Here is a 72,089-nt window from a genome sequence, read left to right as displayed (position 1 = left end):
TGTCCTATCTCGCCTCGATGCCCCACTGGTGGCCTACCAATGGGGAGTCAGGTTTCGACCAAACCTGACGTGTTGTCGTTGGTCGAAACTGGCAACCCGTCGTCCAAACAGGTTAAGTGTCGTTTAACACTCGCCCAAACGAGTGTAGAGCAGTGGAGTTCACTGTGTGAGAGGCTAATCAACTTTAGCCTCGACACAACTCCCGGTCGCTGAAGAAATCGGAGTTCACGTAGTACGGGTGTACTGTGACGTTGCTAGCTGCTCGCTGCTTCCTTCTCACCTCTCTCGACCGCTCGACTTGGCTCTCCGAACTCGACTGCCTCTTGCTGGCCTTTCTCGAGCCTCCCTCAGTGACCGAGAGGGAGGGGAGAGAGGATGCGCAGCAACGCTGAGCGGTAGGCCAGTGGCTGGCTTGAACGTTGACCCCTCAGATTCTATGATAGATAGCCGAGCGTCGAATAAATGAGCCCTAAGTTCAATGCCTTTCTCTAGTTACGATATACATCGTGACAATATGTATGAAACGTTTATGGTGTGCAATTTATTTATTATTCCTCAACACTATTGTATAAGTATCATATTTATATATATTATTTTTTATTGAATTACCAGAGTTATAGGAGAAGCCCATACCTAGGCCTATCAAGATTTTTTAAGACTGAATATTATTAGAAAACCACGACCTAATTATATAATTATATCAAATCTCATGCTTTACCGACTGATGCCAAGCAGGAGGCTAATCGTTATTTAAATATAAAGAATAACGTGACATAAAGACATGCCGTACCAAGTGGGACTGATGATGAGAGCCAAGCTCATTGAATAATTATTTGAAATTAAGTCATAACCATATTGAAAATTATAGATAACTTATACGAGTTTTGAGGAAAACTGGCGAAGTGAAATTTGTATTACTTTTTGGGGAATCAATAGCTTTAAATAAAGAGAAATTATATGTTTTAAAGAAAATTTTATATTATTAGTACTGTAAAAAAATACATGTTTATAGAGAGAGATTATATTTTATAAGCCTAAACTGCTATTACTTTCTAGTCAAAAATATATTATATGTTTAAGCCGGTTGGAAAATAAGTCACAGCCTGTAACTAGCCAAGAATAAATTAAAACAAAACATTGGGGCGCTAGAGCATTATAAAAAACTTAAGTATAAATACCTTGTCGTAGGAGTATCCAAACACTTTACACATCACTGTTTCACTGTAAGTCCCGGTTTGTGTCTCTTTTTTAAGCATTTTCGCTTATCATTTTATCACTTTTTAATTAGCATTTATCATATTTGACATAATGAATCACACCCCTGCAAACTCTGAAGTTTCATATATGTACGGCGGTTGCACAGATCCCACTTTGTCGACTCCAAGCACATCAAACCCCACCACGGTAGATGCCAATACGCCACAAGAAAGGGAACCAGGAAGCATCGGGTCGATAGTTTTCGATCCACCAGGTCTGCAACCTCTATCATCCACTCGAATCGACGCCGCTGACACACCATTGAATCAACGGATAGCAGAGATCAACTTTGAAGGGGGCGAGGAGCAGCCTGCAGAACCCGCATCGCCGGAGGCCGAGTCACACCTGAGCAAACAAAGTATATTTTCAATCACAGAGTTAGATCCGCTTCAAAAGGTAATAATGGAACAAACTAGCAGTACTTTCAATATTATGTTACAAAAAACAATGGATAATATGATGCAGGAGATTAAAAAAGAGATTGCTACAGTAAAAGAGGAAAATAAACAAACAGTGGAACAGGGCATGAAAGAGACCGCAGGCGCTATAAAATCAGTAGAACAACGGTTGGATAATATTGAAACTAAAGTAGAGAATCATAGGGAAGAATTAAAAGCAATGATAGCTCTACAAAACGAAAGTCAGGATAAAGTTACGGCAGGATTATCGGAAAGGTTGGATACGGTTACATGTGAACTCAATGAAAGGATAGATAACCTAACCACACAAATCACTACACCCATTCAGGATATAACCAATAACATTAAGGCCGATTGCCACCAAGAAATCCACAAACAAATTACCGTTGCCAATCAAACATTAACAACTACAGTTGACAAAAATATTAACAGTATTAAAGAAATACAAAATAAAAAGATTAATATGTCCACAAAAATGAACCAACTGCAAGGTAGCATAAATCAAAATACAGAAACCTGTAAAGCTTTAAACGGAACTCTACTATTTCAAAAATCCACTCTGACTCAATTAAATCAAGAAATAAACGCAAATAAAATTACACATAATAGTCAATGGCAGATAACACAGGAAAAAATAATAGCATTAGAAAATCATATTCAACAACGACCTCAAGGGATTCAAACAGACAACCTCAACGTACATAGTATATTACAAGGACTGGGAAAATTTGATAATACTGATCGCCATTTGCAACCTCAACCATTCATTGATCAGATAAAATTAGTACAAACTCTCGCACCTACCTCTTGGAATTTTTAGCGTCTTCGTTTGACTAGTTTATTGATTGGCGAACCCCTGATGTTCTTTCGGAGTAGAGTCCATGAATTTACATCATTGGATGAGTTTGTAGCTGTCTTCCTGGAACAGTATTGGAGCAGAAGTAAACAGTTGGACGTGCTAGCAGACATTATATCATGCGATTTCAACCCTAACTTAGACGGTGCATGTACCACTTTTGTCACTGCCCTACAGTTTAAAAATTCTCAATTGAGCGAGCCCATTAATGAATCGGCATTAGCAAGTATTATTTTAAAGAAGCTACCATATCAAGTTAGAATGGCACTCGCCACACACCCATTACTGATTGCAACAGCTGATAAATCATTTATATGGCATACAGTCTGTGATGGCAATATCAAACCACCGTTCAGACCAGAGATATGCACAAAATCAACATAACTCAAAATTTAATCAGTATAACAGCCAAAATTATGAACCGGTATCATATGATCGCTACCGATCTGCCCCTCAATTTGAACGCCGCTATGAGCACAGGCAAAATGGTAACTGGAATAATGAAAAATTTCAAAATCGCACAACCAACCACTATGCCCAGCAGAGCAACCGTAAGAATCACTATGATGGCCGTGATCGATTTAATACAAATAATGGTTATGCTCACAATAATTATAACAGGAATCATAAACCGCCACCTCATCAAATAAGTATAAATTATACATTAGTGCATGCAACAGGATTGAATCAACAAAAAACCTGGAACCCAGCACCCAACGATCCGCCACCAGATATACAGAAAACTACAGCTAATAAACCAGGACTATATGATACCCCCGATATAACAAGCACAAGCTCAAATGAAACAAACCAAGAAAATCAAGATATTTCAACGTCATACACCACATTCAGAAATGATTTACCGGAGACTTTGTTACAAGAAACACAAGATAACCCACCGCCAGACACACAGGAGCCCATACAAGACAGCCTACCACCAAAAACCGCCGCCAACAATGCAATTAAAACCAGCTGCAAGCAACAACCTCTACTAAGCATCCTGTTCCCTACCGAAGATCCCTCACCGCCGGAGAACACCAACAGCCACCAGGATCATGCTATAATTAAGGAGTCTGTGAATACAAAACAAATTGAAAATGTATCAGATCCGCGCACAGAATCTATGCACCCGCACCAATGGACACCACCGAAGCAGACAGAGGACCCCAAGATAGAGGACCAAGAGGACGACACCAGGGAGGACGGACTACCGGACAAAAGGAGCGACCACCGTAAGGCCCGGAGACGGAGGCGCCCGAGGACACCCGACCGGCATCAGGACGAGGAGGACGGACTAGCGGACACAAGAGGCATGCATCATAAGGCCCGGAGAAAGAAGCGAAAGAAACGGAGGAACCACGCACGCGCATACCGGCCGCATGCACGGTTCAAACGCCCGAAGAGGACACCGGACCGACACCGAGGAGGACAGGAGCGGACCGACGGCGTGCATCCGCGGCACATACGCTTCAAGAGAGCCAATCAGCGATGTGACCGGAAAAATAGGCCAAAGGAATATGACAGAAACGGAACTGATAGAAATACTATTATGGATTCATGCCGGGAAAATAATGGAGTAGACTACTTATTGAGACTGATGAAGGATAAACGGTGTCTAGGAAGAGTGAAAAAATTAAAAAATAATATTAATAAAATGGAAGTACCTGGCTACTATCTGATGAGAAGTTATACTATTAAAGAGATAATAAATGTTTGGATATGGTGTGTAATGTTTGTAATAATGGCTGTGATATTAATGAAAGACTGTGTTGTAGATAGGATGGAAAAAATATTATATTGTTATTATTAAAAGAATCCAGTATTGATGAATGGAAAGTTAATATTATAAAAATAGTTATTGTTGTGAGCCTACTAATTTATAATGAACCGAGATCAAGAATATTAAATGATAATGAAAGGAAGGATGAGTTAAGAGTACAGATTGATTGGAAAAAGAATGGATTAAAAGGAATTATCATAAATGAAGCTTGGAATTATTTAAAGGAATACACCAGATACAAGGGCTTTAAATTCATGAAGATAAATTATCAATTAGGACAGCCTCACCAACGGATAGCAGATAACCGAACGGCCTACAGCAACATCTACAAACAGAATGCAAGAAGATGCAAGTAAATCACACCATTTCCACATGCAATATCGTCGAATTTCAAATAATATGATAAGAAATCAAGGAAAACATTATTATCAAACCGATTACTAACCTTCCTTAATAAATTTAATCTTGGCATAGGACCGCATGGCAACAATCCAGTATTTTAATTCCTTCCAGCCGTTAGAAGCCTGCAATAAGAAAAAGAATAATTTTTAAATGTGTAATTAAATTAGCTACATCCACTAAAAAGGACACAAGCGGGGATAGTATATTTAAAATTTGTAATTACCTTTAAAGAGAAAAAATGCAGCAGTTAGGTTAATTATGAAATTCGACAGCAAATTCTGTAGAACCAGTGACCAGCTGGGCAAGGCCACCTGAATCAATATGTAATGCCTGCAAACATATGATTATGAAAAAGTATGGTTACCCCAAAATTATTATTTATTATTGTTATTTATTATTGTTATTTATTATATTTATTAATGTCGGTATATATTTTTATATGTTTTATATTTATTACTTTTAATTATGCCACGTTTGTTACCTGAAAAGACCTAAAGTGAATACAAGCTACCAAAAAACCAAAGAGCCATTAGCAAAAGAAAAGTATTGTACCTGATGTATAGAAAATTATTTATATTAAGACCTAAGGAATACTATAAGATATAAGCCCAGAAGTTTTGTGAATCGAAATTATTGTCTAAAAGGAATCATTTGTGAGAATTATGAAATGTGTGTAGTTAGGTTGGCGGCCCTGCAAGCGGCGAATTTAAAATTACTATGTTTAAGTGTTGTCAGGAGGAGTGCGTTTAGAAGTTTATATTTATGATATTTTATGTGTGTTGAGGAGAAGAATTTGTTATTGTATTTGATAAAGGTATAAAGGAGATGCAGCAAATATGTCTGCGAACTGTGATAGAAGTATGAGAGTATAATTTATAAATAAAGTATAGTGTATATCGATGTATTGAAGGGTGGGTTTTCATTAAAAACATTATGATTCTCAAATATTTTGAATTCAAACCCAGGGGCGCGTGTAAAGTATTAAATTTGGGTAGATAAGAATTCCTAACAGAAACAGTAATAGGTCTGAAAATAAAGTAACTGGCTAATATCGCCAAATAGATAATAACTAAGATTAGATAGCATCAGCTTGTTCTGGCTAAATGGTACAAAAACCTAAAAAGGATTTGAAGGAATTTTATTGCTCATAAATAGATTATTATATAAAATATTTGAAGATTGAGGTTATGTACATGTATTCACGGATCGGTGACCTAGAGATCGATCAAACCGAGAAACGTAGAATCTGACCAAAACCCCTTGGCAGAGCTTTATTGCAATCAGATGGTGTGCAATGTGAAAAAACATCTGATCACGTGGCTAATTATTAGGTAGCATGGAATTAATATTAATGTATAGAATATTAGCTAGCATGTAAAGAGCATAAAAAAAAACCAAATAAAAATAATTTAATGTATTCAGGAAATAAGAGTTACCAGGCGCATGAATACCGAATAAAATTTGCATGCACCAATAGTAAAACGGCAGTTAATAGGCGGCAACTGTAGGCCATTCAAAAATATTTCTATATATTTTATAATGTACTAGATTTTGTGTTAAAACTTTGTATAGTCTATGTTATCGATATGGCTCGAATGCAAAGAAATTATTAATCATACAATCTAAGCAATATTTTAGCATTTTTTGTAAGATCTATTTGAACTAATGGCGGAGGACTAAGATATTTAATTTTATGCTAATTTGAAAGTCGGAAATAGGATCTGTAAAACTTGAGAAAGGAGAACCAGCACTCGCCAACCAAATGCCACCAGGAGAGGACCCCAATATTTTAGAGCGTAGTACCTTACTAATGATTTTGTAAAAGTTAAAGTTAAATTAAATTATTAATTTCTTAAAGACTTCGTGATGCTATTATAAGCAGAAGTCATTTTCATTTTTAAATAATTTATAACCCCTTGGAAGAGACGATTCCGGCTACCATATTCCCGGACCACATGGAGTTGGATCGACATCAGCGGATTACAAGAAGATTTTCGACACGTGAGTGATAAATTTGAATTAGTGATGGGCGCCCTAGTGCTTCGAATTAATCTGATGATCAAAGCTAGCTCGCCGAAAGGGTTTTTATTATAAATTAAGAATTATAAGGTAATACTTGCGCAAGTAAAATTAGTATTAAAGGTATTTTGTTAAGAAAAAAGATGGATCAATATTTCAGAAATTTCTATTAAATCAAAGAAGTACAAAATCTAGGCTATTAAAACTATGCATATGATATTTAATTTTTGCAATATAATTTGCGATAGCTTATTTTTAGCTCTAATTCACTAGATGAATGGCTCTACCTATTCCGTCAGGTGCCGAATCTTGCACCCTGAGATAAAAATATATATTCGATATAAAGAAATCTACTAAGTACTAGAGATTTTAATATATATATATTTGGATTATTAGTGGCTAATTTATCAAGCTGATCTTAAAGCACATATTTTTAATTGAATTGTCCAAGTCGACAAGTATTAGCAAGCGCATATCGCAGCTACATGCAAAAGAATGCATATGATTTTAAGATAAAGGCACATGGTAATGATTCGTGCCATAAATCTAGAATATGAAGTTTAGCCTGTGATATTTTATTGATTTCAATTATTGTTCTATTTTTATATTATATTTTTTATCGCTCTTTATATATTTTTTGCCTTGATTTATTTTTTGCATTATTTGTGTAATATATGTATGAAACGTTTATGGTGTGCAATTTATTTATTATTCCTCAACACTATTGTATAAGTATCATATTTATATATATTTATTTTTTATTGAATTACCAGAGTTATAGGAGAAGCCCATACCTAGGCCTATCAAGATTTTTAAGACTGAATATTATTAGAAAACCACGACCTAATTATATAATTATATCAAATCTCATGCTTTACCGACTGATGCCAAGCAGGAGGCTAATCGTTATTTAAATATAAAGAATAACGTGACAAATTTCACATCTCAGTTTTCTTCTATACTTTAGACACAAAACTTCTTGTTCAATGAACAGGATACGAATTGAATACTAAAAATATAATTTACGGGCAATTCCAATTGAAAGTGGTCGGCTCGTATACAATGGCAATGCCCCTGCGCTATGTATTTTACAACAGTGATAATGTATGCAGCAAGCTCCAAGTACCATTAAAACAACTCGCCTCGTAGAATAAGTGTCTGTTGTATTGTAGGGATACCGGTATATTACCAAAGAGTCAGTGTTTTTCTTATTGGGAGCCGTTTCCAATTTGGATTGTAGAAAAGTAAAGGGCCGTTTGAAGGCGAAATACTCGCGAAGGATTTTCGTAGGTACATTCGTATGTAAATGAGAGATGGAAATTGTAAGAAAACTCTATTGGTCAAGGCGTAGGGATGATGAGGGGCGAAGTGGAGGGGTGGTGTATAACTGTGGATGCGTTGCGGGGGGGGGTTCAGCTCTTGCAGAGCTCTTTTTCACTCTTCACCTCTTTCTTATAGTTTTCCTACCACTCGTGTTTATTCTCCTGCTCCTCGTCTTGTTTCTCTTCCTCTCAACACCCTCCTACGTCTTATCGTGGCTCGGCCTCTCCTAATTGTCTATTCAGCCATCGTCCTTCGCGGATAGGGATTCTACTTAGTGAAATGAAACACTTGAACCCATAAAGCGTTTTATTTTTTGACGCTCATGTATTTTTATGTACCTTAAGCTGTTTCCGTTGGAAGGCATGGGGAGAGGTGTTCTCTTTTTAAGAGTCAAAATGGCGTCTGTTATTGGCCGAGGCGGTCATATATCGAGGGCCGCCGCTCCATACACGCGCTCGCCTCAACATCATATAAATTCCGCAAGATAGACGGATGAGAGAGGAAACATGACAGAGAGAGAAAGCACGTCAATATCGGGGCTTGAGGGGGGTCCAGTCCCCTGTGCGCAGTGGTTTCTGCGCACACGCACCCTTCGGCCGAGGCTGACCACTTTTGCCCACAAATCATCCGCTCTTTTTTCCTCTCTCTTAAACTTTTCCACCCGCACAAGGCCCTTTTCCTTCTTCGAAAAACTCATAACATGTAAGCCGAGGCTTCTAGCGCGCTGCTATAACGAACATGTACAGCATTTAATATCCGCGGCACGTCCTCCACTCCTCCACTCCGCTGACCGCTGCCTTCCTGCGGTTATTTTCATCTTCTCCTTCTTTCTTCCCTCCCATTTCCTTCCTCTATCTCCACCTTTCTCGCACTCATCGCGAACGGATTTACCGTCTCGTTCCTCTCCTTCTTCATAAATTGTTCCTGCTATATCCTTGTCTGATTATTAAGACTAATAGTGCCTTCTCCCTTTTCTCCCGGCAACAAAAGACTCAGATAAACGCCTGCACCATCCACCCTTCCCCTCCTCACTATCAGGCCATAGTTTTTCCCCTTTACGAAGGGAAAAGAGCAGGGCTTGTTAGTGCCCCTTGCCCCTTTCCGTGCCTTGCCCACGCTTTCTTATCTGCCGACATTTATTTCTCGATACGGCCATCTTGCGCTGGCCATTTTCCTGCAACAACACGCCGTCACTCTCTCGCTTGCAAACACAATTCACGTGTGAGAATTGCAACTATCACGTGCAGAACTAAAGCGTTAATTAACAACCTGGCTCAAGATTGAATTATACCTCACTGGATCATTATATTATTATAATTTAGAAATAAATTATTGAATCTGTAAGATCATAACATCTTTCTCCTCAACTTTCAACTACTGTATCATAAGATCTGAGATCCAGAAGCTAAGGTCTATAAACTCCATAGACACGTGAAGAAAAGACACGCATAGAAAAGTATGTGATAGTGTATCACTTGGCTTGATTGTGTATCAAGTGCCTCCAATTCATATAAGATCCACATACTTTTCCTCTTCATTGTGCCTATATGTTACAGAGTTCTGACATATGGTAAAACAATGACTCAGTTACTTTATGATATTTGTAGCCTGTATAGTACTGGTTTCTAGGAACAACATAAATGAAGGATTTTTGAATATATCAGTTATCTGTAAAAAAAATCCAAACTTGAATAAAATTAAAAATTGCTTGAATGGTTGGAATGTTTCATCATTGTGAGTATTCAAGTTTGATTGTTATGTACAGAATGTCACTTTATCTCATTGTATTCAGGTTATTATACCAATTTCATTTGGTTATCTGAGTTATCATGATCTAGACAGTTTTGTGACATAATATAATATTCGTAGTAAAATACAGTAAATTAAGTTCATGAGAATGAATTGCAACTTATTATATAGTATTTTCTAAGCCCGACAAAACTCTGCTTTTGTATGTAATCATCATCGAACACTTATTATCATTAATGGATTTGTTCTGTCAAAATTAATTGGAATGTGAATTATTAGAAGTCCTAAGTCTCATGGATTTTCAAATCAACGCATCGGGTTGCTTACTCTCCAGGCTTTTGGAAGCATAGATAGCACACAGCAATGAGGGAAATTGAGAAATAGGTTTTGATAAAGTTGATAAGAGGAACAAAAACAAAGAACTTCACAGATTGTGTTAGCAGGAGTGTCAATGATAATACCATGGCCGGAAACATTACTGTACTGTACTAGCTTCTCATCAGCAATGAAAGTAATCCTAACGAGGGAATTTGAACAATTACCCCTGGTTAATCTCGCCATAGTAGTTAGTGTGAGTCCACGAAGGGGGGGGGTGAGTTAGGTAGGAGAGGAGGCCCGAAAGAAGGATGATGCCTCCTTTACAACTACAATATAACCTTTTCTTTTCGTTTCTCGCTTTCTACGTCGTCTCCTATTTTTCCTTTCCGCATTTTCTTCCTCAGTTTTGTTTCGCCCGCTTCGGTCTCCTTGCCCCTTGCTCCATCACCATTCTAAGACCGCCAACGCACATTAATCTTATTTATGTGGCAACAAAACTGGCGAAGCACGCTCGCTAGACCGGCTATTTGGCCCCGTCTCAGGCTCCAGCTGTGTGACCCCTCCATCGAATCGCCCTCACAACCAACGACCGCACAAAACTTTGTCCGAACTCCTTCACAACCAAAACCCAAGAGTGGGCGAACAGGACTTCTCAAGCACCATTCCCCTCTCAACATCGGCGAGTACCTCTCTCATCAGCATCAATTCTATTACAATCGTCTCAACAACTTCGATTCATCCCCTCAATCAATCCCCAGGCCCATGAATTATACAGTTCCATATTCAAGTACTTACATAAAGTTACATTCAGACTCGAAACAGTACATAGAAACTCGTTATTCAGCATGACTGTCAAAATTTTCAGTAATCTTCGGAATTCACAAAAAAATATAATTAAGACAAAAAGATGCAGTCAAACTTCACGAATCTATTTAGAAAAATGATTCAATGTGACACCAATGATGTCATCTTCAGTGTGTCACTTGTCGGTACATCTCAACAAACACTTTGTCAGAAGTGAAAAATAATGATTCCACACATCTCTATTCAGGCTTCAAATGAATGTCAATGAACTAACTATAGAAGTAATCAGTTATAACTTCGGTTATTTTCCTCTGTAACGTAAAGGTAAAAGATATCGAGGATATCGAGAGTAGGTCTACACTACAGGAGTTCTGTGATATTTCAACATCCCCACTGACCACTATTTGGTGACAGTATTCCTCTCCAGTTTCAAGATATCTTCTATTTGATGTACCACTATTCTCAACAGTAACTAGATTACTTTGCAAAATGCAGTAGAGCTTTCCCTCTCACATGATGTGACAAATATTTTTATGTGACACAATTTTTTTTGTGTATCAACTCCTACCCAAATTTATATAGTGGCATAAATTGATCCACCAACTTCGAAAGAACAAATCACAATGAATATTCCACATTCATTGATAAGATAATATTGTTTTAATTGATAGTAATCGTTACATAAGTTTGTAACATTCAGTAGGTAATAAATCTATAAAATAATATTGTAATATTCCCTCTTGGGTTCATGAATTGTATATTATATCCCAGCGCTGAAAACTAAATTTTCTTGAATCTATCCTATTATATTAAGCGAGCAATTTCTGTATTTTTATATCTGGTTATTTGGCTATTTATATGGTTATTTATGTTAAACGGATCACTAAAACGGCTCTAACGATTTTCACGAACATAGTAGGTTTATGATATAAGAATTTGATTGCACTGGGTCTCATCCCTGGAAAAACTCACTGAAGGACATGGAAAGGATAATTCCTTGGAAAAACAGATGATAATTTCGTCGTCTGTCGATAACAGAAGATGCCTGAGCCTGTGTGGGAGATCAGCTGTATAATCAATCAGCTTACCGTATCTCACAAGAAATATGATCTAGAAATTTAATAGACTTGATAAAATGATCTGATTTGTTTACATGACATGGTATATCATTCTACATTAAAGTATATCAACTTTTTCAAATGTAATAATTATTTTACAGTTTTAAGTGTTTAGTGAGTGTTATTTTGTTAGGTTTCAATTTGGTTTGCAAACAATATAAATTAGAAATTTTTTTTTTTCAAAAAATGTTTGGACTGAAAATTTGACAAGTACATGGAACAAAACCTACTTTTTGGAATATTTATAGTGTATAAATCAAAATTCGTGGAAGAATCAGTTTTGGGATGTGCCTGTTAGTCCTTCCCCAATCATTTTAAAGAATTGAGTTCTTTTTATCAATAAATAAATAACGAGCGAAGCTCGGTGCCCCGATATTAAACTTATAATAAGAATAAGGTACAGTCTCGTTGAGGTTGGAGGCTGCAGCAAAATTGCTGGTTTAGTGAGCAGTTCAATAAGATGGTTGATAGCGTTGTTGGTGCACCCTGCAAAACAAACACATAAAGTGCTCCTCCACACAAAGTGTCCCTTATGAAGTTATTGCTTTCAACCCTCTCCTATTACACAGGCTGTTTCCCCTCTTTAAAAATACTCAAAATTCCCCCTTTGCTTAGCCGACAGAAAAAAAGGCTCATATAGGAGGAGGCGCAATGCTCAGCCAGCTTTTTATCGCTTATGTATCTCAGTCACGCATTGCTGGCTGATTACACAGCTGAGAGTGTGCGACTGCGACATAACAGGCATCACTTCTTACCATGCTATTATTGGCCTGGCACCAATATTGAATCTTGTCTGATTTGCCGGCAAATTGCTCGTTCAACATCACACCGTATCATATTTCTTGGAGGATGATGTTGGTGATTGCTCGCGTTAACAGCATTAGAACTGAAGGGGCAATACTGAGTCTGTCTACTGTCTCATCTTACCAAAATTTGATAAGTGTCAGTCATAATCAGACCACCGACGAATTACTGGCAGAAGCTCCCTGAATCTTAACATACAAACATAATATAATATCCCGAAACATTATTTGATTTACAATTCCATAATTGATTGGATTATCACTTTATTATAATACTATTCTTAAGTTTTGTATATTAGGTGTAATGATTTCTTTAGTTATTCAATTTTGAATGAAAAAGACTAAGAAATTGTCAAAGAACCACAGATTTATTGATATTTAGAAAGACCGGTTTCGGTTTTTACACCATTGTCAATCTCTGATATACTAAACAGTTTAGTTTATCAGAGATTGACAATGGTGTAATAACCGAAACCGGTCTTTCTAAGTATCAATAAGTCTGTGGTTTTTTGACAATTTCTTAGTCTTTTCATTCAATATGAATAATTACCACAATATCAACTTCTCAACTACACAAAATGTTTTTTTAAATTTAATTTGATTATCCCTTCTTACTTGACTAGAATTGAAACAGAATAAGTTAACCGCAACTCACTGCCAACACACAAGGAATCTTATGTTGGCAGTGCCAAATATTACATTGATAATAATTGTTATGCAAGTTGCAATCAATGTCTATTTGTAGTTAATTGTATACAAATACTATAGTGATTGTATTGTACAAGAGTATTCGTAAGTGATTTTTGGCATTAAATTCAATTCAATAACATAACATGGTATTCTTCAATATTCTAAAGGGTATGGGTATGCTTCAAACTATAAGGTAGTGTAGCAAGCTACTGCTTCATTCTACTTGAGTTATCAATGAATGAATCAAGCAGTCAGTTCAAAAGTGGAATAAACTTGTAAATCTATAATTTTGTAGAAGTTGTAAAGCTGTATTGACTTGTACATATAATATATATGCCCCACGTTGGTTGTGACATGTTTATGTAACGTCCTTTTCGGGTTACATGTGCCCAGCTGGCAGTAGTCGGTAGAAGAAATGAGATTTGAATCTTTTTCATATTTTTGCGCCTGCTGAAATTAAAATACCATATGGTTCTTATCAGCTCTTCAAGGAGCTTATAAAAAATTCTGCTATCAATTGCTGCAAACTGCTTTATCAATCTGCACTCTGACTCCACAATTATAGATGCTGAAGATATAGATAAATATTTCTAAATATTGCACAAGACAATATGGTATTGATACCACCAATCCGATACGACACCAATCTATACGACACTATTGATACGACACCAATCCAACTCGCTACCATCTGCTGAAGGGGTTAGCAGCGTGAGATAATACTGAGTGTGATCGAAGATAGTATTTGATTAGAATTCCTTATACTTTCTATTGATCTGTAGTACTGCTTTGACTTAATTCTATGACCTTGTGTTTCAGTCAATTCGATTTCAGTAATTATGTTGAACCATTTAAACAAATCTCGAGAATGTAATATTTCTGGAGATTTAACTGTATATTGCTGATTCATCCAGCACATTCGATGAAGAATATAGTTGGTTGATAATTTTATTAATTTGTCGATAATGATAAAATATGCTAGCACAAGATTGGTCATGCATGAAGACAGGATTATAAATGAAAGGTACACCATTCAACATATATAATTTACACAATTAATATAGATCCATCGAGCAATAATAAAATATGAAACAATAAATATAAAAACAATATGAGAAAGTATGCAAGAAGAAACTATCACAGATAGCTTACTTAAAAAGCTTACTATGCTTACTAGCATCTATTAAATAATTCTCGTATTTTCCTATCAGCATATATTATATATATTATATGGCTCAATCTGTCGACTTGCATTGCTATGCCTACGTCGTTATGTTATGCTTGTCAAATAAAATTCATAATTCTGTATTCCAACAATATCGAAAATTAAATATATTTAACTCTCAGGGTTTGAGTTTGGCCATCAGTGGAATTTAGATAAATTATCTTAGGAACTTTGAGCTTCTGGTAATTCTTTTAAATGATACTGATATTAAAAATATCCAATGAGCATATATAATAACTCAAATATCGATATATATTAGTTCTGTTAATACTTAAACATTTAGTTCTTATCAATGTTCTTAATAAGACTTTCCCTTATTTTTAATTAATTGCACAAATAAGTCTAAATCAAGCTTGATTTTTAATTATGACCCTCAACAAGCTAGTTTTTTTTATATTCACAGATTCATAGCACTGAGGATCCTCTAAATATTTACATCTCACGTGCACAGATTTCTCCCAATTTTAAAGATGTGGCATGGATTTCACCTCATGTGTCCTGTGACTCATTTCTGGTAGGCTGCTGTCGTCCTCTCCAGTAGAAAAATGAATCAATTTAATAATTCTTGTCATACAACAGCTTCACTGAGTTATGATAATTTACTATAACTGTAATTCAGAATTTAAACTTTGGTATTATATTTTAAAATAATGGTTCAGTCTATGGATCTCAATTTTGGCTGGTGACTCTGGTGACCGCTGGCAAGCAAGTGAGAGATCTCCCTTTCACATTCTCTTACGATACTTCCTTTTTCTGAATTTGCATAGTAATTTGCATAGTTGATACTAATGGTGGATTTCAACAAATCCCCAATGACGTAATTTGACTCTATTGAATAGTTCGCAATACAAAGACATAATACTCAATCATACATAAACATTTTCACACTGAAATAAGTAAACTCTTCATTTGTAGAGCTTTAATCAAATAAAATTGAACATGACTTTCTACTAGTAACGGATCAACAACATTTGATATTTATGAATACAATGACAACGAAAACATATGGTTTATCATATCATTCTACCCGGCTAGATTTTCATGTTATCTTAGGGCAAGATGACGGAGCGACACAGTGGACTCTTGTCCATCAGGGCGACGAATGTGAGCATACTCTGGGTTTGCCTCAATCAATTCAACTTCTTCTACTGATGAATCTTGCTTTGAATTTCGGTTCATTTTCTTCAGCCAAACTGGTCCTGGGCTCATTAGCCAAGATGGTAGTGACTGTCCATTTGTTGAGGATCTCATGTGTAGGAACATTCGTTCATGAGGGGTGCAATTTGTTGTAGTACACAAAAGAGATCGAATAGAGTGAAGTGCATCAGGCAACACTTCCTCCCATCGATTTGAATCAAGTCCTCGTGATCTTAGAGCTAGTGTTATTGCTTTCCATATAATTCCATTATATCGCTCTACTTGACCATTCCCTCTCGGATTGTAAGGCGTTGATCTACTAGTTGCTATCCCTTTTGAGCCAAGAAAGCTCTTCAACTCAGTTGACATGAAGGATGTTCCTCTGTCTGTGTGAATATAGCTTGGAAGGCCAAACATTGATATTAATGAGACCAGGCAATTTATGACTGTTCTCGCAGTCATGTCTGGACAAGGAAATACAAAAGGGAATCTTGAGTACTCATCAACCATCACCAGTAGGTATTTATTTCTTGTTTTTGATTGTACGGGTCCTTTGAAGTCCATATTAATTCGTTCAAAAGGTTTTGTTGCCTTTATGAGATTTCCTTTTGTCTTCATATACTGTGGTTTTATTTCAGAGCAAATTGCACAATTGGAGCAAATTTTCCTTACATCATCTACAGTATAGGGGAGATTTTTCATTCTGAGCCAGTGGTAGAAACGAGTTACACCAGGGTGACAAAGTTCATCATGGTATTTTGCCAAAGCTGAGTTCAATGTTGAACAACCAGCTGTAATACATATACGAGAGAGTGCATCAGCTGGTGCATTTTCTTTTCCAGGTCTGTAGACTATGTTGAATTTGTATTCAGATAATTCTAGGCGCCACCTTTGTATCTTTTCATTTTTTATTTTTCTATTGTGTTGAGTGCCAAACATGAATGTGACTGATTTTTGGTCAGTGATCAAAGTGAATTGTTTTCGTAGTAAATAGTGTCTCCATTTTCTTATAGACTCCACAATGGCATAGGCTTCTTTCTCAACAGCTGAATGCCTGGTTTCACTTTGGGACAAAGTTCGTGAGAAAAAGGCTACTGGTCGAGAATTTTGTGTTAATGTTGCACCAATTGCAAAATCTGATGCATCTGTCTCAATTATGAATGGTACATTTTCATCAACAAAGAGCAGTACCGCGGAAGCAATTTCATTTTTCAACAATTCCAAAGTTTCCATCTGATCTTGAGATAGAGGGAATTTCTGTATGTGGACAAGGGGGTGAATCTTTTGAGAAAAGTTTTTAATCCATCGGGAGTAATGAGCCAGTAACCCATGAGTCGTTTCATTTCTTTAGCATTTCTTGGGGGTGGAAAGTTCATGAGTGGTGCAAGGCGTTCTGGGTCAGGTTTAATTTCTCCATGTTTTATCTCATACCCAAGGAACTTCAATGATTTTTTTGAAAATTTACATTTTTCTTCATTTATAGTCAAGCCATACAATTCAATTACTTGTTGAAATTTCTTAAGATTTCTGTCATGTTCTTCTTGATCTGAACCGCAAATGACAACATCATCCAAATAGGCAAAGCAGTCGTTCAAATTCTCTCTTTCTATAAGTCCGTTTATTGTACGTTGGAAGGCAGCTACTCCATTGGTTACTCCGAATGGTATTCGTTTGAACTGATAAAGTTTTCGGCCTACTTCAAAGGCAGTGTAATGTCGTTCATTCTCAAGAATCGGTATTTGATGGTAAGCTGACTTGAAATCTACAGTACTAAAAAGTTGTACTTGGCAATTGTGTTTACAAGATCTTCGATCAATGGGAGAGGGTATGCGTCTAAATTTGTGAATTTATTAATAGTCTGTGAATAGTCTATGACCATTCGTTTCTTCTGTCCATTGGTTACAATGAAAGGCTGGGCACGCCAACTGGACTGGCTTTCTTCAATTATTCCTTCTGTAAGGAGGCGATTGACCTCATTCTTCATGAATTCATAGTCATCTTGTGGGTGTCTTCTGGATCGGGTAGTTATTGGGTGGCAATCGGGAGTCAAGTCATTGAAAAGGGAACATGGTTTTATCATGGCCTCCACCAAGAGGCAATCTTTCAAGGGTGGTGTGGTTGTAGAATTATTATCTATTACAAGAGGCTGTTTATTACCATTGAATGCTAAACTTATTGTAGAGTGATTCATCAAAAAATCGTGACCAAGTATCACATTGCAACAGCATTCTTTTAATACCAAGAGTTTAATATTGTTGTATTCATTTCCTTTGTACACAATATTGCTATAAACACATGCTTTTGTAGCGGTGTTATGTTGAACAGATGCAAATCTTATAAAACAAGAATCTGATGCAGTTTTAAATTTATTTGTTTTTGCAAATTTTTCATCAATAAAACTGGCAACACTTCCGGTATCAATAAGAGCTGGTGTATTTATTCCATTCACCGAAACAATAATTGTAGCTTTAGAAAGATTACTGGCTATACCAGCTGCAGTAATAGTTGACGTAGTTAGTTTTTCTTTGAGCGTTTTACTTTTACACACATGGGAAAAGTGTCCAATTCGGGAACATTTATGACAAGTCTTTCCTATTGCAGGACATTCTTGAGAATTTGAGTGTTTTTTATATCCGCAACGTTGGCATTGAACGGATTTCTCTACAATTGCCTGTCGATTTTGGGTTACAGCATTAACATCTGAGAAAGATTCACTCAAGCTTATGTTTTTATTTTCTTCAACAGAGTTTGTATAACAAGTACTTTTAAAGGAGTCGGCATATGTTTTTGCGGATTCAAGAACACGTGCTTGGGAAACGGTTTCTTGTAGACTCAAATCTCCTTGTTGAAAAAGTTTCTCTTTAATTTCAATAGAACATAACCCTGAAACAAGAGCATCTCTAATATGCTCGTTTTTGTTTTCTTCGGCTGACACTCTAGTGAAGTTACATGATAAGCTTAATCTTTTTAGTTCAGAATAGTAGTGATCAATGGACTCACCTATTTGTTGTTTTGCATTAGCAAGGCAGTATCGTGCATAAATTTCGTTCTTCGGTTTAACGAACATATCTTCCAACATGGATATAGTTTCTTCATATGAAGTATAGCTTTCCACAATTTCGTATAAAGCAGGTGATAAGAAGTTTACCAATATTTTCATTTTGTCTTTGGTTGTCGTTCCTTCTAAGAAATTTTCGAACGTCTTTTTCCAATGTTTCCACTCTCTCTCTGCCGTAGGCGAATCTGGGTCGATAGATAATTCCTTTGGCTTGAGAAACTTGTCAATATGTGATTCCATCTTATCTTCTTCGTAGTTACGGTTTTCAATCGTTTTTGTCTTTTTCTTTGTCCTGTTGTTATGCTTTCTCAAAAATAAATAGATATTTATCAATTTAAAATGTCTATAAAAAATCCTAATTATAGAATATAATAACTGTAACACAAATAGAAGAAAAATTGAAATCCTAAACTGAAAACTCAAACTATAAAAATCACTATGGAACGGTTGTTATCCATGATAATTTATTATCAATGATCAAGCATGAATCTCAAGTGAAGCGGGTCATCCATCCACGTGAACACATTATTATCCATTCAGGAACATCATTACAAGAACATAAATACAAGAAAATCAATCGCATGAAATTTTGATGGACAGAGAATGACAGAGGTGCTAGTGAGTTCTATGTTAAACTTTGAAAATTAATTTTGATGAATTAATTCTTGATAAGGGTTATGAATGGTGAAAATGATAACTTAAGCCCTCCAAACAGCTTAAATCAGTTTTGTTTAGATAGAAGGGAGAGTGTGCTTCCTCAGGGCGGTCGCAGAAGAGAGTCGAGTGGAATAGCGAAGGGAGCATAATATTGCTGGTGAGATAATGTAGCTCACTGTATTCAGCGATGAAATTGAATATTAAATTAAGAGTGGGTGACGCTTTGCAGCAGTCGCTCCTTCTCTCTTTATGGCTTCATTAATTCAGCCTGCTCCAGGATGAGTATATATTCTGTTGAATGGTGAGGAGGGGGATATATTTGAGTAGGGGGGTGTAGGTGCCCGCCATTTGCCTCGTTTCGATGAACATTCGTTCCGGTGTTTCCTTATGCAAAATGAAAACGTCCCCTCTTTGTCATCAAGCTTACCGTTCGCGATGAAAATTCCCCCCTACACTCACTCCAGCAACTTCTTCCTCCAAGCAAGGGTTTCAACGATTGTTCAGCCCCCTCCGACCCCCCAACAGCGCTCCCTCATCTCCTAGTTTATTCCACCTATATCCGCATCATAAACGTCCTCTGTATTTCATTCGTAGCAACGCTCTTGCCTCGGTAACAATCAAATTCAAATCCCCTCCCGCCACCGCTAAACTCACGCAGTTCTATCGTTACGAAGGAACAGCACAGAAAAGAGAGAGGGAAGATAGAACTGGCAAGAAAGAGTGAGGCAGCTCTCTAACAATATTCATTTTCCAACAGCACCCTCGTTTTGCTTCTCTGATTAGCATATTGCCTTGCTCGCGCACTCACACTCGCAAACACTTCATTTCCATATCCACGGATATAGGCTATCTCAAGACTTGACTCATCATACTCCCGCAATTTCCATGCGTTATCATATATCTCCTCAAGAAAGAAGGATACAAAGTGACATTAATAACTCGAAAAGAGAATGGAAGAATTTTGTAGGGGAGTAGAAGGATTAGATTAGATTTATATAGTAGGATTGGGAAAATTACGAGACAAATATGGAATTTCAGAGAAAATTGAAATTGAACAAAAAATTATAGATGGAATAACAAGAGGGTTTCAATGGAATCAAATCTAATCAATTTATTTTCCACATCTCCACATTGCATTACAAAAAAATGTAAAATTACATAAATTAAATTACAATTAAAATACATAAATTTGAATAGAAAATGCTACATTATTACATTAATGTTAGTATACAGATGGCGTTGAAAATCAACTACTCATTCTGCTGGTCACCTAACCACTTGCAATTCCATTGTAATAAGTGATATAATTATACTCTTCATTGCTCAATGTTGCTTATTAGTGAGGATTGAAGTAATGTAGTTTATCAATCCTTATAAAACTGTTTGCTAATTGTATGATTAAATCTAGTTAGTAGTATTCATAGAGAGGAAAAGTGATCACCTTGATTGTTATACATGCGCAATTAGATAAAAGAGGTGACGAGCACCTCACCCTGATGAAGGGTGACTCCTTCAGCCCAGCCTAACTAATATTATCTATGAACTCCAAAATGACTCCTGATGGTTTGGTTTTTATTTTTAGCCAACCTAGAACTTAAAACCAATAATGAAAATTTCTCTAAATCTCATATCATCACCCTGGTACTAGTCTAGGATTAAGTGGACATCACCGTCAGGAAAAAGATAATGATGGATTCTCACTTGTGGTGAAGAATTTGTCGAAGTCCAAAATCGATACCATCAAAGAAATAGCGTGGCTGTGAGTGAAATGTGAGCAGCTGATGAGAATGAAAAAAAGCCACGAATGGTGGTGAGGGAGAGGGAGAGGCAAGTGATGAAGGAACGAAAGTATAATAACAGTGATTGGGGCTCGGGGGAATGCGTAGATGTCTGTGGTTGGCACAATGGTGGTTGGGGGAATTGCACGGGGATACTTAAAAAATGTCAGGAATTAATTCTGCGGAGAAGAATAACTTAGTGGGCCGATGATGGCTTTCGCCGGAATAGGAAATGAGAGAATATAAAAAAGACATGAAAACTTTTTTGAAAAAATGCCGCTGCCATTACGACAGCAGGGAAATTTGAGTGCCGGAAAGTTCTCTTTGTCCGAGCTCCTTCCTTTACGTTTGTACTTTAATGCGATTTGAATTTCAAATCAGCTCTTTGTAAATATTGAGGTGGAATATTTCTTTTCTCATGGATCGTTTGTCATTGCGTTTCCAATTTGCTTCTGATGGAAATTACATGATGGCTTTCCCTGCTTTTCCAGCGACTCAAATTTTAACACTCATTCAACCCAAGAAGGATAGACAATGTTAGTAGAGTAACGCTACTGCAAATCGATCGTAACCGCAATCTACAGGCAGAGAAAAAAACGTTTCTCTCCTGAGATAAGAATATGATTATTTTATCATATTATCATGCTATACAATATTATTCAATCAATAAATATTTCCAGGTGGCATATAATAACCCACACTAGATTTCTATTCCCTACCTACCACTGAACCTTCCTAGAAACAGATTCGTATTTATTCATTTATCTATTTATTGATCTGTACAATAATCATCAGAATGATACTGGGAGAAGAAAAACAGGTAAATTCTTCAAAATTCCTCTCCAAAGTTTTGAATTGAAACAATTTGAAATATTGTGTAGTCATTTGTGAGTCAATGTTTATATACATAATATTTGAGTCAATGTGAGTCATTTTAAACTCTCTACTTCACAATCCACTGTTCTTAGAATGTTTGTATGTGGAATATTCTTTGAATAAATATATTGTACTCATGTAAGGAATTTTTTGCTGGAATATCTGAACTTTCTTGTTTCTTGAGCTCCAAGTATCCTTAAATATATCTTAAAATTACATGTGGGCTGAGTTTGATGAGCATGAATCATTAATTCTTCCACTGTGCATCTTAAAGGCGGAAGTGAGACTTTTGAAAGATCGGAAGAAGATAATCAAAGAAACTAATAATCATCAAATGAAGATCCAATTAAACTACCCTTAAATTATCTGCAAGAGCAAACATTGACAACAGGGCGAACAGCTAGAAGGAGATTCGATAAGAGCTACTATCAAAAAATATATACAAAAGACTGTAAAGAAACTGATGACATTTTTCAATGGTTACTGGAGACAATATTTCTATCCATATCTTGTACAGTATATGCAATCCGCAATGTTTTACTAAACTGACATTCGATAATGTATAACTCATCTGTGACTGAGGATCTTCATTTACATGATTATCTGCATTCATCAATGAATCAAATCATAATCTCGAATATTTGTGAGAGGTTGTGAAGATTAGATTGGTTCTAAGAGGAATATGAAGCCAACCAATCATCATTTGTAGTGGAATTACAATATAATTATTATCCTTCAATAAGAAATTTTTATGATTGTTACGATTTAGATCATTGATAAAATCATTGATAAGCATTGATGAGTTGGAAGAAGCCCTCAATCAAACGAAAAATAGGAAGGCAACTGGGGTGGATCTGCTAAATATGGAGCTTTTAAAATATGGCGGAACATTACTGAAATTTCGACTGCTTCATCTAATCAACATGTGCTGGACATCACGTTATGTGAGGAGTGGAGAAAAGCTTTAGTAATATCTCTATTCAAGAAGGGAAGCAGAAAAGACGCGAATAATTATAGAGGTTTGCTTGTTGAGCAATGTCTATAAATTGTACAGCAGAATTCTGAACAATAGACTTCGGAAAATCTCTGATGTACTTCCATTAGAGGAGCAGGCTGGTTTCAGAAAGGGCCGATCATGTATGGACGATGTTTTCCCATTGAAACAGATCATAGCAAAAAGAGTAGAATTCAATTTAGAGATACACCTCGCATTCGTGGACTACGAAAAAGCGTTTGATAAAGTCAATCGTCAATTATTGTTAGATAAGTTGATCAAACGAGGTTTCACAATTCATTTAGTCGAAGTCATCAAGAGTTTGTACAGCGAGACAAAAATAATCCTAGACTGCTCAGGCTCCCAGTCAGAGAAATTGTTATCAATGTTGGTTTGAGACAGGGTTGTCCTCTCTTACCAACTTTCTTCAATATTTATGCGGACGACCTTTGTAGGAAGTGGAAGCAACAAATCCACCCAGGTATACAACTAACACACAATATTGCTGTCAATTCATTATGGTTTGCAGATGATCAAGTAATATTGCAGGAATCAGAGGACAATCTGCAAAGAGCAATATACCAACTCCATCTCCTGAGCTCAGAATATAATAATTATGAAGATTTCCTTGCACAAAACAAAAGTGATGGCGTTTCTGGGGAAGTCTCCAATACGTTCTAAAATAGTTCTCAGCAACAGAATACTGGAACAGGTATCACATTTCAAATATTTGGGATGTGATATTACATACGAGGAAGACCACGACTTGAATGCAAAAATTATCAGATTCCAGTACATATGCGGAACTATTAACAGAACTCTCAAAAATAAAGCCCGAAAAGAGACGAAACTCAAATTTTATAAAGTAATGGCCGTCCCTACTCTTTTGTATGGCTCTGAAACCTGGGTACCAAAGAGAAGGGAGTGGAGCAGGTTACAGGCGGCCGAAATGAGATTTTCAGTGAAGGGATGCACCAGAGAGGACAGGCTTTATAATATCGATATCCGTAGAGAGCTCAATGTGATCTCTATACCTCAACAAGTTGACGAGAATCGACAACATTGGAGAGAACACGTTGAGAGAATGGGAAACGGAAGAATCCCGAAAGCTGTCATTGCTTACAAGCCAGAAGGGAGGAGAAGTATTGGCAGACCAAGAAAAAGGTGGGAGAATGTTTGAAGGCGGAACAGGTATTAATGCCTACCCCTGTAAAAAGACGACTACGAGATGACGACGACGATTTAGATGTGATGGAGGTTTTATGTGATAATTTATTAGATTTTTGATTTAACGATTTTCATAGCTAGGGACTTAACTGATTAGATCAAATTATAAAATCATAAAGCCTATAGAAAATTCTATGTGATCCTTTATTTGCTGAAGACTTGCTCTATTTTATCAATGAATTAAAAATAAGACTCTCAAATTAAAGTCTCAAATGAAACTTATCCAATATATTCTTGCACGAAACAACAACGGTTTAGAAATAATATAGATAACAATTTAGTATTGATTTTAAAATCTCCAAGCACTTTCCTGTATTCTACAACAACTTATCTTCCACTACACATACTATCCGCTGTATTAAGCTCTCAGTGTATCGGGTGTTCCAGCGAATTATCGCCAGAAGACCGACCCTGAAGAAGATGCAAGAAAGTCAAAGTGTGAAATGAGGCACTTTGGAAAACCAAGAAGCTTGAAGGGCATTTCTCAAGGAGATGGGCGCATAGCATCACCGAGCAAGGGAGGGTACTGGTTATGCGTTACCAGCTTGGTTGGATGGAGGTTGCAGATAGTGGTGGGTGGAGGGTAGAGAGTATAGGGTAGGGGTGGTGGGTGTCAGAGCAGGGAGTGGAAAGCCCTGCAACCACAGACTCGTTTCCATGGAACCCTGGCCTGGCTTAATTATCTAATATAAAACCACGTGACTTGTATAAACCGTCGTCACACTTACCTCCCCTCCCTCTATCATCATGTCTTGACTTGGAAACTTCCAAGGAGTTGCACTTCTCAACAAGGGTGAACGGCTTGTTGGATGAATCTCTTATTTTTCTCAAGGGAACTCGGAGAATTATAAATCTATCTAATCGAGACTTTGATAATCATGACAGATCAACTGACTAATGTGTGTGAGGATGGAATTGTATGATGATGTAACTTTTGTATGATAGATGATGAAGAAATTAAGGGACTTATTAATGGAAAGATTTTCATTCGAAAGGATAGGTTACCGTGTTGCCTTGCAACCAGGTACAATGAAATCGTTTCCTGTTATTAGTTACCAGGCAAACTGTACCTTTCAGCCTAGTTTGTTCTTAAGAATCGTCTTTGGATGCGACCATGAATGTTCATCAATCAAGATGCTCAATAATTGGGATTTCTCAATTATGTACTAGGAATCTAGGATATTATTAACATAATGGTTTTTCCTCTAATATAATTTCTTGAATTACTAACATTGGTTTACAATTTCAGACAAGAATAGATATATACCATAAATTGATAACAATAATAAATCACAATAATGATTCTTTGATATGATTTATGATTCGACACACGATTTTCTTGGTATGTAATTCTCATACGACTCTCATCGTATGTGGGAAGCGTATACGCTATTATCTATTATTGAAAAACTACTATGAAAGAGGACTTCTATGAATTAATTAGATAATTATTATGAATATAGAATTAATTCTATAAAAAGATTAGATAACTACAATGAATTCCAGAGGAAAAGGAATGACCAGTTCCTCTAATCACAAGTTGTTCCTTGTATAATTTACTAGAGATTGACCAACTGACCCAATATTTTGTGATAATATCCAATAAGAAATTATTCTGAAGAAATGCTACATAAAGTTTTCGTGCATCAGAGCGGATCAAATGGTCCGTCTAAAGATTTATTATTGGAATTTGCTTAATAGGCTGCACGATGATTTAGTATGCAATAATATTTATTGGAGTGCACACGTAATTGATGTATGAGAGTAAGCTATAAATTTTCTAGAATTCTTTAGATATTCTGCATTAATTTCGGTGTGTTTATTCATTTCATAGGAGGCATGAATCACGCGAGCGTGTTGTGGGAGCAGACTGTACGGAGAGGCCAATTTAAATCGGTAATAGAGCGCAGAAAATGACATTGAATGGGAGTTATTCGCCTTCCACCCACCTGAGTCTTATTAAATTGGCTCGTCATGCATTTTTGAAGAGCGTTCAAACTGTCAACGAGAACACGCACTCGCCAAGAAAGATGACAAACTTGAAGAAATGAAATTATAACTGGACAGGCGAGTAAACACAAGTCGAAATCGCCTCTAATGAGCCTCTAAATCAGCCAGACATGACAGCCGCTGTTTCAAAACTGTTCTTCGTCGCAGCTTTACGAAGAAGCTTCTTAAAAGTAAGTTCATAATCATAGGGCTTGGTTGGAGAAATTTTAATTTTTGTATTGTGACATTCATTACATTATCAAGATATGCATAGTATGCTGGATACAACCTTAATTTCATAAAACCTTTGAGAATTTAAATGGTTTTTTCTATAATAATTGAAAATTTGCTTGAAAGGCAACATATGAGTGAAGAGTCATACTTTTCCTTATTTACAAGGTTGGTATATTCTAGTTCTTTTCTATAATTTGACAAAATCCAAACCCTAATAAAATTATTGTATTCGTCAGAGACTTGTGTTCACTAAGCCTTGTCCATGCTTATCATTTTGAGTATTATTGAAGTAGAATTCACCAGGAAATACAATAATGATGGAGGAGTAGCAATAGCTATTAAATATACTGGTAGCCATTTGTCAATTTCTATGCTTTTAATGCTAGAATTCCTCACCTTTGCACGTTTTGTCAGGTTTCTTTGCAGGCGAACTACCAGCATCTGGACTCAACTTAATTTGTATAATTTTCAATTCAAGTTTTGTGCTTACATTTTTACTGGTCATCTATAACTTGTTATTATTCATTGAAAAATATATGAAGTTCAAATATGAGAATGCATTGATGTCATGATGCGAATGTTATTGATTGAAGACCTTCAAATGAAAGATGATATAAAATTATGAATATTTTCTTCCAAAGAAAAATAAAACTGCTTTCTATGGGGACATAAGTAAGGGAGTAGTAAGCTTTTAAAAATAGAAGAATGCTGGAATCTGTGATTATATATTCACATTTTGCTTCAAAACGAAACTCTGTTATTATAAAGAAAGACAGGATGTGGCGGAAACCTTTTGTTACTGTTGATCGGTATATCACGCTCTGGATAATATTTCTATTTCTGATAATTTCAAATTCGTCAAAACGTCTTATTCAAGTCGAAATTTGTAACCAATTTGCTTCGATTACAAATAATACTGGAATCATAAACAAGAATGACATCATAACTTATACTGGTGGCATTGAAGCGTTATAATTAACAGTAGATAAATTTTTGTGAGCTTTATTTTGATTTTAATATGTGAAGAGCATTGGGTTTGGCAGTTAAATGAATTTATGATGCTGTAACTGTTTGGAGCGAATATCGGACAGCTTTGAATGAGAAATGGTTGCTCTGGAATGATAATTTACACAACTGGCGGATGTATAATTTGACAAACGGCTGCTCTGGACGTTGCTCTTGTTGGAATTTTAACTGTTGGTGTTGCAGTGCCGGCTTCATAGCAATGCTTGTATTTTTTCTTATGATTTATGAGAATGAGCTGTCTTCTTATTGCAGCACTATAAAAACATTAGCTTCTACAGCGCAAAAGCAGTGAGTCGACACAAGTTGTTCGCCTCCTACATATCGTCGCAACGCATCTTCTATATTTCGAATTTACTTCCCCTCTTCTTCTCAACAATTATTTATAACTAGCAGGTAACCCGTGCTCCGCAAGGGCCAATTTTAAAACTTTACAAACTGAAAACTTGACGTAATGAAATCTTGGATAATTGAAAATATGCCTATATACTCGTTTAATTAAGAATCTTTATGCAGAAATTCAAGTTAATCAGTCCAGTAGTTCAGACGTTAGCGTCAAACATAATTTCCCTATCCCGTACGTGTATAAGCCAGTTCTTTACTATATTATTGTATGGGATTATTTAACAGAAATATGATATTAGTGCTCTAGTACATACTGTTTTATTGATTCATTATTCATATTGATAATATATTTTTAATTAGATTTGATACTCATCAGATGACAGTTAAGAATAAAATCTATCATTCAATTGAGATTTTGTCCAGTTTCTTATATTGACCTGCAATTTTGAGCTTCGATAAGTCTTGAACATTTTAAAACTTATTTCTTGAACTGCTTCCTTCTTCATCTAGGCTGAAAATAAGAAAAAACATTATCATGATAGCTTTGTTAACACCTGGAGAGAGTAATTTTATTCTAATCAGTTTACCAATCTCACTCATTCAGAATAAAAATATCAAGGAAAGTTTGATGGAGATATTGTGAACACAATTTATCTGATCTCTCCTGTATATGGATGAATATTCACGGTTATAAATAATTTTATCTATTAATTAATTCCCGTAGCGAAGCATGGGTGACCTGCTAGTTGGATATAAAATTCTATGATAATCACAACATTGAATTTGAGTTGAATAAAGATCCAATATTTCCATTTGAATTCATCTAATTACTCATATAGCAGAGTTGGAAATTGTTATTCTCAAACAAATTAGTTTATGAATTTGAATATTAGAGAGCATAAATTGTGTGAATAATGTAGGAAGTATATAGTATGAATATGTTCTAATAAAGTATTCCAATAGGGCTACTTGGATTGTAAGCCAATGAAGGAATAATTCCATAATAAACTTTTATAGAAACAGTCTTTATAAAACACAACAATTCAGCTTTCAAGCCATTATTTTCAAGTTATTTTTCTAAAATGAACTATTATTGTCAGTAACACTGGTTTGTGAAAGCCGAAACTCGTTATAGTGTGTTATAAATTATTTCTTCATCAACGAATATGAATATTATGATTATGATTAATGCAATCAATATATGATTATCGTATATCATATGAATATGATATTATACAAATAAATAAATAAAAGTGATATTCTTATAATCGTAATTCATTCATTTCATATCATGACTAATAATGAGAACTCGTAGTTTGTATTCGACTACTGATACCTTGAAATGCTGAGGAGCGGAGAAGTCGATGTGATAAAAATAACAGCACTTATGTGCCTCCCATTCCAATTCACATTATTGCTGCCTTGTAATACGGACGAAGTTATGAGCAATATGCCACCTCAAAAAAACCTTTTCCTCATCAACTTCAAAAAAACTGAAGTGGATGAGTAGGAACTGAAACAAAGCTCTATTTTAAGCACAAAGTAGTCTGTGTGAGACTCAATTATGATGTAAATCGACTGGAACTGTGAGAATAGTAGGACCGTCGAGGGAGCCGTTTTATTAATGTCATAATAATAACTGGGATATGATGGCGAACGGTCTAGACGGGCAACTTGAAAGAAGTCACATATTCTGGAAGAAGGATGGCGCCGTCAAATGAGCTGTGATGACAAACGATCAGTTAGCCAAACAAGAGACTAATCATAATAACTCTCATCTCCGGCAATTTATTAAAACGCACAGAAATGAGTTATCTGCTGGCATGGGACCAGGTCACGGCTTACAACAAAGCAACAGAAACTTAATAAGTAATAATAAAGTTGTGTCGTCCATCATAATGTAAACGGTACGAGAAATTAAGTTGAGCAGATCTCTGAGATTAACTTGTCGCCCACCTCTGAACCTACAGGGGGATTCAATTCATGCTGTCAGTATTTCCTACACATAGCATCAATACTATGCTGAATACGAATGCTGACTGTGAATCTTGGTATAGTCAGTCAACAAGAGTTAAGTACTATTTTTGTGTGCTTCTCCAAAAAGAAGTGCCGCCGTTATTCCCGAAATAGATCACTTCTGTCTTAATCTTCCAGTTACAACTGATTTACAGCGTATGATTATTTTTCAACAGGTAATAAAATATTTTATTTCGGTATTTTTTACATCTTGGCTGAAGTTATAGCTTGCCACTGGCTTGCACTCTGTATGAAAGATAATAAATCTATTCCACGTCCTGCTGTAGAGAAGAAGTAAGAAATCAATATATCAGTTAAATAAGAGATTGAATTCAAAAATCATTCTTACAATAAGAGTTAATTTCACATGATATGTTATCAGCAAGATTTTCTTTGTAAATTGTCATTCTTTATTGGATATTCACTTTCACTTCACATAACAACATGAAATTTGTTGTTCTCAATAGAAATATAAGTGGTAGTTGTAGAAATTTTAAGTATTAATTATAGAATTTATAAGTAGTAATTGTTGGAGAAATATTTTAGTGATTAATTATTTTACAGCAATGAGAAATATTTCGTTTGTTACAATATCACTATTAACTTGAAATCTCTCTGTCTACAGAGAATCAAAGAAATCCTTACTTCCCTGTAGCTCACAACATTGATATAGCGTGTGGACAATTTTATCAGTGATCATTGACTATAATATTATTGTATACTGTAAAAATTATAATTATTATAAAGTCTATAATATTATAGACTATCCTTGATCACTGCCAATATTATATCCTGCTCTGTGATTGATTATACACTTTCCGATAATATACCTAATTGTAACACTTAAAGAAAAGCTAAATAGTAGCTCATAATTAATGTGAAGTTAAAATTTATTTTTCAATATTGACGGCAAGTAATTTTGCAAGCTATTTGACATCAGAGAGTGGAAAAATCGCTACCTTCTCAGAAATCGCTATGCCTCATTTCTAAAATAGAATTCATATTGTAATAATTTCTTTTGCTGCACAAATCATTCTCTCCAGAAGAGTTATTAAAGGTTATTATTTATTTATTTATTATTCTAATTTTTACAAGAAAGCACTGAATGGGAGAGGAAAACTAAGGATACTCCTTGTACTATATCTTATTTACTTATTTCTATTTACTTATGATGGATAAAAGAGTATTCAATGCAAAATAATGATTATTTTTGATTGTGTATTCCTTGCGCACTTCGTGCTTTGCCACATTTCCAAGCAAACATGATTTTTTAGAGTATAAAATCAACCTTCAAAATTCAAAATTTTAAATAATCATTTCTGGACCGAAAATCAAGTGACGAAGCAGTGTGTGACTATATAACCTTATCTTTTGGACAACATTAACATTTTATCAAAATTTTTGGAGAGAAATAGTACAGGCTTAGCCTAGTTTTTCCTCCAATGTCATAATTGTATTGTGATTATAGTATTTTATACAATAAATAAATAAAAATAAACACCCTGACAAACACAGAATTGAGACTCAATTCACAGGATAGTTTAACATTGTTGTAAGCTCTTTAAAAAATATTTTAAAATCTTGTGAATTCCACCGTTCTTACGTTGTTTATTTTTTTCCAATAGACTCGAGCAAATGCGTATGTTCAAATTTGATTTACAGGCTCGATTGCGAACATACTGAAGTAATAATGTGTTTGAGCTACTTTTTGTTTGAAAATTCCTAAAATCACGCACTAAACAGACAGATTCTTAGAACTCTTCCAACTTCCACACTTCCATCGTGGTTCACTAGACCAGTTGTTTGTAATTTTGAATTAGGCTCACCAAGGTATGGGCTTTGATGAAATTTTTGCAAATACCTTTATTAATTCTTCATTTATTCATACAAGTACATCATCAAAAATGATAGCGAGAGAGAAAAATAAGGTGACCTTGTGCTATTCCTCTCTGAAATTTGGATAAAGTTACATATAGTCCGAAATAGGTTAAGTCTTGTTCACTTTGTAAAGACGTGCTTCTTGTAGGGTTATCTCTTATGATAGAGTCCCACGTTATGAAGCCGTTGTGTAAAGACGTAGACCTTTGCCCCACTGGTTGGGTGACATTTGTGTAAAGTGGTAAATTTAGTATATATAGGAGCAGTCGCTGAAGTTCCTAATTTGCGAATAAATTCACAAATGATTAAGGCCGTCCGGCTCGCAAAATTGCTGGGTTCAAACCGCAGCTTTGCGGTTACCACTGGCTTTAGCTCAGTGGTAAATACATGAATTTTCCAAACACAATTAATCACCATAAGGTTCAATGACCGGTGATTATTAATTCTTACCGCTGCTTCTACAAAGTTCTTGAAGAATACCAATGAGGAAATCAAAAGAATAGTTGATGACTGATTATCAGTAACCATGTACACAATAGAGAATAATAAAGACCAACTATAGTTTTTTCTAGTTGATCCTTAAAACGCTCGTCATGAATACAGGTGTTCACCAATTTATCCTTCTGAAATTCCTTAGAACTTACAACGCCAGTTCTTGAAGCTCTCTGGATCCTTATATGATATAACTGGAACCTTATTAATATAATTATCAATATATTTTTTTCTGGCAGACTAATGTGACTATCATCAAAGGATGATAAGTACGGAATGCTCTTAACAAGATCAATATTAATTGATTCAATAATTTTATATGCTGCTGAATATTTTTTGGTACCAAGACAGCTCAAACTGTATATCACGAGATGAGTTAGGATATAATAAAAAATTCTATGATTTTGTATGCTGACATAAAACACAAATATATTCCCATAAAACAATATATAAATAAAATATTCTATATCTATAATATTTCCAATATATATATATAAACTCTTCAACAGTTTAACAATTATCACAAGGTTTAATATTAATTAAAAAACTTGAAGTCCACGCATCAGCATTCACAATAGTGAGCTTTAAAATTTATAAATATATATTATGTTTAATACTGATGCGTGGACTTCAAGTCAATTCATAATTCTACCATTTAAAACCTGTTTGGTCTATAGATTTGATATGACTTTCTTTGATCAATTAGCAAAAATAATAATTAACAAATTAATATTCCAACATGAGATCTCAGGGTTTTATATGAGTTCGTGCCGAGCACGGAAGTAAGCTTCCTACATATATCAAATAAATTCATAAAACGTTCTTATAAACTATGTGCTAGCACTCAACACGTTGCGAATTTTCCTTGACTTAAGTTAATTAATATAGCGCTTTGATTAATTCCCCAACTATGAACAGAAAGGCCTTAAAACGAGCTCGTTTGATCTATCACTCACATTAATGATGTTCTTGTCGGTCTCGTAGAATGAATTAATTATTTCCAATAATTAATTATGCAGGTCCCTTTCGTCTCTGCTGGGCTAGCGCGTGGTCCAGGTGTCTTATAGATTTCTTTCCGAATTATAGATATATTCATGGGAATTGATTACTTTTACGAACTCTTCAACAACACTGAGTTCACAGATAAATACACATTAATCACAAATAGTTTACATTTAAAAAAGGGGTTGGCTTGATAATTTTAAAATTTTAAAGGAAGAAAGAACCCTAAACTACATGTGCATCCTCTCAGGAGGAGATCACAAGCCAGAAGAAGATAGTTTTCAGAAAAATTTTATCTCTTCCTTGAACAATTTGTAAGCTTCTTTCTGATTGGCTTTTAATTTAGCAAACTCAATGTAATTGGTTGCTTCAGAATCAGGGCTTCTTCAACTTTATAATAGAAAAAATAAATAAAAGTTTTTATATAAATATATGGAGTGATTATCTTAAACTATTTTGTTGAATAAATCGTGATATACGATGTTAACATGTTACAATATACATTTAGTTTTTTATATGAGTTTTGTATACTCTTGATTTTCGTGCTTTTTTAGATTGTAATAAATATTTATACAGCAATAATAGTTGTCCGTATTTCTATACATAAACCTTCCTTAGTATATATAATACATCTTTTATGAGTAAACTTTATAATTCAACCTATATTGGTTGATCGAACAATCAGCTGATTCGCTAGGTATTGATTCAAATAACTATCGATTTATTCTAGATCGATTGATTCATTTAAAAGTGTAAATAAACAATTCTAACCTCAATGTACATGCAAACTTTTATTTTTTATGATCTGCCAATAATAAATAAGCCGCTTTATAATTTTTAATTCTGCCAATGGATTCTCATTAGTTGTTGAATCACAGTTATGCATGTTTTTCCTTATCATTTTAAATAATACGATTACTCTTTATCGGTAACAACATTCGATTTTACTTGAGTAGTTCTTTGACTAGGTTAACTTTCTTTTCCATTTTATAATTCTATTAAAATTCACCAGTTCATCTCAAAATATTCTGTGGTGCTAAAATACCACGTGACAACTTCACAAAATTTTCAGTTCACAATCATTTTCACAAAGTAGATTTTCAAATTTATATTCTTCAAAACCAAGCATAGTGAAAAAAATTCACATTTCTATAAAACCTCTAAAAACCTCTATTAGAGCACTGACTTTCCACTTATTCGGCTCATTCTTGAAGCTCAATTTGTGTAGATTTTCGCGTGATTTATTGCTCACTTATGATTCCTTCTGAAAAAAGTTTTGTTCTAAATGATTCCTCTGACAAGCCAATATATGAAACCATTTGTTTTCACCAGCAGTCACCGAGTATTAGCGTTATGGAGTGTAGTCTAATTTGTTTGCTCATGCCAAGTGGTGAAGAGGGGTCATTGCTCATAACACGGAGCTGCGTCTCTTGGCAACAGTATGAATAGTTGCTCTCCTTCGTACTTTCTTTTCTCTTGTCTCTTTTCATTTCTTCCCACCACTCACCCCCGCCCAACCACTTCACTCCCCTCATAACACTGCTTTATTGCTTCTCAGAGATAATATTTTGACAAAAGTCGAGCGTCTCAAACACTCAGCCTACCTCACAGCATTAATAAACGTCACCAGACGACAAGTCCATTGCTATTTTCAGAGGAGGCACTCAAATAAATTTGTTTTATGAATTTCACCAAGCACCCACTCATTTCTCTCTTTATTATCACTACCCGTCATTATAATAACATTGACTCCTTCTAGCTGCCACAAAGTTACTGCTGGTACAACAGAAAGTAATACCACACTGGTTGCAGGCTATCTATTATTATTATGTCATGAGAATTATTGAATAATTTTCTTAGAAAATGTCCATGCGAATCCGACTTCACTAAATTGAACTATTGGAAATCATAATTACTTTGCGATGTTGTCAAAAAATCCACTTATTCAAAAAGTATTTCTACAAAAGTGGATTTTTTGACAAAATCTCAAGTCTCTTCAATTATTAAAAAGTTCCACAACATCAATATTCACTCTACAAACTTAATCATAATTATTTTGTTGCAACTCATACCAATGTTGACAGCTTCTGTTGATTAAATAATCTTGATGGACCTGTTCACTTTATCCCCGCACTCTGTCATGCATAAGTCAGTTTCCCAGTATCAGTTGATGCAGATTTAATATATTAAAAACATGTATAAGAATGAATCAATAGATTATTTTATTCGATTATTTTTTATTACTTCATTAATAATAATATTGATGAAAAAAATTCTTTACTTTTTTTTGTTTTAAACTCAGAATAGGGGATTTTGTGTCGACTAGAAAATACTAAAAAAGTCCAAGAAAAAGTTACTGAAACTATGAAAAAATCCACAAACATTTTTCTCATTACATCCATAATGCTCATGAGATCAGTAGTTTACTATATTACTACTATCCTCTACGGACTTCTCTATAATAATTATTACTCTCTAATTTGAGTATAAAACTGAAACATGTTCCAGAATGTATTCAATTCTTGAAATTCTTACTCACCTGTCAAGCTTCATGTGAATTTCCTCAATATCCATTATTTACACCTTATTCTTATGAGATCTATTTTTTGAAAATCAAATAATACTTTTCATTGTCGTTTAACTTACATCCAGTCACAACGAAGATTGTAACCAGTGACTGTGGAAGTTGTGCCCGAATCCTCAATAACTGTTCATCCCAAGTTCAACTGCATTCAGGTTCAAATCAAGCCATTGTTACATCTACTTGAATGTGTTGCAATTGAGAATCGATGAGTAATTGAATTACTATTGAGTATACGGGTCTTATGATGCAATAATTTCAACTATTAAAATGTAGAGTAGCATCATGTTGGTGTGTTACAGGGATAGTAGAATTGTAGATTGCAGTGAATGTATGGATGCAGAATGCATTGGTGAGCAGAAGAGGGCCATTGAAAGCGCCCATGTCGTGATTGTGATCCACTAATCGATTAACATTGCAATTTGCAAGATTGCATTGCCGGCTTTTGTTCTTATCATAAAGGCAGGTCCATCAGTTGTACTGTTGCAGCTGTATTTATGTGTGACCCAGGGATATTTATCGCTTTGAGGTTGGCATCTATTTCGGCTGCTTTGGTGGGTGCCGTTAGTCGAGGTCGCAAATTGAAATAGTTTATTGAATTTATACAGATAGATAGAACTATATAGATAGAATTTATATAGCGGCTGGGCCTGGGCCACAGCCGAGCAATATTGAGAGAGGCCAGGCCGTGTTTGAATGAGGAGCGACCAGTTACAAAGACTGACACAAAGCCTGATAGAGCATTTGACCAGAAAATGAATTTAACATGGAACCGACGCAAGTGGTCATGAGAGGTGCTGCTCTGGTTGGCCGGGGGTGAAGGGGCAGGGGTTAGCTAACCGGGGATCAATAGAAATCCTGGCCTTTGTGGAGGACGTGGCTTATGCACACTAAATAACTCCATGTTGCCGATCGATAGCAATCTGCAAGCCATGCTAGGCTGTAAGTCATGTTGAATTAAAAGGCAATCCGCCGCCTCCGCCGCCTCCGCTGCCTCCGCTGCTACCGCCACCGCCGCCGAACAGTGGCTTGTAACGACAAGCGAAACACTCGCTTTTACCACCCCCCCCTCCACCACAATACGCTTTTCCTCCCACAACAAACTGCTCCTCTTCCTCCCCTTCCACTGTAACAGAGGCTACTCACCAACAAACAATATAAACTCACTATCAAGAACAATTCTATTCCTCGAATATCACTAGTATTCAGCTTTGTAAGACATTATTGTATTGTGTACAGCCATTCTGGTGGAATGTTTCTATCTGCTTCCCAGACTCCTTCTATGCCGGATATTCAGTTTACGTTTATCTGCATGGTCTCTAAATCTCTCAAATGAAATGAGAAGAAATATGAGCAACCTGAAAGTATGATGAATGAGAATGGAAAATTATTCTTTGGTAAAATGGTGAATCATCTTATTTCAACTGGAATATTTATCTCGGGCCACTCCCGTGTTTCGGATGGACACGTTAAGCCGTCGGTCCCGGCTGCCTAAAAAGTAGTCGTTAGGTCATGTCAGAGGCCCTGAAATTGATCAGTTGCGACCTGAAAACTCTGACACCAGACCTGAGTCAGCCAGGTCACTCGATATTATTATTATTATTAACTGGAATATGAAAATCGAACTGATTACTTATAGAGCAACACTCAATATGTCCGCATGCAATCAATCTTATAAACTGCAATTATTATACTAGATTGAGTCATTCGAGTTTGAACATACAAGTATTACCTGTCTTTTTCCCCTTAGGGCTACTCTTGAATATAAATAGAAATAGAAATCGAAGTACCCTCTTTAAATTGTTTACTCACAATATGTTTCGGCTATAAACATGATAATGGCATCATATAGCCGAAACATGTTGTGAGTAAACATTCTTGAAAAGGGTACTTAGATTTATATTTTCCTTTATAAGTATTTCCTGGTTTACAACAAAACAATCAAATTTTCTCGAATATGAGATGTTCATGTATTGTTAAAGGAATGAGACCTGCATATAGCACAGGAGTGAAGGCCTCATTCCTATTAAAATAAAATGATAAACATTTTTTCAGCATCACATTCACTATGGTGTGTCTGTTTATATTTAAACTGAAGTGAGTTCCCACAACTCTTTCAATTTACAATCAAGTCTAGTTTTTAATCCAAAAACACTAAGTGTCGGATTTATAGTTGAGAATATAATACATATATGATACTCTGTGATAAATAAAATTTGAATCAATTCATATTCTCAATGATAGAGCACACACAGTCCAAACACTCATCCCTGATGAATGTTACAAGATGGACGCGATTCTATCGATTAAAGATGCCAGGTGACGTGTGCTAGGATTGATGGCCGCTCCATGTTTCATTTGTGAAAATGAATGCGGCAGTTAGATTGGCGATCAGAGCGGCGATATCGTTACCATCGCCGGCACCGCAACGCACTGGATGAGGACAAAGCATTAATCAAACGGGGGCCTATGGATATGGAGCGCGGTCGGCAATGGATGTGCTTATGCAATGCACAAAACTTGATGGCGCATACATCACACAGACTGCTTACTGCCGCCGCTCTGATTAACGAGCTCATGAATTAAGCAGACGCTGCGTGTGAAGCCTGGCTCTGTATGAACCCTCTCACCTCCCCACCTCCCTTCTACTGCTGGGCCTCCGTTCAGATCTGGTCGAGGATTATGAATCAGTGCGTGTGGCCACGGAAATGCCCCTCGCCATTGATGGACGCCCACATTCGAGCTGTAATTTGCATGCAACTACCTTGAAGCTCACTCCAGCAACTATCAGATATCACATCCTATTATATTAAGCGAGCAATTTCCGTATATATTTTTTTATTTATCTGGTTGTTTTTATATCTTCTTATATGGTTATTAAGTACAACGGATCTCGAAAACAGCTCTAATGGTTTTCACGAAATTTGGAACATAGTAGCTTCAAGGTATAAAAATTCGATTGCACTAGGTCTCATCCCTGAGAAAACTCGCTGAAGGACATTGAAAGGATAATTCATACTTAGAAAAACGGCTGAGACTTTCGTCGTCTGTGGATAGTAAAAGTGAGTGAGCGAATGCGTCTGTGGAAATTCAAAATATCTCATCCCCGAAATTCATAAACTGACGTATAGCAAGCTGTAAAATATGAAAACGACCTAAAAGATAAAGAAACCTTATGGGTTTGAAAGGTAAAATTATCCATAATTGATCAAAAATAATAATTATATTTAAAATAAAAAGATATTTTTGCGATGTCTCCAAACAGTTTTAAGTGATTAGTGAGTGTTATATTTTTATTCAATTTGGCTTGTAAACAATCTAAATTGGAACTTTTCTGTTTTCAAATGTTTGGACTGGAAATTGGACCTGAATTCAAGTGTATGGAACATAACCTACTTTTTGGACTATTTATAGTGTATAAATCAAAATTCGGGGAAATAACAGTATTGGGCTGTACATATTAGTCCTTCCCTAATCATTTTAAAAAATTGTGTTTTTTTATCAATAAATAAATAACTAATGAAGCTTGGTGCTCCGATAATATTTACTTAAGGCCACAAGCTGTAGGTTTGTATCCTTATGATAAACTATTGGAAAGATTGACTCTTTTATTGTCATGGGTTTTATTGTTATCATAGTTTTTTTGTACGGGTTTATTGTTATTGCTATTGGTATCTGTTACACCTGTCATTAATTTTGTTGTAACCAGATTGCACTTGGTCTGAAAACGTTTTGAAAAATCGTTCTTTTTCAAGTACCTCAGCTGACGTCATTACATCCATATTTTGAAGTGAAAAGATCTGATAGCTTATCTCTTAGTAAGATTAAATCTTACTAAGAGATAAGTTTGTGGTACCACAGAAGGAAAATAGTAGCTTCCACATCCCACATGCGATAGTGGTTCGTCTGCAACCGGCCTTCATAAATGAATGATAATAGAAAATGCCTTCTGGAAACAGCTTTACAACTAATCTCAGATGTGTATTATAAACTCGTACTTCGCGAATGATGTTATTAGAAAGCTAACAATCTTTAGAGAAATCAAATTTCATTTATACCAATATCCAGATATTCCACAATGACAAGCAATAGAACCACAATGTCACACAGCTCAGCAAGATTAACGATTATGAATTCATGATCTGATGATAATTATCAAATACAACAAAAGTAAAGAGTATACTAACAAAAGTAAAGAGTATAGTGCAGTAAAGTGGAAAATACGGCAATGAAAATGTTGAATCAAGACAAAAATTTCAAGAATATTTCGAAGAAAGTGAATGTATGGTGGAAGCATATTCTTATTCATTATCTTTGAGGGGATTTCTGTTTATCAGAGCATACAAATATTCATCCAATGCAATAGGAACAGAAGAGAGTTTGTTGAGTTGAAATGAAAATAAAAACTTGTGAAACTCGGTTGTTTAAATACAAAGATTAAGCCATAGAGGATATTTGAGGGAGATTGTGCGGAGGTTTTTGTTCTGGTCGCATACATAGGTGCGAGCAGCAGACAGGGAACAAACGCATGACCAAAAGCATTCCGGCAGTTTTCCTGAGCAGAAGGGAAAGCGAACGAGAGGAAAAGGGGAATAATAACATTATGAGGGACACGTGGTGGAAGGGCGAGCTCTTTCCCAACTTCTCATTCTTCCTCTTGTTTCTCTCGCTCTGTCTTTCTCTGTTTCATGATTCACTGCCAATCAATATTGCCCTCTGGACATGGACAATGTCGTTGTCCTTTCCTACAATCGCCGACCCCTTCTTCAACTCACGCCGCAACCTGCAGCACACTCTACAATAGAATTGTGAGCGTTCTTCTTACTATCTCTTCAACTCAACTCATTTCTGGATGTATTCTCTTCACAAAAGATAATGTTATAATAAAAATGTATTATAATAACATAATATGATATTAACAATAGAAAATTTCATATTAACAATGTTAACATAATATTCCGCAGGTAAGGATGTGATGACAGGAAAATGTCTCCCATTGCTAAATGAACTGCTGAAGCATGCGTAACATCTTATTCAAAAAGAATTCAAATCTATTTTTTTCCAAAAACAAAACACACAAAATAAGAAAGTAGCAGGCGTCGGGGAGGTATTTGCTAAGATAGCAGAGGATTTTTGAAATTTTCAACTATGGCTAACAAACTAGGAAATCAATCCATCTTTGAGACAGTATAAGAGGAATGAGGATTTTAGGAATTTCTCCGTATCATATTATTTTTTTATATAAGTTTTTAATAGAATTAAGTGTTCGTTATCAACATGAGATTTAGTTTCAAATTTATTGAAAAACAAACACAAAATTGATAATATCAGAATACAAGAATAAAAAATATGATTAAAGTAAAAATATAGAGAGGTTAGAATCTCTCTCATGATTCCAATACTGTTTATCACAAATAATAAATCCTGTAGTGTTTTACTTACTATATTATATAGAATATCCTTTCACAATTCATTCTCAGTCCCTTGAATTACAGATATTTGAGATGAGCCAGTTCAAGAATGATTTCTTCAAATAAATTTGAAGTTATCAAATATTTAAGAACTTGATCAATGTTTCAAATGATCCTGGTTGTTATATAAAGTTTACATGAACTCAACTATTCGTCTACTCTCAAATAATTTGACTCATTTTATAACTAACTAGCTACCTGATAACTATCTACTAAATGATAAAAAATCTCTAACTCCATTACGAAGTCACCATCAAGCTTGCAAATAAGTTTTGCCATATCTTGAGTTTTATTATCTCATCCTAACATTATTCATTATCATTATTGGGCTGATTTTTCTGGTTATTGTCTATCATTCAAAAGGTTACAATAACAATACTATTTCAACCATCTAGTTATTGAAAAAAAACCTTCCAGTTCGAGCGAAGTTGAAAAAACCAAAAAGTTACAGTCTACAAGGTTGAGATATTGTAGACTAAATAGCCGGATCTATAACAACAATATGAGGAAGTATTGAGGCGATTAGCGAATGCATCAGGATGAGAGTTGCTCGCCCTTGAGTGCCAAGTGACGAGTGTCGTAAACCTGTCAAGTGTGTTCAGTCAATATTTATATGAGCGACGCAGCAATTTCAGAAGACACTTTTACAACTTGTCTAGACAGGTGTGGAGTGAGGGTGAGAGAGAGAGAGAGAGAGAGAGAGAGAAAGAGAAACGCTGATTGATGACCCGTATTGCACTAGACGTCACATGCTTGACGCTTGTTTCCTTATTATTTTTGGAATCTATTTCCACTGACGGGATCACGACCGGTGTTTACCAGACCGTGCCATCTGTTAATTGGCAGACGCCAACTGAACGATATGCATGAGTGATGACAATCATAATGTTCAATAAACAGTGGGCCTCCTCACGCATCTTGGTCGCGTGCGTGTTGTGGCTTGGATTGTGGGCGAATGTTGCGTGATTTACCTCTTGTTGACTGAATTCACAAGTCGGTTCAATTTTGAATGGATATAGCCCACTTACCGCTGTTTATTATTAGTACATGGTCTATCGATTCAGTTGAGTAGGGAATGTAATTAAGGAGTCAATCTGACTTCAAAAAAGGTTGCGTGCAAAATTCCTTCCATTTCATCTTTTCGTGACTTCCTACCCTTATCGATATTTTTAATTCTAACCCATCTTGTGAATAAATAGAACATGAAAAACTCTAAGTTGGGGTCCTCTCACCAACCTTTCATACAGGTACTAAAAGTCGTACCACCAATCAGTTGTGTAAGGTGGATTTCTACATATCAGTATCACAGTCATTGACCGCTACATTGGAAATATAATTCCAATCGGTGCCAATGGCCGATTTCAGATTTCTCAAGCCGATTACTGTCGACTATTGTCGATTATCACTGTCTTGGCCGAGCTAAAGTTTATGCACAGCACAGTATGAGTACAGTGATTTTATATAGCATCTGTAAATATATGAGACTACCAGCGCCACATAGCTCCACGAAAAAGACGTAAGTGGACTATCGGCTTGAGTGAACAGTAAAATTCGGAACATTCACGCCCTGTACCATGTGATACTTCATACTTTTCCTTAGCTGGACTGCCTATTCCAATGGAGCAGCACTCTGTGAATATAAGTCATAAATTAGAGCTTGTTAGGTAGCACATTAATTTTATGAGGAAGCCGTGTGTAGGGTGGCTCGGGTGGCCAAGGGTCGAGTGAGATGGATGGGTCGATGGGTCGAGGCAGCTGGTGAGGCTGGTTATGAGGCAGTGGCAGTGGTCAGCCAGGCAGTGCAGTGGCCGAGTCTCATTTGTCTAAGGCAGCATTCCATAGCGCGCACCTCCGACCGTAAATCTCCCGCCAAATTACGCCGGCGACGACGAGAACAACAAGAAGAAAAAGATATTGTGTGTGTTTACGGGAGAACGAAGGAGCAGCACACAGCTCACAGTGTACATTTCTTCCTTTCCACTTTATATTATGCCGGGCCACCCCCCGGCTCCTCTGCTCTTCTTGCCAAGGAGAAAAGCACTTTCATAAATCTGCTTCGGGAGATATATTGCGCGCACAATTTCCTGAATCCGGCCATTAAGATGGGAGCGAACGCCATTCCGCCAGACCTGAGATGACGATACGTGCAGATTGCACAAATTTAAAGCGTTTATTGTTCGTAGAGACGTGAAGCGTCCGCGAATAATATCGAGCGCTCCCCTCCGAGAAGGCGAAGGCGGTTCTCGCGCCTCCTTTACGGTTTAATGGTGGACGCCATTAACGCAACGCACCGCCACTTGTATTTATTGTTATGTAGGGAAGATATACAAAATAAATGTTGTTGTGTTTTCTATTCCCCCGTCGTCGCATGGAGGGGAAACGACGGAGCACGGAACGGAAGAAAACGTAGATCGAAAGAGAGCGGCGTTGAGACAGAAAACCAGAAGATTTCTCACAGCTTCTTATCCACTCGCAGCCACCTGCATGCAAATTCCTCGCACCACTCCAGCTCTGCTCTTTGATTCATTCCGCCGTTTCATAATCAATTTAACTTTCTCCTTTCCTTATCCGACTTTCTAACCTATTCACAACCCTGTCCGGCAGAGGTGACGTATGGCTGCTACCTTTTATTGCTTCAAGATAGAACTCGCGTTTTTTACAATGCTCTCAGAATATACTGGCCCATTAGATATGTATCAAATAAATCTGGAGCATGTCAAGTTTGTGTGCTTCTACTCTTTTATCCGAAGCCCAGCAGTTTCATCTCTGTGGAATAGCCTACTTTCGAAATGCATCTTCCATGAGGTACATTGAGATTTTATTCTCGCTGTCTGGGAATCACAGTTAATTTATTTGAAGGGTGAGCTGTCATGAATGGAATCAAATACATAATCATAAACTTCATGAAATTGAGGGATATCCTCAACTATTATAATCATTTATACAAATTTGGAAGAGAAATAGCACAAGGACTACCTTATTTACCAATGTTATTACATCAGTGTCATTTGTATCTTGAAAGAATAAATAGAAATTTAAAATTGATATAGAAATCAATCATCAATATAAAATTCCTTTTCACGTTTCAGTGATGAACAATCGAGTTGAATGTTTTCTTCTTTGAAAATTGAAATATCTTCATCCTATTAATCTATGACATAGGAAGCCTTACAGTGAAAGTGCGGGATTTGGGGGTTCAAATGGGAATTTTCAATTATTTGAAAAATGTGAATATCCAGACTCTATTAAGAATTTTCTCTCACTCATTCGACTTAAATTGTGAAGTTATTCAACAGCATTTTGCAATTGATAAAATTAACAGTTTGAAAAAATAGTGAAAAAATGAATTATAGAAATATTTTTTAAAATGTTCGGGGTCGTGGTTCAGGCAGCGGAGGATAGTTAATCAACTACAAATTCTTATAAATTAAATGTGAATAAATTCTAGGCTCTTAAATGCTAAAGCGCTTGTCGGCGTGGCCAATAATTTAACGAAGAAAAATTTATGTTTTTCTGCACTGAAATATTTTCGAAGCGTAGATTGGGGCCCCTTTTAAAACTTATAACTCACGTGAATTTCCTTGGCGGTCGTGGTTTTCTTCTTTAGATCAAAAAATCGTTTGATCGGCGGCAATCCAGGCTTCGGTTTCAGCACGTGGGGAATTTTAATTTAAATATCTCCTTCACCGAATTAATTAAGGGATAATTTACTTTAAGCTTTTAAATTTATCGATTGATGAAAACAGAAATTTACAAATAACAACTAAATTGGCCTAAAATATCGGCTCACAATAGAACATTTAAAATCGAACAAGAAATTTTCACAAATAGGTCTTTGGTAACTATAAAAAGAGATCTACACGGTAAGGATTTCAAAAGGGAAGTGCTGCTCTTTTCTCTAAGCTTTTAGGCTAGACCTTGCTTCTCGGAATCTCAATGTAATAATTTGCATAAAAATTTGCCATTGGTAGAACGCTTGTGACGTAAACATGACGTCAGTGGCAAGCAGTAGAATACAATTCCTTTAATTACAATAATAATTTAATTTATGTAATTCTTAAAACTGCTTAATCTTCTAGACATAGTTCCTCTCATACAATTGTACACGTGCTAGTGTAACTGATAAGGCAGGTTGGTGTCTGATAATAGATTAACATGTGTTGCTTTCAAACGATCACCGTCTTGGTGCTATTTCTATGCACTGTGATTGGTTTAGACCTACCAAAGAGATTTAATTACCATGTGGTTCAGTTGAATTAAATTATTAATAAATTAATATTCTTGTACAATTTTTATTAGGTTTGAGATTATTATAATAATTTCTGCCATTTTATCAATAATAGAATTTCATGCTATGACCTATTAGTTACAATAAGACCTGACGCATAATACAATTCTTAAATAATAAATAATTTCAACAATAATACATACATTTTATTTTTTATTTGAAATTCTTGATCCTTTATTGATAGTTTTATAATTTTTAGGAATGATATTTTACCTTGCATGAGAACCGGTATGATATTGACAATGCTTTGAATCAGTCAGCTGCGTTCGAACTGTTTTAAAAACATCTGATCGATAGTAAACAAAGTGTAACCTCAAAATCAGTGGGCAATTCGTAAATAATTTGTGCTTTATTCGCAAAATAATTATAATTTTATTGAATAATTTTCCTAGAAAATATTCAGTACAGAACGGTACTCTTATCAAATATACAGTTATTGATAAGTAAGCTTTATCGCTCGGTCGCTAACTATTCCTTTAGCAAATTCTTTCATTTTAAAAGGTAATCACAATTTTTCTTCTTCTCATGAGATCTATTTGAAAGATTCATCACACAAAAGCCCCCAGGATATTTTAATAGGTAATTGGGAGACGAGTCGAAACAATGACTATTTGAAAAATCCGATATTGTGATGAATACACTATTTCATCTCCTTACTTCTACGAAAACTCAACACTTAACACTAAAAACAATATATCGTGCACTTTTGGCTACGAAAAATAAATAATTGATTGTTCCTTTCATTGGATACAATCGAAATACAATAATTAATGAGGTCTCTTTGGATCCTTCATTAAAACAACTCCACAACTTCCATTCACGGGTGGCTTATGAGCAGACCCATAACTATAACAAATATACAAGATTTCACATATTACTTCTTAAGATTTGAATAGTATTTGCAACAAATATAGACTTTCATCATTTTTTCATAGTTATTATAGGTTTCGACTCTTTGGTTTGGCTTTTACATAATTGGGTGAGAGTGTGATTTTACTTCGGTGACTTGACAATCGTCTACCGTTTGACTCGAGCAATTTCTTATTTGCGCTTAGTACGTTGCGTACAAATAGGGTTACACTTGAAATGGCTTTCTTGATTTTATCAATGTTGGTTACAAATATTAAGTCTTACATTTATCAATTTGAATTTCAATTCATGATCTTTTGATGCAACAGTAATAAATTTCACATTTGAAGGTAAGAATTTCATTTTCTTTGGAGTTTTTTAGAGATACATTCATATAACACAGAACATGCGCATTTCGTGCAAATTAACATAAATATATATTTTTTTTGTTTGTGTTTTTACTTATAATTCCACATTAAATAATGGGTTACAATAATAACTAACGATATGCTTTGATTCTATTAACATTGACTCTAGGATTTCGTACACGTTGGTTGGTGGGACGAAGAAAATTATCGAACAGGCGTTGGTTCTAAATAGATTTTTCTATTGATTCTGTATTTCGAGGTTATATTGACATATTTTTTCAAATAAACTTGTTTATTTTCTTTCCTCCTATTCACTACTAATTTCATGTTATTTCTAATTTATAATTATTTTCCGTGGATAATATAATTCTTGTTTCTGTTTTTCAGTTGTGCAGATGATACCAGGCGATTGTTTCGATGATGCTTGTAACATGAGGCAGATGGCTTGATCAGGTTGGTAATTTTTGGAGTTATTTCGTAGTTTAATTTCTTCTGTTATTAAAGTTGATTTCAGTTTCTTCATTTGAAGTGAATTAATAATATTTCCTTATTGGCGGAGATGCGGCGATGTTTAGGTTATGTTGATTATGATTAGGCTGCAGTAGAAAGATGCTAGTCTGCAAAGATTGATTCGGTGGGTAGGCTGTGATTATGACAAGTTTGATGATTTATGTATTCACAACGTAGCTTCCAATTGATTAAAAGATTATTCTTCCTCAAGCCCCCATCTAAATTTGATTTCTGATTTGTTTCAAGTTTCCATTCCAATTCGCACTATCCGTTTTACTAAACTTTGCTTAAAACGGATGTGCCGACGAAGTAGGTAGATCTCTTCAGCCAATGTTGTCTTTCCTTGTTGACCGGTGACATGTAGTTTGCTATTCTTAAACCTTACATGCCGGTGGTGTCTGTAGGTTTTTTCGAATAATCTTTTTCTTTTTTGCATGCCGGTGTACAGTCTACTTGATTTTAACCGGACATGACTGCGGTGGTTGTAGGTTCCTCTTGACACTATTTTTCTTTTTTCTTGCATGCTGGTAGGAAGCTTGATGTACGATTTTAGCCTTATATGACGGCGGTGTAAATAGATCCTTTCAGATATTTTTCTTCTTTCTTGAATTGTTTTGCTGCTTGTGTATGGTCTTGACTTTATGCGGATTTTAATTGTTCTAATGTTGTTTTCTGATTGTTTTTGATGGATACTGATTTGATGTGTTGCAGGTGCTGTCCTTGTGGATGGAGATACTTGCGGTCGGCGGTCCGGGCTGCTCTTCACTCGGCGGGCAACGTCCTTGGACTCCTGGTAGTCGGCGCGCGGTGGTATGGGCTGTCCCTCTACCTGATGGATGTCGTCCTCGGCCTGGCGGGCGATGTCGGCTGGTCCCTCTCGGCGTTCTGCGGTGTGCGGCGCGACTTCAGTCCTGACATTCTCGGTAGGTTGGTCTCCCTTATATGTGTCATGTTCACTTGCTTGTTTTATGACCTCTCCTTCGAGTGTGTCTGCTTTCGCATGCATGGGCTCTCAGGCTCTGGTCCATATTGATTCTAATTGTCTGACTTTTCTCCTTGATTTGCCGTCCTAACATCCTGCTTCTTTCCGCTGCTTCCTCCACTGTTGATCCAGTTTCTCAAAACCTTGTTCACTGCTTTCCTCCACTGTGGATTTCCTTCTTTAATTCTTCTCTTGCTTGTTCGTTTTCTCTAATTAGTTCTTCATTTGCTTGTTTCTTCCCCTAACCATATTGTTTAGCGTTTCATTTATTTGTTTCTTTTCTTCCTTTACTTCTTGGATTTCCTTCTTTAATTCTTCCTTTGTTTGTTCATAACATCTTGCTATTGCTTTCAGGAGGGTGTCCATATCCATGGCGGGATCGGGTGTACATCTAACGGTCATCCGCTGGTTCTCATCCGAGCAACAGTACGAAATTGGAGTTCCTGACTCGGGGCGTCGTCGTCCGTAGCTCTCCCGATGTTTCGTCCTCCGGCTCTTGGCTGCCGACGGATCTTCCACTAGGATGCAGCTCTCCTCCATCTGTGTCGAAGATAAATCATCCAGTACATTGGGATGGAAATCGGCGGATGCGGTGGCAGATGCGGATGGCGGCGAACCGTCGGGTGAGATGTCCTCGGTGTCTGAGACTTGGGTTGACCTGGTCGTTTCCTGCCATGGTTTGCGAGAAAATAATGCGACGAACGTGTGCGGTGAATAAAAAAAAAACGTGAAAGTGTTGATGTGATATACAAATAATTAACAAGAAATCCAATAGAAATTGCTATAGCTTCGTAATGAGTGAAATACAGAAAAAAGTGGTTTAGCAATGTGTTCAGTGATAAAATGAGTCAAGTTAGCAATATCGTTAACATAAAATGACACGAAATACGGATACACAGTGAACACTTTCTAACCTATTCACACCCTGTCCGGCAGAGGTGACGTATGGCTGCTACCTTTTATTGCTTCAAGATAGAACTCGCGTTTTTTACAATGCTCTCAGAATATACTGGCCATTAGATATGTATCAAATAATCTGGGCATGTCAAGTTTGTGTGCTTCTACTCTTTTATCCGAAGCCCAGCAGTTTCATCTCTTTGGAATAGCCTACTTTCAAAATGCATCTTCCATGAGGTACTTGAGATTTTATTCTCGCTGTCTGGAATTACAGTTAATATTTTTGAAGGGTGAGCTGCATGAATGGAATCAAATCATAATCATTGTAAAGCTCTTCCTGGGGAGTCACTCTCACTCCAAGATAGGGAACACACGTAGGATGATGTAATGCTGTGTTTAAATGCCTCACGTTGGGCCGGCACTCATGTGGAGCGTTTTTAACGGCTTCACACATGTAGGGTGAATCTTGCACTGAGTCATGGTGTAGTGGCTATAAATTTTGCAATGGCGTGTGAGGACGCTGAGTGGACACCAGACTGATTGACTCACTACAAGACTCAATACAATTGTCGGAATCGCGGGAGGCTAAACGCTCGCTCACCCTTGATTTTCTAATGACAAATTGTATTTGATGAAATTTTTATAAGTAGTGTAGCGGACGCTAACACTGATACGGATACCTTAAAATTATTACCTGTGAGAATGAGCATACAAAATCATACAGGTCGAGCAAAAATCCCGATGTAGATAATTTACGGGACTGCGTCTCTAATAAGTTCTGAAGGATTAAAATACGGTATTTGGACCAAATATCGTTCAGAATATACTTCGAGACAGAGTCTTGTCGGGTTTTAAGCTCTATTGTAGAATTTATATGATCTATGGCTGCCACTGCTGTACAATTGATGAGTTCGCTCCAAATTCGAGGTAGGTAACAGATAAAAGCTGATATATGAGCAGGTAAGGACAAAGAATAATGTCTCGATCTGACCCCACTCGCTACATCCACTTAGACCTGTTCAATATCCAGCTTGATTCAATTATCAATGATCGTATTCGATCGGTTCTTGATGATATAGAACGTATCAGACACAATAATTGACAGGCTTAAGAAATAATCGAACTCAGAAAGCGAATAACAAAACTGAAATATATTATAATAAAAATGTAATCATACAGTGCAGATTCAGAATTTGATTCACAGGTTGATAATAATTTAGCATTAATAGATAGTTAAAAATTTTCCTGTGCTTGCATGATACCATGCGTGATTCAACAGAATTTTACAATTGATAAAATTAACAGTTTGAAAAAATAGTGAAAAAATGAATTATAGAATATTTTTTAAATGTTCGGGGTCGTGGTTCAGGCAGCGGAGGATAGTTAATCAACTACAAATTCTTATAAATTAAATGTGAATAAATTCTAGGCTCTTAAATGCTAAAGCGCTTGTCGGCGTGGCCAATAACTTGACGAAGAAAAATTTATGTTTTTCTGCACTGAATATTTTCGAAGCGTAGATTGGGGCCCCTTTTAAAACTTATAACTCACGTGAATTTCCTTGCGGTCGTGGTTTTCTCTTTAGATCAAAAATCGTTTGATCGGCGGCATCCAGGCTTTGATTTCAGCACGTGGGGAATTTTAATTTAAATATCCCTTCACCGAATTAATTAAGGGATAGTTTACTTTAAACTTTTAAATTTATCGATTGGTGAAAACAGAAATTTACAAATAACAACTAAATTGGCCTAAAAATATCGGCTCACAAATAGAACATTTAAAATCGAACAAGAAATTTTCACAAATAGGTCTTGGTAACTATAAAAAGAACTCTACACGGTAAGAATTTCAAAAGGGAAGTGCTCTTCTTTTCTCTAAGCTTTTAGGCTAGACCTTGCTTCTCGAATCTCAATGTAATAATTTGCATAAAAATTTGCCATTGGTAGAACACTTGTGACGTAAACATGACGTCAGTGGCAAGCAGTAGAATACAATTCCAATGGGTTCCAATATCCGATTTTAGATTTCTCAAGCCAATTACTGTCGACTATTTTCGATTATCACTGTCTTGGCCGAGCTAAAGTGTATGCACTGCACAGTATAAGTACAGTGATTTTATATAGCATCTGTAAATATGTGAGACTACCAGCGTCACATAGCTCCACGAAAACGAACGTAAGTGGACTATCGGCATGAGCGAACAGTGTAATTCGGAACATTCACGCCCTGTACCATGTGACTTTTCATACTTTTCCGTAGCTGGACTGCCTATTCCAATGGAGCAGCTCTCTGTGAATATAAGTCATAAATTAGAGCTTGTTAGGTAGCACATTAATTTTATGAGGAAGCCGTGTGTAGGGTGGCTCGGGTGGCCAAGGGTCGAGTGAGATGGATGGGTCGATGGGTCGAGGCAGCTGGTGAGGCTGGTTATGAGGCAGTGGCAGTGGTCAGCCAGGCAGTGCAGTGGCCGAGTCTCATTTGTCTAAGGCAGCATTCCATAGCGCGCACCTCCGACCGTAAATCTCCCGCCAAATTACGCCGGCGACGACGAGAACAACAAGAAGAAAAAGATATTGTGTGTGTTTACGGGAGAACGAAGGAGCAGCACACAGCACACAGCTCACAGTGTACATTTCTTCCTTTCCACTTTATATTATGCCGGGCCACCCCCCGGCTCCTCTGCTCTTCTTGCCAAGGAGAAAAGCACTTTCATAAATCTGCTTCGGGAGATATATTGCGCGCACAATTTCCTGAATCCGGCCATTAAGATGGGAGCGAACGCCATTCCGCCAGACCTGAGATGACGATACGTGCAGATTGCACAAATTTAAAGCGTTTATTGTTCGTAGAGACGTGAAGCGTCCGCGAATAATATCGAGCGCTCCCCTCCGAGAAGGCGAAGGCGGTTCTCGCGCCTCCTTTACGGTTTAATGGTGGACGCCATTAACGCAACGCACCGCCACTTGTATTTATTGTTATGTAGGGAAGATATACAAAATAAATGTTGTTGTGTTTTCTATTCCCCCGTCGTCGCATGGAGGGGAAACGACGGAGCACGGAACGGAAGAAAACGTAGATCGAAAGAGAGCGGCGTTGAGACAGAAAACCAGAAGATTTCTCACAGCTTCTTATCCACTCGCAGCCACCTGCATGCAAATTCCTCGCACCACTCCAGCTCTGCTCTTTGATTCATTCCGCCGTTTCATAATCAATTTAACTTTCTCCTTTCCTTATCCGACTTTCTAACCTATTCACAACCCTGTCCGGCAGAGGTGACGTATGGCTGCTACCTTTTATTGCTTCAAGATAGAACTCGCGTTTTTTACAATGCTCTCAGAATATACTGGCCCATTAGATATGTATCAAATAAATCTGGAGCATGTCAAGTTTGTGTGCTTCTACTCTTTTATCCGAAGCCCAGCAGTTTCATCTCTGTGGAATAGCCTACTTTCGAAATGCATCTTCCATGAGGTACATTGAGATTTTATTCTCGCTGTCTGGGAATCACAGTTAATTTATTTGAAGGGTGAGCTGTCATGAATGGAATCAAATACATAATCATAAACTTCATGAAATTGAGGGATATCCTCAACTATTATAATCATTTATACAAATTTGGAAGAGAAATATCACAAGGACTACCTTATTTACCAATGTTATTACATCAGTGTCATTTGTATCTTGAAAGAATAAATAGAAATTTAAAATTGATATAGAAATCAATCATCAATATAAAATTCCTTTTCACGTTTCAGTGATGAACAATCGAGTTGGATGTTTTCTTCTTTGAAAGTTGAAATATCTTCATCCTAATTATCTATTTGACATAGGAAACCATACAGTGAAAGTGCGGGATTTGGGGGTTCAAATGGGAATTTTCAATTATTTGAAAAATGTGAATATCCAGACTCTATTAAGAATTTTCTCTCACTCATTCGACTTAAATTGTGAAGTTATTCAACAGCATTTTGCATAGGAGAGATCATGAAAATTATCAAGACTTATGTAAACAATACAATATATTTTTAAAATGAAGTAAGGAGTGTCATTTAACAATCAATAGATAATAATAAATTAATATTATTTCCATCAATTATTAATTGCTATCAGTTCTATTATCTTGCTATGAATTTTTTTCCCAATTCCTTCCATAAACCCGAATGACAGATATATTGATTCCAAAAATTCTATACTCTCTTGTTCCCTCTCTTTCCAGAATGAGTGGTATTCAGCCAAATCAGCCTTCTGTTCCTCCTTCAAATCGAATAATTCCTGCAATGATGACAGTATTTGCACACAGTATTTAAAGTTAATTTTGAAATTGTTGCACGTTCAATACATACATTTGAAATAAATGTAACGGGGATACATCCTTCTTCTTCCCTTTAGTGCATCTCACTTGAAATGGTTCATAGAGATTATATTACTCAATTTCCAGTCACGATTTACTACTGCCACAAATATATTGAAGAAGACTCGCATTCCAGGATAATCTATTGCAGCAATGTCACTCCGTCCTTATGTAATTAAAATCATGCAATCTATTCAGTTTCCAATTCATTCTCTATCACACGGCGACACATGCACTACTATTTCTGCGTTTTTCAGCTACTCTTGACAAAAACAATAATTTATTCTATTTCTTAGAAGGAGATATTCACCACTATATTTCTGTACCTCTCAACTTTTCTTAACAAATACAAAATTACCACCATAATAAGAGTAATGATCACCTAGAATGAAATCAGCATTTTACAAAAATGTTGAAAATCTCATAACTGATTAAAGCACAAATATGGTATGGCTGACAAATGAGTCATAAAGAACTATGCATAGAGTAATGAACAATGAACGTTGAGAGATAAACGTAATGAGTGAGGTGGAGCCCATTCTCTGCAGAGATAATAGCTAGTTAGAAGTGTGGCGCAGCTGTAGAGCAAGAGCTGAATATTAGATTTCAGAGGTAGTAAGATTAATTCCGGGCCAAGGAACAGGAGCAGAAGCAGGAGGCGGCCATTAGCCGGGCAAGATATGCCGTTGGTCGAGGAGGTAGTTAGGAGCGCCCTAACTATCTCATCATCGGGCTGCAACGCCAACTGGCCGGGACAGCGTCATACTTCACCCGAGCTGCTCTCTGCTCACTGCTCACTGCTCACAGCTTCAGCCGCCTCAGCTCGTTCGTTCGTTAGTCGTGTTTCAATCAGCCGGTGCCAGGCGCATCCCTTGCTGCTCGCTTTTAATAGCCGCCATTTATGTCTCGGGTATAAATTCTCTGACAGATGCGGAGTAGAGGAGGAAGGTGAAGGTGAGGGGTACAGGCTATCGAGGGCTGTTCCTTGAGACGGGGGCGGGGGACTACGGACAAATTTGCAGGTTTCTGTCGTGGACAGGCTCATCTATCGTAAGCTTTCTCCTTGCCTTCACTCATCCGTGACCCCCTCCCCCCACCGCACCCCGCCAACAAATGACCGAATCCGACGACTTCAACTCGCTTCGTTGCGTCGCGCGTTAATTTCACAAAGAACACATCCGACTGCCCCTGTGCTCTGCAGTGATGAACGGACCAGCAACTAGAAGATTTTACGAGAAAGCGAAAACAAGAAGACAATGATGTAGCGCGAAACGGATAGGGCCAAGTGGAAAATAAGAAAGGATCCAAGTCGCAGATGGGATAAGAGAGGAGCACCACCTACCACCTCCACATCCTTCGATTGAAAAAGCCGAGAAAAATGGCCACAGTCCGAAAGAAGGGTCTGCCAAGAAAACAACGAACTAATCAAACTTTGATAGAAAGAGGAAAAGTCTATAGAAAGAGGTGTTCTTCCCCTCGCCTGGGCCTACCTGCCAAGCCCCGGCCCAGTGATGAAAAAAGCTATGGCGGTGTTGACTTGGCTAGTAATTGGTTCCTTGATCCCTGTTATTAAACAAAGCCCGGCTGGTCCGGGACCCCCGCAATTCCACAACACATGGCTCTCCCTTCCTTTCTTTTTCTCTTACATTCTTCCCTCCTTACTTTCAGAAAGTTACACTATGAACTATCTTGGTTTCATTAAAACTCACACTCATGATGTGACTCTCTTCTTATTATGAAATAATTTTTAGATCTTCTCTGTAACTCATCTTCATTGATTTTAACACACAATCATTCACATGACTGATGAATGGAATGTATAGATGAATACTGAATAATTGAGCATCACCATAGTGTGATAACTATAACATATTCATCACATGGATATCCTGGAGTCAAATACTTCATACTAAAGGAACAAGAACTGTAAAACAGATGATTGGGAATTATACATTTTCAGCAGTTACAAATAATATATTTAAATTCCTTGATTATAAGAGCTATCACTCAACAATATTCCTCGATTTTATTAAAGTTTCTCCTTTCAATTACAAAGAGTGATTTATAATAATAATTGATTTATTAATTCATTGATCCAACTGTACACAATTCATCACCAATTAATAAATGGAGAATTGTCTGAAATTCACAGCCTTTATCAGATACAATTTCTTGATCAATATTCGTGAGAATTTTCCTATGATCTCTGCTTTCATAACTTGAACATTATTTGAAGACTGACTTTCTTTCGAATTGATACTTTCAAGACTAAATTGAATAGCTTCGAATCAACTAAGATGATTCTGTTCCACTGTAGAATTTTTGGTTTACTCTTTTGAATAACTTGATCAGAAATCGAATAAATTAATGGTCAAATAAACTCTCAACACCGAGCTGTATCGGTCTTATAATGTTCGGATACCAAACAGAGTTTCAAGGCACAAAATACCGATCTTATTCGAAGTTTAGCTCTTGTCTGTGAATAGGCTCCAGAAACCAAAAGCACTTGGCAATCAATGGAACCCAACTAATCAGTCGAAATTCTCTTCAAATTACTCCGGAACACTCCATACTTTACACATAGTTGTAACTTATAGTTAATTGAAGCGGAAATCGATTCGATTAATAGTAGTAAAAGCTAGGCTATTCAGTTTCTGATACTCTGAGTTACCCTTTTCACATTTAAGTGCTCTTCTCATTCAGTTGATTCTATTTCTTCCATTTGATTCTATTTAATCCTTGTTTTGAAGCATATTTCCTATCAATAAATTATTCAATGCATAAAACTTCATTGTTTTAAATTGTATTAATTGTTATAGTATTCTAATTTGTAATGTAATTGTTTTTGATGAATAAATTTTATTTTATTTGATTTGATTTGACTTATTCAAGTACGGAATTCTCGTACCTGTATACTACGATTCCTGAAGAGTTGGTAAGCAATGAAAATTATTGTATACTCGATTGATGAATCCATAATGCCATATAAACCCGAATATTTCGCTTCTCTCCTCCTTAGTAATCCCAATTATTTAAATATATCTGAACTTTATCAATACTATTATTTAATACAAATCCATTGAATCAATATAATAAACATAGAATACATCCTGATCAGCTCTCCCGTTCATGGTTTCTTCAGAAATGTGGGAGAGACTCAACAAAGTAAATCAATTCTCAACACTTGAACATATCATTCAATTATTATTTATCATGGGTTTATTTATAACAATTTATGAATTGGCTTAAGTTATCAACATAGCATCCTTCCTCACTTATCAGGTCTAATAAACAAACAGAAATGAAAAAAATATTGGAAGACATTGTTCCGAATGAAAAACTTATCACGAATGTTAATTATTATTCTGAATATTTATCAATATCCATCAGATTCATGTGTCATTGGTGGTGGTCTACAATAGATCTCGAAGACTTCATATTTTTGTAAAAGAAGTGAAAGTAAATACATGATAGAAAGTAGATTAGTCCCATCAACCGATTATTCAAAATTGATGAGATATGAATAGCAGCGAATCTAGAATTAACAGGAAAAGAGAGAGAAAGTGGAAATCGATAATATTTCTGTAGGTTTATTGATAAGAACATAATTATAAATTACCTTACTATTTTTACTTTCTCAATATCTTTTTCGTCTTCTTTCAAACAAGGATTGGGCTATTGCCTGTTCATCTCACGTTCAACTTATAATAAAACATGTATAAACTAATAACATAGATATCAATTAACATTGATTAAAAGTACCCAATAAGATCTAAGATTGTGATAGGCATCTTTCTCAATATTTATTATTAATTATGTGGATGTGGAATAGTTGTTAGGTATTGGGTTTCGTTGGTAGACATGGTGTATTGTGGAGACAAATGCCGAGTTTTGAAGACTGTTATGCCCGCACGCACATGACAGCGCAGAGACACCTCCTTTATTCTTTCAATCGATCCACTGGTCAGTTCCCCCCTTTACCCCCTTCAACGTCCCCTCTACATTCGCTGCCTTTCACTCATCTTTCCCCTTCAGCCTTCTTTTTCCCATTTTCTTGTGATTTTCTTTATCCGCCGTGAGCGAGCTGAAGACTGCCGCTTCAGGCATAGCCTGCCTGACCACTCATCCCCCGCCCACCACCACTAAACCTCCTCCCCCACCATCAACCACTGTCCTCGACCAAACAAAGGATTACAACAAGAACAAAGAAACTCTCTCTACTTATTTGCCATTTCATTTGAAGAAATCCTGGTGAGAGAATTTCAGAGTCGTCCGGCCAGGAGAAAATCCTCACAACTCTCAGAGACGGTTGTCCTTTACTTTCCGCCCCCAGGCCGCCACTCTGTAAGCAAACTTCCTCTTCCTCTTATCCTCTCCAGATTCCACTCCACTTGCATCTCCTTGCCTTCTACGCGGAGCTGTTATCTTTCGAATAACTTCAATGAACACACTTTGCATAAGTGCAGGGTACTCATCCGTAACATTCAAATTTCTCGGAAAACAAAGCTCAAATTCGACTTCAATAGGCTCTCAAAATATTGACTTTTGTCTTCAATTTGACTCTTTTAATATAATAAATGTATTGGGAGGGTACTGTTCGGTACTGTAACATAATATTTTAATATACAACATTTTTTATTTTTTTGTAAAGTTATACGGTCAAGATAATTATATCATGTAAGTCTCATCACAGCCCTTATAAATTTTTTTAAATTTATTTTTGAGATCAATATCGACATGCCGAGCTTCAAGCTTGTGCTCAGATAATAAGACGAACTATGTTAAGAGATGAGTCCACTATACCCACTCAATTATTTTACAGGTCCAATTCTCAAATTCGATAATCTAAAACCCTCTACTCTTTATTCTTTGAAGGATCATCACATTAATTTCACACTTAATATAATGTAGAATCCTCAATACATAGAATGAGTATAATGAGTATAGGTATAGAAAATATAATCTTCTCCGATTTCAGAACCTGTTTTGGAAGAGGTTTTGAAGTACATATTCATCACAAGTGGGGTTATTTCATTTACTCAAATTATTACTCTATTGACTTCATGGATTCTTGATGGAGTATTTTTGTTATGTCATGTATGATGTACAGTCTTTGACAATAAACTGTTTTGATTTTGATAACGTGTATTTTAATATACATTATTTATCATATTAGGTATAAGGTAAATAGAACTTGATAGAGCTAATTGGAGAAGAAAGAAATTGAAACTAATAATTATTATTATTAAACGAAAATTCAAATTAAAATAAATTCACTGTAAATCACTTCGAAGACTGCTACTGAAAATATTGACAATAGGGTGATTCACTTCGAGGAAAAGTCTTCGGAGTGATTTACAGCATTTAATTTTGATTTTTGTTTAATAATAATTTGGTATTAATTCATTAGCATTTGAATGTATGCAATTTCCATGTGAAACTAATAAGATACGATGTTGAGCCAACCGATCATTTGTTTAGTGCAGTGAGAGAGAGGAAGAGAGTCTTGAAGAGGGAGAGTTGAGTGGTTAGAGTGAGAGAGTTTTTGGAGAGGGAAGCTGACCATAAACAAGCCGATGAGAAAGTGAGCGGCCGCAAGACAATAATTTACGCCAGTCAACATTTTGATTTGATAAACAACGGGCCGGACCATTATTCTTGACTGCCGAGAACAACAATTTCGGACGCAGCTATATTTCCTTGTGATTTATTCTCTTCTTCTCTTCCCCTTATTACAGAAGAAGAGAGAGAACGCAGTAATGTTCGGAAGGCTGAAATACGAAAAGGAACCAGGAACCAATGGGAGTGAGAGAATTGTCTCAAGGAAGCCAGTATTGTAAGAACTCTCCCAATCTTTTATCTTAGTAGATTTTTATGCCAGTTTCGACATGCCGAGCTTCAAGCTTGTGCTCAGATAATAAGACGAACTATGTTAAGAGATGAGTCCACTATACCCACTCAATTATTTTTACAGGTCCAATTCTCAAATTCGATAATCTAAAACCCTCTACTCTTTATTCTTTGAAGGATCATCACATTAATTTCACACTTAATATAATGTAGAATCCTCAATACATAGAATGAGTATAATGAGTATAGGTATAGAAAATATAATCTTCTCCGATTTCAGAATCTGTTTTGGAAGAGGTTTTGAAGTACATATCCATCACAAGTGGGGTTATTTCATTTACTCAAATTATTACTCTATTGACTTCATGGATTCTTGATGGAGTATTTTTGTTATGTCATGTATGATGTACAGTCTTTGACAATAAACTGTTTTGATTTTGATAACGTGTATTTTAATATACATTATTTATCATATTAGGTATAAGGTAAATAGAACTTGATAGAGCTAATTGGAGAAGAAAGAAATTGAAACTAATAATTATTATTATTAAACGAAAATTCAAATTAAAATAAATTCACTGTAAATCACTTCGAAGACTGCTACTGAAAATATTGACAATAGGGTGATTCACTTCGAGGAAAAGTCTTCGGAGTGATTTACAGCATTTAATTTTGATTTTTGTTTAATAATAATTTGGTATTAATTCATTAGCATTTGAATGTATGCAATTTCCATGTGAAACTAATAAGATACGATGTTGAGCCAACCGATCATTTGTTTAGTGCAGTGAGAGAGAGGAAGAGAGTCTTGAAGAGGGAGAGTTGAGTGGTTAGAGTGAGAGAGTTTTTGGAGAGGGAAGCTGACCATAAACAAGCCGATGAGAAAGTGAGCGGCCGCAAGACAATAATTTACGCCAGTCAACATTTTGATTTGATAAACAACGGGCCGGACCATTATTCTTGACTGCCGAGAACAACAATTTCGGACGCAGCTATATTTCCTTGTGATTTATTCTCTTCTTCTCTTCCCCTTATTACAGAAGAAGAGAGAGAACGCAGTAATGTTCGGAAGGCTGAAATACGAAAAGGAACCAGGAACCAATGGGAGTGAGAGAATTGTCTCAAGGAAGCCAGTATTGTAAGAACTCTCCCAATCTTTTATCTTAGTAGATTTTTATGCCAGTTTCGACATTTATCATTCTCTCATTGATATAGAATATGAGGCAAAAAAAGAAATTAAAATTGGAATTAGTCTCAACTAAGATCCAGTGAATGAAAAAATAAATTATTACAGAGACAATTCGATTCATTAGGGATTATTGATTGAAAAACAATAAATTGATGTTGAAAATGTTCTGTTTCTCTAAAACATTAAAATTTGCTTTTCTTTAAGGGGTTTAAATTCGTAGTCCTCTGCTCTGAAGATGGCAAAAATTAAAGGAAACTCGAAGTTGAAGACTAAAAAAAATTGAAATTTCAATCGCTTGAAATTACTATCAAATTCAAAATCATTGTGAAACACAAATAACTTTTTATTGTCACTAATGATTGTATTATTCATATTCGTTATGACTGATCAATCCAGAGATGGAATCGTGATAATTATCTATTAAAACCAGCTATTCTCATAATCTTCTTCTTCTTCTTACAAACAAGAATTAGGCTTTAACCTGTTCCGACTCACATCTAGCAAACTATTCAAATAAACATAAAAAATCATATTATTGTCACCGCTTGCGTGGTCTGCCAACATCTCTTTTGCCTACTGGCTGATAATTATAGACTTTGAATGGTATTCTTTCAGCTGACATTCTTTGAACATGCTCCCTCCATTGATGCCGATTCTCCGTAACTCTTTCATTCATGCTGCAGATTTTCAATTCTTTCCTAATATCTTCATTATTGAAATGATCTCTTCTGTCACATCCCTTGGCTCTTCGGAAAAATCTCATCTCGGCTGCCTGCACTCTACTTTCAAGTGGCTCCGTAGTAACCCATGATTCACTACCATAGAGGAGGAGGACTGGAGCGGCCATTACCTTATAAAATTTCATAATTGTATCTGTAATCATTCTCATAATTGTTCTGTTTCCGTTTGAATATTTATTGTCATGGAATTCATTCCACTGTTTCTCGAGTGAGAGTTCAAATCTGTTACCTAACCTGCTGAATTATTTCAGGAGCCTCCTATGATTCTCTCTATTGTTTATTTTCTTATTACCGCGTATGTTGCTTAATGGAGAATAGTAAGAGTACAATATTCCAATTCCTGTTACTTGTTCTTGTACATTCGAAATAAGTCACTTTTTCTGTGGGCTTTATGCAATTTTTTGGATTTTCAAGTATTTTGATTTGTTCCAGGGATCATAATTAGTCTTCAAATATATTCATTTTTTATAGAACACTCTCCGTGAATTACTTTTCTCAGATACTGTGTGGAGATCCCCTTCAAAAAGAAAGCGGCAACCCGCATAACAACTTAACAGAAGCTGAGGATGCACCAGCATTCATTAATACTCATGTTCTTAAATTCCTCATATTCTGTAAAACATCATTGAAGTCAATTAAAGTTACTTGGACGTATCAATTATGTTTTTGACCTAATAATCAGTTCTTCTTTTCTAATAATGAATTATATTTAACAACCTCTTCACTAGGCCTATTTATAATAATAATAAGGAAAATAATTATTAATATATTCATAGTAATTATTATTACAAGTTGAAGTAACTGTGCTTATCGTTACTGCTATTATCAAACCTCCAGATCAATCATAAGTGAATGATACTCATACTTACAACTTTGATAAGAATAATATCTAAATAAATAAATAAATATCTCGTATACATCATCTGAAATTCAAAATGTCCATAGAATTGCATCAATCAAGTATTCAAGAATATTACCATCATATTACATTTGTGGAACAATTTATTCCTAGGATAAAACATGTGGAATAATTTATAAAAATGTTCTCATAAATAAATAACGTAAATAAATAAATAACATAAATAAATAAGTTATGAGTAAATTTCATCAAATTCCTACAGAATTCTGTTTGAATCCCACTTGAAGACAATTTATTTAGATGATGATTCCTTTTTGTATATAAATTCAAGGCCAGTAAAGGACACTAGCAAAAGTCAAAAACCGTGGAGTCATACAATCATCACAATACTATAATTTGTTAGAAAATAGTTATTATTTCCAAACATGAGCTACTATGTTCCAATCTATATTGACAGAAATTACTGGAATAGTGGATGGACTCTGGAAAGACCCTGAGTGATTACTGATGTGCTTCATCATGGTGGATATCCATGTGAGTACTGAGTATGATCCTTAGTAGGATTAATTTAAGATAATCTTGGTTCACATAAGTGGATGTGGAAGATATGGTGATACTATTTGATGGATATTCAGATTAGATTGAATGAGTAATCATTTGAAGCTTGAGCTTTCCTGCTGCAGCATCTATTGAGACATTCAATTTGAATGTTCAAATATTCATAGCACGTGGTCGAGGATGTTGTTGAGCCAGCAGACGCCGACCGCCTGACCGCCTACGTGCAAGTGGCGCTCTTCTTCTCAAATCGCAGTCAACCTTCTCCCTCCCATCCACCTGAGACGGGTTCAGATGAGTTTTCCTCGATGGTTATGTGGGCTCGACTGGAGCAGGTGGGGTGCTGGGGTGCCTGATATCGGTAATGTGGCAGTTGGGAACCTCCATTTGGGGACATCACGTCCGGCAATTCCATTTCCGATTCTCTTTCTCCGGTTTCCAATTTTCTATCAAAGGTCCGGCGATATGCGCCGCCTTGAGTGGTCAGCAGCGCGTCCCTTCGGCAAACATTGACGACCAGCCCCTACCCGCCACCACCCCGGGCGCCCTTAAGGGCCCGCACCGGCCAAGGCGGCGACGACGCTCTTTGAATCGGCATCGTCCACCACTCCGTCGGGAATTGAATCTGCAAGCTGTCAACACTATCAACCTCCCTCTCCCACCCCCCTCCTGCCGAAAATCCATCTCACGACAAACTCCTTCAGCAGCAAAAGCCTCCTGGCTCTTGTCCATTCCGTCGTCGATAACACGACACTCAAATAAGGCATTAATAATGTTGTACTTCACTCTTCATCCCTTCACTGGCGCATTCCCTTCGACAAACGCCCGCCACTGATGGAGTGTCCACAATCTTATTCAGTTTGCAGAAGCTCCTTGATTCTTGCGACTCCATTTAGTACAAGCCGTTGCGTCCCAATGCTGCTCAACATTTCACAAATAAACAAAATCACTTTGACTACTTTATTTCTATTCCGATTGAATGAATTCTGCATTAAAATTATTTAGAAGTGAAAATAGAATAGAATGACTTCTTCATTTTTTTTTTTTTTGACGAGGCGAAGTTTGGACAGTAGTCTCCACTCTACCACTTAACCACGTCGTTAGCGAAAAAATACAATACAAAATATGCAGAGTTAATATAAGAAAATAGAAGAAAGAAATGACAATAAAATGTGATAAATATGAGTTCAATATTGATTAATAAAAGTCTTGGAAAATAAGTGTTTTTCAATAAACTCAATCATTTCACTGCTGAAAGAAAAAGAAAAAAGAAAAACAAATGAATAGACAGGCTACCGAAGGAAGATAATACAGTAAGAATTGGAATCAAAGATGAATTTGTTGATTCCATGCATAGTGAATATGGATATCAGGAAAAAAACATGTGTAGGCCTAACAGTATTCAATACGTTGGAAAGAGAATAAAGAAAAGTGGAGAAAAACAGATAGCAAATAGGAAGATTTCAAATAGGAAAAGTTTTGAAAAGAAAGAGGATAAGATGAGTAATTATTAATACATATTTTTGAGAATTGGAATAGATACAGAATTAAACGCTAAAACGCTTAAATTGCTGATGTGATTCTCAACATAACCCTTTGGACTATATTTTTGACTAAATTACAAACGAAAGGAACTTTTGACTGACGACGATTTTTGGTTTATCAAATTGATAAGAAAATAAATGAGGTCTCAATTCGGAGTAGTTTGGAAGTTTTTGCTGAAACTCTTTTAGATGATTGATAGAATATGGTCTTCGATCGTTGAGAATACTAATATACTATTATCTTGAAACTATTTTCAGTATTCTTTACTCTGTAGATTTATAGGATTAAACCACCCAGTGAGAACATATAAATTATATTATAAGGTCCATACTCCAGACCAAGTCTCGCATACTAGAATGTAGTTTGAACTTTATGTTTGCTCTGATATTACTATCTTCAAATGCTTCGAATCTCTACATATAATTTATAATGGAAAATTATAGTACTGTATTTCAATTCATTTTTATTTAATTGACCGAGCGAAGTGAGGTCTAAGATTCAAGTCGACGGTTTGGCATTTCTCTTAATGTTTAAATGTTTATATGTTTATATGTTGCGCATTCACGGCGAAACGCGGTAATAGATTTCCATGAAATTTGACAGGTATGTTCCTTTTTTAATTGCGCGTCGACGTATATAGAAGGTTTTTGAAAATTTTGCATTTCAAGGATAATATAAAAGGAAAAAGGAGCCTCCTTCATACGCCAATATTAGAGTAAAAATCAGACTGTAGAATAATTCATCATAAATCAGCTGACAAGTGATTGGAGAAGCCAGTCTATTGCTGTATTTCCATAAGGTCTATAGTTTCAATCAGGTACTTGTGGATGAGAATACTGCGTGAGGTCTACTGTTCACAGAACTACTAGTATCATTGTGATTTTGATAATCTTCTTACAATCAAGGATTAGGCTATAGCCTGTTCCGACTCACATTCAGCTGGTATTTACAATTTGTTATGTGTCATAATATTTTATTCAAATATCCTTTTCTAAGGTCAATATGAAATTAATATTATTGTCATCTTTTGCGTGGTCTGCCAATCTCTCTCTTGCCTACTGGCTGATAAATGAAAATGTTTAAAGGAAACCTCTCAGCAGGCATTCTTTTGACATGCTCCTTCCATTTATGCCGATACTGCGCCACTCTCTCATTCAGACTGAAGATATTTAACTCACTTCTAATATCCTTGTTCCTGATATGATCTCTTCTATCACACCCCTTGGTTCTGCGAAGAAATCTCATCTCGGCAGCCTGCACTCTACTCTCAAGTGGTTTTGTTGTCATCCACGATTCACTGCCGTAGAGGAGGATTGAAGCTGCCATTACTCCTCAAAATTTCATAATTGTGTCTTTCCTAGCTTTCTTGCCCAAGGTTATGTTGATATTTCCACAAATCATTTGAAACTTACCTATTTTCTTTACAGTATCCAATTCTTCTTTGTAACTTATGTCACATCCTATATATGTGTATTCAGACACATTTGTTTAAACACTTTATTGTCCATCACAATGTGACATAAGGAAATTCCAGCATTAATTGACTACTCAAACAAAGCAGCTTTGATCTTATAGGATATTTGCCTTTAAAAGCCATTATTTTAGTTTTCTTACTGGATAACTTAAAATTGTATTCCTTTCAAACTTAATTAAGGTTATGAGCTGATCTTGATAATATAATCATAATTAGTGGTGACATTGTGTATCATTGATAATGGTATAATCATTCTTGTAAGATCACTCATGAATATATCCAGGTTGGTAGAAATCGAAATTTTTCTGAAAACATGCAATCTTAGCCAGAGTTTTGCGCGGAAATGCACGCAGCACATGTGCTCGTCTGGCAATTGATTTTGTTGAGATGAATGTTGTTATCAGTGCAGAGACTCGGCAGTGACATTGTCGATAATTTTGTCGAGGAATAGAAAAACGTCAGGTACGTCTGCTGCAAACATTCGACTGCAGAGGAGCAGAGGATGATAATCGAAAAAGCCAGCGGCATCCGAAGGCCGTGGATCCCCATGAGGGGGGCACAGTGACATGATCGAGGTGGCATCAAACCGGGAATGAAAAATCGAGCCAAGAAAATGGGAAGAAGATCCAAGTGGAATGATTGAAACGATGTCGCAATCATAGCCGGCGAGGGTTGGGAGAGGGGGGAGACACAATCGCGATGTCTCCGAGCTCGTGTCTTCTTCATCCTTCTCCCCCTCCTCCTCAACATCACGCCACTCTTTCGCCATGCCCGTTCTTGTTATGCTCGAGACAATTTAATACCCTGCCAATCTCCCTGCATCGTTGATCTGGCAGACACGTGGAAATCAATGACGACATAGGGTGGAATCTGCTCAACTCCAGCGAGTACCGTAGTCTCTCAGTAGTGCACATTGCATCGGCACGAATATAAGTAACTCGAGAGCCGACACAGCTAGCTGCAGGCTGATAGTGTCTGTCACTCTGCGCTGCGTCCAAATCACAAGCCGCCCTGCCGTGGGCTGGAGCGCAGATAACACCTACAAACAGCTCGCGAATTTTCTGAGCAGTTGAAAAAGAACTTGAATGTGATTTGAAGCCAAACTCCAGTCTTCCTCATCTTTACTCTACCAAAAGCAACATCAAGATTTCATAATTAATACAGTTGAAAATTTGAGGAATTCAGAAGTTTTTATTTCTTGATGTTTGAATTCCACTTGTACTTCCATCACATTATCCCATTGTTGTCAATGTTAGAATATTAAGCTAATCTAACGTGATTAGCTAAGAAAAGCTATGAATGAGAGTGTAATCAGCAATTTGACTCAATAGAAGTATATTTATTTCTTATCTTCAGATGTTGTCTCACCAAAACATCCATAGCCCGAGTCAGTTGTCAAAAATCTTATGCAGATGGATTTTTTTCAATATTCATCTTCGATCCCATATTCCCATATTCTTTATTATTCTCTATCCCATACTCATTTCTCATGTGTTTATTGACACAGTCTAAATATTCGAGACTGTAAAGGAAGAGGCCAGAAAAAAGAAACTTGCGTACCTGGTTCTCCAAGACTGCAACATTACTTTTTAGAATGGCTGTAAATAGGATATCCACAGTCAGGGTGATCGCCAATTTCCGAAACGAATAGGCACTAGCAGAAGGAGAAGAATATTAGAGAAGCCCCCACATAAACAGACATGTTTCCAAACAATCAGTGACAATTAATTAGGCTACTTGAGCTGAAAGGGAATCATTCAAATACCTAAAACACTCCTCCTATCACATGCCTTCAATAATTGGTTATTTCGAGCATTTCTAGTTTTACCAGAGAGAAAAAATCCAATAAAATCGGAACAATCTACACTTGTCGGATTCAATTCATTAAAAAGTCAACAATTTGACTGGCTGTATAGGAAAGAATACATATCGTACGATTTATTGAAAAAGTAGGCGACTTGAAGCCGAGGCTTGTTATTGGATTTTTAATTTGAAACTGTCACTCGACAGCGGCGTGGAATTCGCTGTTTGCAAGATGAGATGACAAGCTCCACTGCAAATTGAACCTGACTTGCAATTTTTTCTATTCCAATTATTATTCATCACGTTTTTTATCTGGTGGGGCCTAATCATATCACATCCCTCCAGTGATCAAGGAGCAATTCAATTAATTCATTAAGTTTGACGTTTCAAATATCTATGGAAGCAATAAACGTGGCTCCCAAACTAGTGTTACAGAGTTTATGAGATGGGTGATGTGGGGGAGTTTTCGTTTTTTCCAGCAAATTCACAAAAACAAGGGATGGATGTACAATACAGGATTGAAATTCACAGATTGTCCCCTTATTAAAGAAATCCTACACCGCTTCCAATCTTGACTTATAATTAGAATCGAGACTCATCATTCCAAAAATTGTAAAACCTCTGATGATAATAATATTATTGCATCTTCATCCAATCTATTATTTTCAGCCCCTAAAATTTCGATGATATTTTCCAACGAGGAGAGAGAGGATCTCAATTCATAATAAATTACATTTTCTATAACGGAATTCATCTTTCAAGTCAGTATTAGATTATTTCCAGACAGAAGTTGTATGGAATGGATTTTCCATATATAATTGCGACGAGAGGTCTGCACTATATCATTAGGTATACTATATTCAGTATATTTTACTATAGTCATTTATCAGTGTTGTGAGAAATAGTTTTCCTTATTCAGTTGAGTGTTCTAACTCTGAGTGCCGGTCGCACAAAAGCCGGTCAAATTTTAATCGTGATCAATTCCACGAGAACCAATCAGAGAAGCCGTATTATCAAAAAGGCCTTCTCTGATCGGTTCGCGTAAATTTGATCACGGTTAAAATTTAACCGGCTTTTGTGCAACCAGGCTTCAGTGTTTCAGCAGTTCAAAGAGTATTTATAACAATACATCTATGATATAGATACTTCAATATCATAACTTCATTTTTACTAAAAAATTACTAACTAAATTTTTTATACTTATTTTAGAAAAGAATGTTATGATCACCCCGACACATTATTATAGTGGGGTATCATAATTGAAACTAAGTTTGGTATTAGGAATTTTGTATGTATAATATAATTATCTTGTATATGTTTTGTCAATAAACTCCTCATTCATTGGTAATCAGAGAAATTATTATTATTATTCTAATAAAAATAATTTCAAATGTTTTGATGCATTCATCTTAATTAATCAAATTACTTTATCTTAAATTAATTCAATGAATTCAATCTCACTCATCAATAGACAAAATCAAGTCTGATTGATAGAAGAGAATTAACAGATTTGACCATCTATCCATAATATAATCTTTATTTGGACAATTTATTTTATGAAATTGGGATGAGAAGAAGTTTTGGACTGTAGTCTGTTTCTTCGTCCTTAAGTTGATTGTAGATGATAAATAAATAGATAAATTATATAGAGTGATTGAAATCAAGATTTCGCTTCTTAAAAATAACATAGAAAGTTCAAAAATATTATATTAAGTTCCGGTAGAATAGTTTGAAAAAATAATCATTTATTGCAAATGGGAATTCATTATTGCAAAATATGGAAGAGCATAATGAATGTTTACAACAATAATCTTGTTGAATAAAAAAAAATGTTTTTGAATCACATTTGGAGCACCTCTTCTTGTTCAAAAACGGATGCTGCTGGGCTTCTATAATGAAAAGTTGGTTGTAGTTTTATTTCCTTCTACTTGTGCAACCTGCTGTGTATCGGTGCCCGGTAATCGATAATTCTGTTGCGAACAAACGCCGAAACAAAATGGATTAAAAGAATTCTAAGCATGTCACTTTAATTGGCAAAGTTGAAGGGAGCAGTAGCAGCAACAACAGCAGCAGCAGCAGCAACAACAGCAATCTCACAAAATGTTGTTTTCGGTTGACAGTGGGTGGCTGCGGCAGAACCGAGGGGTGTGCAGCTCCTGTCTTGACATTTTTAATCCCCGAAGAGACGATCATTGCTCATGATTGGCTGGCCGCGGTACAACACAGCACGACACGACACGGCACACCGTTTGTCTTACTTGCTCCTCCGTGCACAAAGCAAACCCACCACAGCCCCGGGCAAAGGGCTGCACCCCGCTCCACTCCCATCTGATTGCTTGTGCAACTCCGGCGAAAAATTGAATCGTCGCCTGCAAACGACACACCTATAATTGTCAGTAGGCCTTGGATTGTCTACCTCCACTCTTGATCATTCTACAAAGTCTTGCACGTGTATTTAGGTTAACAAGAGCCTTCAGTTTGAAAAATATTATGGAACAAGTAAATTATTTCCTGAAACTGGCTTTATCATCAAAGAAAATAAATGGGTGCTAGTGATTCTATGTAATAAAACTATCAAGTAAACCTACAAAAATAAATGAGAGGAAAATTACGAGTATTTATTTTCGAACTTTATTGTGAGAGTATGTCAATAGAGAGGATTCCCTTAAAAATGTTCACTACCACCCCATAGGATCAAGAGATATAGGTAGACCACGGAGAAAATGACAATAAAATATAGAATATGGGATGGCCAAACATTTTTCCTTTTCATTTGAATTCTAGAAATAGTGTACTGTGATAGATAAGATATAATATACTGTTTTAAGTCGAACAGGCAAGAGCCTAAACCTTGAATGGAAAAACAAGAAGAACTTTATTGTGAATTTCAAAGTACTGAGTAACATTACAATGTATTGTACTCAAATCTCCAAAAGATTATTGGAGCATCTCTCCTTTCATTTCTTTCTTAAGAAATGTACTAGTCTTTGTGAAAATTCAAGTCCATTAGTATTATTTCCATGACTAGCTCATAGAAAGCCTGATTCTATACCCAGGATATTGTATACTATATTCATGTACCACTCTCTGTGAAAATTCAAGTCTATTAGTATTATTTCCGTGACTAGCTCATAGAAAGCCTGATTCTATAACAAGAATAATTCTCTTTGATGAATTTCAATTATCTGATAGACATTCAAAACTTTAGTTCTGTTAACCTTCATTTTTTGATTCACTAGAATGTGGAATATAGACTATTATGTCAGACACAGCCACTTTCATGACTTAATAAACTATTATTTGATTTTACCCATGATAGGCCCACTGTCATGTAATATGATTTAATATGATAAATCTAGGATTAAGGATGTCAATTTCTCAAGATAATTGAATTATTAATGAAGTAAATCACAGATGAACTAAGGTGATCTCTCCGCCAACAAAGGAATGAATAGAATAGGGTTATATTGAGTAGCCTTGGTTAGTTAACATAATAATTAAGATAAACAGCAATAATAATTTTATGCATTTCTCAACACAATCTGGATGGTTGTCTTGATTTTCATCACAGCATAAAATAAAATTGCAATTGCTTATGAAATTATAGGAGTCCAAGAAAAAGTGGTTTAAATCTTTATTTAGTACAATGATGCTTGAATAGGTTAAACATTATACTGTCACTTAGTCGGTTTCTTGCGTGACAAAAAAGTTGCCGATTGGTGGGTTGGGTGTGAGTGAGAGGTGGTGAGGGGGGAAGGAAAAGAGAGGTTACTGGACAGGGGACAATTTGCAAATGCTGGCAGTCACGCGTAAAACGAACTCGATTTACTTTGAATCTCCTTTGAGTGCCGAGTCGAACGTCACTTTTGTCAGATAGAATCGACCCTCCATCCCCCTAGCCTTTCACTCCTAGCCAAACACCAAACCTCCGTCACCCCATCAGCCACAACCACTGCTGCACTCTATCTTACAATTCGACAATCTGTCATAGACTGAGTGATCTAATTTTGTTGTACATCCGATGTCCAGTGATCAGTAGCCTATCTTTATTCATTTTTTATACATCAATATAATCACAAATCATAATAAAAGATATGATTGGGCGAGAGCAACAGGTGTAGCCCAAAACTGATCCAAATCCAAATTGTTAAAGTATTATAGTTCTACTTGTCAAGTGAATCCTCACGAAAAAGCTTTGAAATATATTTTGCAAACAAAAGATAAAAATTCCACTATTTTCACCTATGTTCAGTCTTCGCGGAAAGTTCTCAAGTCACAAATGGCATGAAACATTCATAATAATAATTG

The 72,089-nt window shown here is 36.1% G+C and overlaps 1 protein-coding gene across 1 annotated transcript; it reads right to left on the bottom strand.

Moving 5' to 3' along the window:
• Positions 1-36,997: 36,997 nt before the first annotated feature.
• Positions 36,998-49,058, bottom strand: LOC120350149 (homeobox protein Hox-B3-like). Its single transcript, XM_039422557.1, has 2 exons — positions 48,854-49,058; positions 36,998-37,188 (listed from the first exon to the last, which is right to left on the bottom strand). The coding sequence occupies exons 1-2, from the start codon at positions 49,056-49,058 to the stop codon at positions 36,998-37,000; spliced, it is 396 nt and encodes a 131-aa protein (XP_039278491.1).
• Between the last annotated feature and the right edge of the window lie 23,031 nt (positions 49,059-72,089).

The sequence above is a fragment of the Nilaparvata lugens genome, chromosome 3 (genome assembly GCF_014356525.2).
Source record: "Nilaparvata lugens isolate BPH chromosome 3, ASM1435652v1, whole genome shotgun sequence".
In the NCBI taxonomy this organism is placed as follows: domain Eukaryota; kingdom Metazoa; phylum Arthropoda; class Insecta; order Hemiptera; family Delphacidae; genus Nilaparvata; species Nilaparvata lugens.
Note: the sequence above shows the minus strand (reverse complement) of the source record. Positions and strands in the feature narration are given on the sequence as shown.

Bases quoted from the DNA above. Each gene is read 5' to 3' on its own strand.
- LOC120350149 (XM_039422557.1), bottom strand. From the start codon at position 49,058: ATGGAGGAGAGCTGCATCCTAGTGGAAGATCCGTCGGCAGCCAAGAGC. The intron at 37,189-48,853 runs GTTATGAACAAA...GTTGGTGAGTAG, and splicing joins CCTGAAAGCAATAGCAAGAT to CCTCTGTTACAGTGGAAGGG.